Source organism: Citrus sinensis, chromosome 4 (assembly GCF_022201045.2).
Source record: "Citrus sinensis cultivar Valencia sweet orange chromosome 4, DVS_A1.0, whole genome shotgun sequence".
NCBI classification, from domain to species: Eukaryota; Viridiplantae; Streptophyta; class Magnoliopsida; order Sapindales; family Rutaceae; genus Citrus; species Citrus sinensis.
Genome location: NC_068559.1, coordinates 10,671,096 through 10,743,184, shown reverse-complemented (window position 1 = coordinate 10,743,184; position 72,089 = coordinate 10,671,096). Strand labels below are relative to the sequence as shown.

The 72,089-nt window shown below is 35.1% G+C and overlaps 3 protein-coding genes and 2 non-coding genes across 10 annotated transcripts; 1 reads left to right on the top strand and 4 right to left on the bottom strand.

Moving 5' to 3' along the window:
- Positions 1–20,200: 20,200 nt before the first annotated feature.
- LOC102623403 (uncharacterized) lies at positions 20,201–24,232 on the top strand. Of its 2 annotated transcripts, XM_052439699.1 has the most exons (6): positions 20,201–20,887; positions 21,336–21,452; positions 21,687–22,527; positions 22,631–22,804; positions 23,024–23,397; positions 23,483–24,232. In XM_052439699.1, the coding sequence occupies exons 3-6, from the start codon at positions 21,696–21,698 to the stop codon at positions 24,026–24,028; spliced, it is 1,926 nt and encodes a 641-aa protein (XP_052295659.1). In that variant the 5' UTR covers positions 20,201–20,887; positions 21,336–21,452; positions 21,687–21,695; the 3' UTR covers positions 24,029–24,232. The 2 variants fall into 2 exon arrangements, with proteins under 2 accessions (XP_052295659.1, XP_024951578.2); XM_025095810.2 differs by lacking the exons at positions 20,201–20,887; positions 21,336–21,452 and having other exon boundaries at positions 21,462–22,527.
- Positions 24,233–24,374: 142 nt separating this feature from the next.
- Positions 24,375–32,318, bottom strand: LOC127901805 (uncharacterized). The gene has a single exon (XM_052439698.1). The coding sequence runs from the start codon at positions 31,070–31,072 to the stop codon at positions 25,154–25,156; it is 5,919 nt and encodes a 1,972-aa protein (XP_052295658.1). The 5' UTR covers positions 31,073–32,318; the 3' UTR covers positions 24,375–25,153.
- Positions 32,319–32,461: 143 nt separating this feature from the next.
- Positions 32,462–35,311, bottom strand: LOC102617880 (uncharacterized). 5 transcript variants are annotated; one of them, XM_006485456.4, is made up of 3 exons: positions 35,160–35,311; positions 34,042–35,045; positions 32,462–32,976 (listed from the first exon to the last, which is right to left on the bottom strand). In XM_006485456.4, exons 2-3 carry the CDS (start codon positions 34,369–34,371, stop codon positions 32,512–32,514), a joined length of 795 nt encoding a protein of 264 aa, XP_006485519.1. In that variant the 5' UTR covers positions 34,372–35,045; positions 35,160–35,311; the 3' UTR covers positions 32,462–32,511. The 5 variants fall into 5 exon arrangements, with proteins under 5 accessions (XP_006485519.1, XP_052295660.1, XP_024957164.1 ...); XM_052439700.1 differs by having other exon boundaries at positions 34,042–34,498; positions 34,593–35,234; XM_025101396.2 differs by having other exon boundaries at positions 34,042–34,750; positions 35,160–35,223.
- A 19,459-nt stretch (positions 35,312–54,770) lies between these two features.
- Positions 54,771–54,878, bottom strand: LOC127901956 (small nucleolar RNA R71). The gene has a single exon (XR_008054360.1). It is a non-coding gene; the product is annotated as a small nucleolar RNA R71 (small nucleolar RNA).
- A 15,623-nt stretch (positions 54,879–70,501) lies between these two features.
- Positions 70,502–70,609, bottom strand: LOC112499121 (small nucleolar RNA R71). Its single transcript, XR_003066644.1, has one exon. It is a non-coding gene; the product is annotated as a small nucleolar RNA R71 (small nucleolar RNA).
- Between the last annotated feature and the right edge of the window lie 1,480 nt (positions 70,610–72,089).

Below are 72,089 nucleotides of genomic sequence, written 5' to 3'. Positions count from 1 at the left end.
CTGTAATTATGAAAAAAAAGTTAATAATATATAATAAATATAAATTTTAAATAATAATTTTATCAAAATTATTAAAGATATAATAAATTTTATATTATACAAGTGAAAAATTATATTAACATAACTTAAAAGCTACAGCAGCTAGTGTTTACCAAACACTGCCCAACCTCACTCCCAAACGCACCCTTAGTTCGTTGGTTTTGGATTTAATTGCATTTAGTAATTTATTTTCTTTCATATAATTTTTATAATTTAAATTTTAAATTGAGGAAGCTAAAATTGCATAATTTTATTTTAAATTAATAAATAAAATAAATAATCATTTTTTTTTCAAAAACACACAATTGATATCCACAAAAAAAAAATACAATCCAAAATTTTCTAAAATAATGAAAATATAAAATAAAAAATAATTTCCCTCTTTTAAGTTGTATGACATAATTATGACAGGTAAAATTTATCACAACTCGTGACGTGGTTTTATCTGTCATCTTTTCTTGATGCTGGCTACAATGACGGTAAGGATAACTGTCATCCACCCCCTATGATGACAGTTTTTCCCTGTCATGATAGGTCCTTTTTCTTGTAGTGAGAAATTCTTTAATGGAAAACAGGAACACAATCAAAATCTTCCCTTTTTCTTATTCAAAAATATGAATTCACTCTTATATGGCTGCTGTATTCTTTTCTTTATTAGTCTCTAGGGTTTTGAAAAACAAAATAACGTAGAGGATATTTTATAGGCCAAGCCTTTTTAAAACCCTTACCCATTAAGGAAATCTTTTTAAAAAGGGTATTTAATAAATAAATAATAAAGCAACGGTTATTACATAAATTAAATAAAGGAATAAATGGTGATGACTCAAATCTGAAATAAGGTTTCTTATCAATTCTGAATTTCTCGATCTATAAATAAGAGCCAAAAAGACCGAAAAATGATTCTTTTCACCATTTTTTTCATAACAAAGTCAAAAGAGATTAGATTCAAACAACTCCTAATCAACAGACACTAACTTCAGCATCGAAGTACCTTTTTCAAGTCTATGTTTGAGTTCAATTCACCCAAATCTACGAGGATCACAGATCATTTAAAAAAATTTCAAAGTAGATAGGGTAAAATTCTTTGTTCATTCTCCATTGAATTATCTAGAATGGGACTAATAAAGGTTTCAAGAACCTTGAATAGTGCCATTTATGGGGAAAATATGAGATTTAGTTGAATTATGACATAATATAAAAGCCAAAATCGAATCATGATCGAAGAAATTTCATTTGTTAATTCAATTGGATCCTGAAATCAATTGGTGAAAAACAATAATAAATCCTTCGTGAATTCATGCTATAAGGTTACCGTCAAGCATCAAAGTACTTTAACATCCAGTAACATATGAGTAACATACATGCGAGATGGGTGAGGTATATACAGAAGTTTACGTTTGTTCTAAAGCACAAGTCTAGTTAGCAAAATATGATTGTAGACACGCTTACTAGGCAAGCAACATTATTGGTGACTTTAGTCATTTAAATTATTGGTTTTGAATGCTTGAAGGAGTTGTACTGAAGATGATGAACTTTGAGCACATCTAGGATTGATGTACCAATCATCACAATGCAGAAGACTTTGTTATTCAAGATGCCTATTTCCTTAAGGGTAAACAACTATACGTACCTCATAATTTAAAAAAAAAAACAGATTCTTTGTAAATTGTATAATGGTGGTTCAGAGTGGTTATGTTGTTGAGATAAATGCAAGGCGCTTGTTGAAGAGAAATATTATTAGCCACAATTGAATAGAGATGTATGTACGTAAAATTGTATAGAGGTGCCAGATTTGCCAAGAAGGTAGGGGATAATTGTAGAACACGGATTATACACATTGTTACTTGTTTGAGACAACACTTGGTTAGATTTGTGTATAGATTTTGTGTAAGGATTGCCTCATATAAGACTGATCGAGATACTATCCTTGTGGTTGTTGATAGATTTTCTAAGATGGTATATTTTATTTTGTGTACAAAGACTGAAGATGCTTTTACTATAGCACATTTGTTCTTTTGAGAAGTGGTGCATTTGTATGGTGCTCCAAAGAGTATTACTTCTAATAGGGTTGTGAAGTTCATTAGTAAGTTCTGGCGTCATCTGTAGTATAAGTCCAATACGCAACTAAAGTTTAGTAGTATTTTCCATCCTAAAACAGATGGAAAAATAAAAGTTGTCGCTTGAATTTTAGGCAACGTGTTGTACTATATTTATAGTGACAAGCAATGGAACTGTGAAACCTCATTACCTCAAGTTGAGTTTACTTATAACGATATGGTGAATCAATTTACTAGCAAAGCTCCTTTTAAGATTGTCTATATTTGTTCCTCACACCATGTCTGTGATTTGACTTTCTTGCCAATAGTGGCTCCAGGAAGCACCAATGGATAATTTAGTAGATACGGGTCTACAGATTTATGCTGATGCACGAGCTCACTTAAAAGCTGCTAATGCTAAGTACAAAGTAGATATGGACATGCATTGATGCAGGAAAGTGTTTCAATAGAGAGATTTGGTGATTGCACATTTGCAACATAATCATTTTCCTAGGATTCATACTAAATTAGAGAAGCGGAAGTATAATCCATCTCACTTGGCAAGGAAGATTAACGATAATGCCTATATTTTCCAATTGCCAATTCCCAGACAATTAGATATCTCTCACAGTTTTAATGTTGCTAATTTTTTTGAGTATCACCAAATGATTAGAAGTTGTACCAGTCTAACTTGAGGGTGAGTTCTCTTCCAAGTGAGGGGAACTAATGTATGTTGGTTGCATAGGATGAGCAAGATGTTGTCTAGGGATCATAACTCAGCTACAGATGTTCGTTTTGAGTATATAATCTACCATTTCAAAGCTTAGACTTGCCTAAAGCCATTTTGTCCTATGATTGAGCCAAAAATTCCATTTTTTTTATTGCCATTTTACAATTTTAAGATATTTTACTATTTCTCTGATTGCTTTCAAGAATTTTATCTTTTTTTATACATCGAATTTGAGATCCATTTGTTTTTTTTTTTTTAATTTAGATTAAGATAATTTTATTAAATAATAGTTTGAGTTTATCTCTTTTAGTAAATTCACAATATTTAGGGTTACTACAAAATGGCTTAAAACCCTAATTTTGCTTATTTTTATTTCTCTAAAGTTTATCAATCTTTACATTTTTGTACTCCTCCTTTTTGCTTATGCAGAAAGCCTTCTTTGGAGGAGCGGGGTGGACTAGAAGTAACCATAGTGGCATGCACCATAGGGCTATAGAGATGAGAATTTGAAATAGAATAGGCTAATTGGGAAGCAGCAGGGGTTTCGGTTGTTGGAAACCCGAACATTGCTCTTATAGAGGCTTCGCTCATGAAGTTCTTATACTGGCACTCTCTTTATCCAGTAGATCCTGTAGGTGAACTTATTTCAAAATGAGTTCGTCATGGTACTGGTTTGTCATTTCTTCTAGCATTCAGACTTATTAATAATATTCTACTTATTCAGAAACTTTGTTTCTCTAAAGTTTATCAAGATTTGCATTTCAATCATAGCCATTGATTATATTAAATCCAACGATCCATAATGATTGTAAATTGTAGACCCTTGGATTGTACTACTAAATCTCATCTAAATAGTTGTGATTGTAACCTTACTAAAGTACTATGTAAACACCTACCCTTGATCACTCAAAATTTGCATATAAAAAGGCAAGAGCTCTCAAAATTAGGGATATGCTGGGTTTTGGGGAAAAATAAGAAAATGAGAGAATTTGTGGTGGATTTTAAGGGTGAACATTCTGGGTGTAAATCTAAAGTGAATTTTAAGAAAAAATATATTTTCTTTCCCATTATTTTCAATTTCCTTGTATTTTACTTCACAATGTTTATTAAACAAAATTGGAGTTTTTCTTTTAAACATGAGTGGCTAAATCTTCTAAGCTAAGGTGATAGGCCAGTATTCAAATTATGGAATTAATTACTTTCTCAAGTAAGTTTTAAGTTTATTTTATTTGTTATATATTTATAATTTATATTTTTTTCTTTATGGGTTACTTTATGTCATATTAATTTGTAGATCTAGATTTCCTTACATCCATATGGAATTTCGACATAATGTCAACTCTCTAATATCGAAGTGGTACATTAGTTACTTGATCTCATATCTATCCATACAAATGGTCAATTAAGAATTAACTGGCTAAAGAAATGCAAAATACAAATATGAGAGAGTATTATGACCATAATTTGAAAGCCGAGAGTGGATCCCGTAACCTTAACATTTTTCTAGTTTCTTTTTATGTAATTAATTTTTGTTTAATAATTGATACTAGATTTATATATTTCCTGTAGTTCGACCCTAGACTCACCGGGTTTTAGACACTTTTATACTTGGGAGTAATTAACACTTATGAGTCGTATCAAGTTTTTGACGTCATTACTGGTGAGTTTTCTAATTAATGTCAATTTCATTTTTATTTGGTGTTAATTTCATTTTTATTAGTTTTTATTTTCTTTTCTCATTTATTATTGTTCCCTTTATTTCTCTCTTCATTATTCCTTTGCTAAAATCTCATAATTTTATTTTTTCTAAATTTCAATTAATGCGCTTCTTTCTCCTAAAATTAGTACATTACTATAAAACTCGTAAAAATTTTCATTTTGACATGAAAATTCTTGTAAATTAGTCTCTGAACGGAATTGGAATTTGGATCCATGGATTATGACTTACTTTTCTGACTTTTGAACATTGTGGACTGAATGAACTTGGACTTTTGACTCTGAAAATTATAATTCCGGATTAAATTTAAATTAATTGCTTAGTTTGTTGGTAATTTTTAAAAGTGGGTTTCACATCTTGAGGTAAGTGTATCCTTCTATTTCCCCTTATAATTTCCTTTTCCTTAAATTTCATTGTTTTATAGCTAGTTTTATAATATTGCCTATTAATTTATTTTAATTTACATGGCTGGTTTTATAATCGCCTATTGAGCTATTTTAATTGTTGGTTTTATAATATCGCTTACATTGTTATTTTGTGGATGTGTTATTATTTTACGTTTAGTTAATTAATTTAAATAATTGGTTTTATAATACTGCCTATTGAATTATTTGAACTTCAGTAATTTTCAATCTATTTGTTTTTATTTTTGTAAATATTGTTGCTTATTTAATTTTTACTTTCTTTTATTTTATGCAATTTTTATTTAGTGTTTCATGCATTACTCATTGTATTTCATTGTCTTAACTTAATTTGACACACACTCACATATTATCAGCATTGTATAAGACATTGGTCTCATACCAATAGTGGCAGATTAATAGGAAGATTACATTCACCACCCTTAGAAATGTCAGACAACGAAGCTAATAACTTTTCATAGCAAGGAGATAACCAAGCTTTACAATATCTTCATAATCCTAAGACACTTAGAAAAGATTTCATGCATCCTACTAGAATAGAAGCAATATCCTGCATAGTTTTTTCTCTTGATGCATCAAATTTTAATTTCAAACTATCTATCATTAAGCTTCTACCTACTTTTCATGGTTTTGAGTCTGAAAATCCATATCTACATTTGAGAGAATTTGATGAAGTTTGCAGCATTTGTACTGATAAAAAATGTAGAATGAATATAATTAGACTTAATTTTTTTCATTTTTCACTAAAGGAAAATGTTAAAACATGGCTACAAAACTGTAAGTCAGGATCCATTAGAACTTAGGATGAAATACAAGCATAGTTTTTAAAAAGATTCTTTCCACCCCACAAAGCAAATTCTTTCAAAGGGTAAATCACACTTTCACTTAAAAACCAAGAGAGACCTTTTACCAATGTTGGAACAAGTACAAGGAGTTACTTAATATTTGCCCACACCATGGTTTTGAAACATGGAGGTTAGTGTCAAATTTATGTTAGGGACTAACATCCTGAAGTAGACAAGTTGTTGAAATGATGTAAATTGTGAGTTTAAAGACAAAAGTCTTGAAACTGTATTAGATTATTTTAACTATATAGTAGAAAATGCACAATACTAAGACACAATTGGTTTTATTAGTCATAATACTGGAACACTATGACTTCAAGCCAAGTTTGCATCTTTAGCTAGAAAAGTCAAACCATTGGAGTCGAAAAAGATTGATCATGTAAAACATGTTCAAGATATTTCATGTTATGTTTGTAGTTCCACTGACCATTCAACATACGACTGTTCGACTTTGCTGGCTCTAAAAGAAAGTTTGCATGAATAAGTAAATGTCAAAGACAATTTCAAAAGGCCGAATCCTAATTCATACTCACAGACCTACAACTTAGGTTGAAGAAACCAACCAAATTTTAACTGGAGAAATTACAATCATGCACATCCATGACAATCACCTCCTTTACGTCAGAACTTCCAAAACTCCCAGAGTTACCTACCTTATATCCCACCATTGGGAAAGCTCTTGAAGATACATTGTATTCATTCATAGAAAAATATGAGTCCATTAATAACCAAACCATGCAAATCTTGACCGATTTTACAGAAGGTATCTCCAAACTAAAATCAGCCCTTACTATCCAAGAAAAAGGTAAGTTTCCTTCTTAATCAGAACTAAATCCTAAGAGTGAACAACATCTTCAAATGAGTAGCATAGGAAACCAAAACATATGCCAAGTCAAATCGATTATAACCCTTCACGGTGATGAAGTTGTCAAAAAACACATTCTTGATTCTCATAAAGTTGATAAGGAATTAATTTCAAAGAGTAAGGAAGAGTTTGACGAACCCTTAAGCCATGAAAAGATAATCAATTCCCCTTCTATACCCCATTTCATCAAGCAATAATCAAGCCAAGAAAACAAACCACAGTCTAGAGATTTATGAAGTTTTCAAACAAGTGAAGGTCAACATTCCTTTGGTAGATGTCACTAAATAGGTACCCTTTTATGCTAAATTTCTAAATGATCTACGCATTGTTAAAAAGAAACATAAGGTGTAAAAGAAAGCTTTTCTAACAGATAGGTAACTATTTCTTGCATTACTGGGGACCATAAAATTGAACATTCTTTGCTTGTTCTTAGTGCTAGTATTAGTTTGCTTCCTTATTCAGTGTATCAAAAACTTAATCTTGGAGAGTTAAAACCAACCTTCACTACTCATTTGCTTGTTGATAGGCTGACTAAGGTATAAAAAAGAATAATTGAAGATATATTGGTTTGAGTTGATAAATTCCTTTATCCTATGGATTTTTTTGTTTTGGAAATTTAACTAATTACTAATGAATGAAAAAAAATTATTGTCATATTAGGTCAACCATTTCTTGCTATTGTTAATGCTTTGATTAATTACAGTAATAAAGTGATGAAATGATCTTTCAAAAACATGATATTGGACTCAATGTGTTCAATATGTGTAAACAACCTTGGGACATAGAAGATGAAGATAATATGATGAGGAAATTGAATCCATTGAACTAATCATTAAGGAACACATTTAAGATGAGATTCCTACAAACTCTATGAAAATTTATTTTGCTAGTTTGTTTGAATTGAGTAAGAAATTGGAATATAATACTGTTAATATATGCTCTATACTTGATTATACGCAGGTGCCTAAAGATGACAGTAGCCAATTAAACCATGAAAGAATGAGACAACTTGAAGAGACAAAGGAAGAGGAAGCACCGAAGCTTAAATTAATGCCCTTACTAAAAGGAATGAAGTATGTGTACTTAAGAGATCAGTAAACCTATCCAGTGGTAATTTCTTCCCAACTCACAAATGACCAAGAAGGTAAACTTCTTATTGATCTAAAAAGGCATAAAATTGTATTTGGTTGGATCTTGAAAGACATAAAACACATTAATCCTTTAATTTGCACACATAGAATGCACTTAAAGGAAAATCCGTAGCAACCCGTCAACCACAAAAAAACTTAAACCCTCATATGTAAGAAGTGGTAAAAAATGAGGTCCTTAAACTACTATATATAGGAATTATCTATCATATCTCTGATAGCAAATAGGTAAGTCCAACCAAATGGTTCCAAAAAAATTGGAATAACTTTAACACATGTCCCATCTAGTTAGTGCATGTGCATTGATTATAGAAAATTGAATGATGCCACTAGAAAAGACCATTTTTTCTCTTCCATTTTTGGACCAAATTCTTATAAGAATAGTAGGACGCCTCTATTACTACTTTCTTGATGGCTTCTCAAGCTATTCAGATTCATATAGCCTTAGAGGACCAAGAAAATAACATATTCACATGCTCATTTGGAACATTTGCATTTAAGAGAATTTTTTTTGGACTCTGTAATGCTCCTACAACACTGTAAAGATGCATGCTAAGCATTTTTAGCAACATGGTTGAAAATTATTTAGAAATTTTTATGGATGATTTACTTGTGTTTGGAAATTATTTTGATAAATTTCTTGATAATTTGAAAAGATTCATGGAAAGGTGTAAAGAAAACAGTCTTATTTAAATTGGGAAAAATATCATTTCATGTGTATATCTAGAATTGCCTTGAGTCATGCGTGTTTACAAATGGAATTGAAGTTGATAAAGGCAAAGTTAATTTTATCTCAAAATTACCTTTACCAAAGACAGTTAAGAAAACCCGTTCTTTTTTAGGACATGTGGGGTATTATAAAAGACTTAGTGCCATATATAGGCCATTTTGTAATATTTTGATGAAAGACATGCCATTCGAGTGGACCAAAGAATGTCAGAAAGCCTTTGAAAAGACAATTAGTCTTTTAACATTAGCCCCTATAATGTAAACAATCCCTTAATTGGTCTTTACCATTTGAACTAACTTGTAATGCTAGCGATTATGCTATTGGAGCTGTCTTGGAAGAAAGAAAGGAAGGTAAGCCTTTTATTATCTATTACGTAAGTAGAATTTTGAATAGTGCCCAAATGAATTACAATACCATTGAAAAAGAACTAATTGCTGTAATATTTACACTTGATGAATTTTGACCACATTTGATTGGTTCATTATCTATTGTTTATTCTGACCATGCTACTGTTAGATATTTAATGTCTAAACGTGATGTCAAGCCAAGTTAATATAATAGATTTTGCTATTCCAAGAATTTAATTTCACAATCAAGGACAAAAAGGGCATAAAAAATATTGTTGTAGATCATTGTTATTACTTACAAATGAGTCTTTAATTGATACAACACCTATCAATGATTCTTTCTCTAATGAGTTTTTATTTTCTATATACAATATACCTTGGTATGCTAACATTGTTAATTTTCTTGCAACAAATGAAATGCCATCTGATTGCAACTCATAGGATAAGAAAAAATTCTTCACAGAGGTAAAAGGTTTTTGCTAGGATGATCCATACTTGCTCAAGTATTGTTCTGATTAAATTTTCCTAAGATGCATACCAAATGATAAGGTAAGTAATATCATTCAATTTTGCCATTATAAAGTATGTGGTGGCCTCTATTCTTCAAAAAAGACAACTGTAAAAATATTGCAATGTAGATTTTATTGACCCACATTGTTTAAAGATTCACATGTATTTGGTAAAATGTGTGAGAATTGTCAAAAGTTAGGGTTCATCTCAAAGCAATATATGATGCCTTTAAACCCTATTCTTGTTATTGAAATATTTGATTGTTGGGAATAGATTTTATAGGCCTTTTCCCATCATCATTTAGATTTGTATATTTGTTGATTATGTTTTAAAATGGATTGAAGTGATTCTTTGTCAGAACAATGATCACAAAACTACGATATACTTTTTAAAAGAAATCTTTTGACTAGATTTGGAATTCCTGAAACCATTATAAGTGATGGAGGTAAGCATTTTGTAAAATGTCGTATGAATATTTACTGAAGAAATATGGATTTACATATAAAGTCGCTATTCCTTGTTGTCATCAAACAAGTGGTCAAGTTCAATTAGCAAATATGGAGATATACTGATACACTTACTGATACACTTAAGGTTTACATACTACATTTAAGACATCTTTAAGACTGTCACCCTACCGGTTGATTTATGGTAAACCTTGTCACTTACTGGTTGAACTTGTGCATAAATCAATTTGGGCTATTAAAGCTTTTTATTCAAATCTCGATGATGCTAGTACTGTACGAAAATTACAATTGAATGAACTTGAAGAATTAAGAAATGATGCATATGATAATTTCATAATTATTAAGGTAAGAACCAAAGCTTTTCAAGATAGAAGAATTAAAAAAAAAAACATTTGAGATTGGCTAAAAAATGTTGCTTTACAATTCTTTTCTTCATTTGTTACCAAGAAAGTTAACTTCAAAGTGGAGTAGTCTGTTGTTGTGAAAAATGTACATTTACATGGAGCCATAGAAATTGAGAATCCAAAGAATGGTGATGAATTCAAAGTAAATGGAAAAAAATTGAAACCATTCTTGGAAAATGCAATGCCTTGAGGAACCTTTCTTCTCTCTGATCCTAATTATTATGGAAGTTAAATTTGATCTTGTTACTTGTTTTTGTTTTTGCTTTTGTTTTTGTGTTTTGTATTTTTTTCAGGTTACTTATTTCTTCCACCTAGTTAAATGGCAGATAATGGTACTCTTTAACTCTTATAGTTGGTTCTTTCAATTCTCCCACAATAACTAAAATCCTAAAATCAAGCATGGAAGAAATACAATAAAAATTGCATAAAGATTTTCCTTCTCTTCCTCAAAATGCTCTCAAGAAAATTTGCAAAGCTCATGTTGACTAATTGCATCTGTTAATGATCCATTAGTTGATGCTAGTTAGTTAATTAAAGTAAGATTTGATTTGCTGGTTAGTTTTCTAATCCATTAGTTTGTTAAATGCCTGGTTTTGGGAAAAGCACATTTACTAAAAAAAGAAGAGTTAAACGATTTGGCTCTAAATGTCATAAATGTGCGATGCTTTCTTGCGAAGCATATTGTAAAAATTTAGGAATGGTTTCTAATAACAGTGAAAATAAAGCTAAATTCATTAAAGATGGCCTGAGTAAAGAATCATTAGATGATATCTTGCAATCTCAGCATCCAAATGGATATATGCAGCGTGAGATTCACAATTTATAAACACAATTCCTAAAAGAAAGTGCACAATTTAGTCTTAGGAATCTGACTTTAAAGGACCTCGTTTGCCAATTTATAAGAAAATTGGATGGGAATCCTGTTACTGACCTATATAGGGTGTTCAAGCTGTTACTAGACGTAAAATTAGAGAAAGATGTGAGCTATAATCACAACTACCAGTACTTATCATTTTTAATTTTTTATTATTATGTTACTCTAATTTTGTTTGACTTGTTGATCTGACATTTTCTGTAGCATGTGAGTAATTATCATTTCTACTTTGTTGACACTCTATTTGCCAATTGCTAGCCTCCACATTTATTATAATTAATGCATTGCCTTTCTTAGATTTACAAATACTTTGTTATATATATCTCTTTCTTGCATGATATAAATCCTTAAAAGAAAGAGAATCATAATGGCAGCAGTTCTAATTTGAAAGCTTGAAAATATCTGTGTATTTTATAGATCAACTTATGGACATGCTCGAAACTTCATTGAAGCTGCCAAAGACCTCGTAAGGGTATTATTTGAGTGAAAAATACATTTGATATACAAAGGTCGTGATCTTGGATTAATAGGGGTTGTCTCGCAAGCTGCAAATGAATGGAGTCATGGTTTAGCTATAATCCCAAAAGCTTTGGCTGAAGTGAACATCATTGGAAAAACAAACGACAAGAGCTCATTGTCACATGTATGCACAAGCGTCTCATTGCGATGATTGAACATGTTGATGCTTTTATTGCTCTTCAAGGTGGACTTGACACTTTAGAAGAAATCTTTACTATTGCATCTTGGGCACAATTGAACATCAACCAAAAACCTATTGGGCTGATAGATGGAAATCATTATTATGGTCTCTTTACGATGTTTCTTGATGATATTGTGAGGCATGGTTTCCTTTACAGTTTATCATGAAGAATCTTTATTCATGTCAACACTGCTTTTGAATTAATTGATCGACTACAAGAATATCAACCTAAAACCACCCTCTTCGCTTACCAACTAGATTGGTCAAATGCTAACAGTGGCAAGAAGTGCAAAATATAGACTTAAATCTTCATTTGTAACTCTTTTCTATTTTCTTATATACTAATTGTATTTGCTTGCAGGTGTTCATTTTCCTTTCATGTTTATTAAGTGCAGTCTTTCAAACTTTACCTGATTTTGATTTAGACATTGAGGACAGTGTTTTGATCTAGTTCGAGGAGGGAATAATTGACATTCAATGTTTTTGTGTTTTTTTACAAAAAAAGAAATTGCATTTGTTTCTTTGTTAAAAAAAATTTTAAAAATGTGTTGTCTTATTTCCTTTTTTTAAAAAAAAAAAAAACCAGTTTTGCTTAAAGATAGCATAGTAAAGAGTTCATTTGTTTTACTCCCGAGACACATCTTTTTTTAATAAAAGCTATTTCTCATCTTTTCTCTTCAAATTAATTTAATTTGTGGGCTCTTCTTTCTAATAACTTTTACTCATCCATTTTGTTTCATTTGATTATCTAACTGATGTTATTAAACTATTCGAACACACAAACTCACACACACCATGACACATACTTGTGGGTTGTAAGTTGAAATAGCTAGTATTTAATTCTCTTAGTTTGTTGGAGGTGACGTCAAAGACAATGGAAAATGTGTGTTTTATCCTTCAAAAAAAATTGAAAAATGTGTTCAATTTTGCTAAATCTGAAACCTGAGTGAATAAGCCGATAAGGGTGTTTCAACACTTAGTGCCCTAAGGCCAACTAATCTAGGAGTCACTAATGTAAAGCTTGCTACATGGGTTGATGATTTATTATTTGATTATTTGTAAATAATCTGATGCTTAATGATTGAACCTTAATAAAATTTTAGAACAAAAATATTATAATTTTTCGATGAAACCCCATATATTTTATGTTTATTTACAATTGAGAATAAAGGAAGGTTTATTGATATCCAGTCAATGAGTTATTTCTTTATTTCATCTTTTAAAAAAAAGTAGGGATCTCACTTATTTAATTGTTTGAAGAGTAGAATAACAATTATCAACTTACACACTAATTTTAATTATTGTAGTTAGTGTTTTAATTGCTTTGGACTAGCAATAAGCTGGTTGGGAGAAATGATTAACACTAGGAAGTGTACAATTAATAAAGATTAAAATTGTCATTTTTTGCTTACAATGCTGATAACACTAACAATTTCATTATATTAATAAACCCCTAACGTATTTTATGAAATATTAATTTTTATTTGTTTTTAGTTAAGATTTTTTGTGTTTCGTACATAATTCCTTAAAATCGTGATGCTTGGATCAGAAAAATAGATGTGAAATTTGGATTTCAGAAACTCAGAAGCCATTAGAGATTTTCTTACCCTTTGATCTGGCATTATTACTGAACGGTTGAGATAGTGCCACATGTCTGAGGTCATGTTAGCACACCAAATTGGGTAGGTAAACTACCTTGACAAATGCACTCAACCACCTTCACAAATGAGCAAAAAAAGGGGTCTTGCTTTGACTCCAATCATAGCCATTGATTATGTTAAAGTCAACGATCCATAATGATTATAAATTTTAGACCCTTGGATTGTATTATGAAATCTCATCTAAATGGTTGTGATTGTAAGGTCACCAAAATATTATGCATAACAACAACACTTGATCACTCAAAAGTTGTCTGTAAAAAGGCAAGAGCTCTCACAATTGGGGATTTGCTAGATTTTGGGGAAAAAAAAGAAAGGGAGAGAGAATTTGTGGTGGATTTTTGTTTTTTAGGGGTGAGCATTTTGGGTGTATATCTAGAGTGAATTTTAGAGAAAATATCTTTTCTTGCCCTTTATTTTCAATTTCCTTGTATTCAGCTTCACAAAGTTCATTAAATGAAATGAGTGTTTTTCTTTTAAACATGAATGGATAAATTTTCTATGCTTAGGTGAAAGGTGAATCTCAAGGATTCAAATTATGAAATTAATTACTCTTTCAAGTGAGTTTTAAGTTTATTTTATTTGTTAGATGTTTGTAATTTGTATTTTTTCTTTATTGGTTACTTTTATGTCATGTTAATTTGTGGATCTAGATCTCCTTGGATCTAAATGTAATTCTGACATAATGTCGATATCTAATATAGCTGTGGCATATTAGATACTTGATCCCATATTGATTCGTACAAATGGTCAATTAAGAACTAAATGGCATAATAATTAACTGGCTAAAGAAATGTAAAATATAAATACAATAGAGTATTATGACCATAATTTGGAAATCGAGAGGGGATCCTGTAACCTCCGTATTGTTTTAGATTGGTCTCTATTAATTTCTTTCTGTGCAATTAATTTTTATTTAATAATTGACTACTAGATTGAAAATCAAAATCCATAAATTGATCTGTACAAAAGGTCAGAGACAATCAAATCTGAAGATATTAACAATCTGAGCATGAGATTACTAATGGAAACACGTGCAAGCAATTTAGATATAAACAAAAATAATTATCAAATCTAAAGATCTAAATTAAGCAAAGTGGACGAACGATGGGGATTTAGATATGAAATAAAGTTTCTCACTAATCCTTCATTTCTCAATCCATAAATAAGAGCTAAAAATATCGAGAAACAATATTTTTTAGCCATTTTTCATAATAAAGTCAAAAGAGATCTAGATTCATACAACTCTTAATAATAATAAAAAAAACTAACTTGAGTGCCGGAGTACCTTTTGTGGGTATATGTTTGAGCTCAACTCTGTAAAGTCTATGAGAATCACATATTGTTTCTTGAATTGTTAGAGTAAAGAAGTATAATTCTTTGTTCATTCTTCACTAAATTATCTAGAATTGGACTAGTGAAGGTTTTAAGAACCTTCTGGCATCAATGCAATGATAAACATAAATTTGTAAATTATACATAAAACTAGTAAATTAAAGGTAAAATAAGTAAATTAATATAAAACTATTAATTATTAAAACATCTAATTTGGTTTCCATAGAATTTTAGTAAAAATAGTTTTTATTTTCTTTAGTTAAACAAAAAAATAATAATAAATAAACTCATCATTTGGAAACAAAAAAATTGTACTAAAAAAGTGAATTAAGTTTTATTGAATTATATTTAATCACAAATTCTATATTCATTCTAGGATATTTAATTTTTTTTTCATTTTCTATCATAATATTTGTTTATTACACTATTTAATTAAGTGAAATTATTTATTTTGATGGGGATTGAAGCAAAATAAAGTAAAAATACATTCTTATATTACTAGACATATACGTGGTATATGAATATATATATATATATATAATGTAGAGTTTTATGCATAATTTATATAGTTTCAGCCTCCTTACTTATATTTATAGACCATTTGGGGTTGCTGCTAAGGAGGTTTTGAAAGATTCAAAATCACTTCATCTTATAAAAGTTTTGAAAAATATTAGAAGAATAATGTTTCAAATTTTAGTTTTGAATATAAGTTTTATCCTTAATAAAATATCAAATGTATTACTTATATCCAAAACTATTATTGTTTGACTTAAAAATAAAATCAGTAAATATATTATGATTCTTACAATTATATTTTTTTCAATGATTCTTATATTACTTTACTTATTTTACCTTCTACTTATAAGTTTTATGTATAAGTATAAAATTTATGCTTTATTTTACCTAATGTTGATTTTATATTACATATGTAAGTTTTTATTTTGTATACTAGCAAGACACCAATTTACCACTCTTATATTAATTTAATTGTTTTACTTTCTATTTACAAGTTTTATCTTCCATTTCTAAAATTTATATTTTATTTTACACTTAATGTTCATATACTAGCTTTATGTTATATTTGTAAGTTTTTATTTTGCTCACTGGTGATACATCAGTTTACTAGTTTTATATTGACTTATTTTTATCTTTCATTTACAAATCTTATGTTCGATTTTCCAAAATTTATATTTTACTTTACAATTAATGTTGATTTACTAGTTTTATGTTATATATTTGTAAGTTTTTATTTTGTTTACTAGTAATATATCAATTTACAAGTTTTACATTAATTACTTTTTTTACCTTTTATTTACATGTCTTATATTATATTTTCAAAATTTATGTTTTATTTTGCACTTAATGTTGATTTACTAGTTTGACGTTATATCAGTAAGTTTTTCCTTTTTTTGTTTTACCATTAATATATCGATTTACAAGTTTTATATTAATTTACATATTTTGCTTCTCTTTATATGTCTTATTTTTAATTTCTAAATTTATGTTTTATTTTGCACTTAATGGTGATTTACTAGTTTTAGTTATGTTGTATTTGTAAATTTTTATCTTTTTTACTAGTACTTCAATTTACCGCTTTTATAATAATTTATTTATTTTATCTTCCATACAAAAGTCTTATTATTCATTAACATAATTTATGATTTATTATGGAACTAATGGTGATTTACAAGTTTTTGTTTTGTTTACCAATTTACCACTACTATATTTTTTGCCTTCCATTTACAATTCTTATGTTATGTTTACATAATTTATATTTTATTGTACCATTAATGTTGATTTATAAGTTTTATGTTAAATTAAAAAATATATGTTTCATTTAAATAATTTATTTAATTACAATATTGATGTTGTGATTTTAATCACAAATTGTTTTATAAATAACGTTTCCACCAAATTTTTATTACGATCTAATTCGAACCAATTGGATTGTTCTCACCAGATCTAGCTCAAATCTTATTCAAATAAATAAATTTATATTTGAGGAGATCTTGTGTTAAGTTCAGGGTTAAACGTGTTTTTCTGATGTTTGGGGTAGTGGTTTGATTGACGTACATTAAGTGGTGAGCTAAAGTAATATGCATAGTGAGTTGAGGTGGTCATAGGAGGAAAAATAGAGAGAGCTCAGTGGAGCCAATAGGATTTGATATGGGGGATAATGTGTGTTTAACAGTAGTTCAAGTGTACTCGACGGATAGCTCAGGTGGTCTCACAGAATGGTTGGTGAAATTAGGGTAGACTAGATAAGCTCATACGTGAAATACAGTCTTGATCTCAAATTGAAAATATAGCAAAATAAATATAGATACAAAGAACACACAACGTTTACGTTGTTTGGTCTTTGGCCTACGTCCACGAGAGCAAGTCATCACCAATCCACTATATAAATAAGAGATTACATAATATTTTACATTATCCAAAATGTATAACATAAGCTAAATAGCTATACAAAGATGCTTGGTGTTGATGAAGATGACGAATAAGTATATGGAAGGTGATAATATGGTGGAGAAGATGATGGAGGTAGAGAATAGAAAATAGCCTCCCAAAAATAGAAAAGTCGGCAATGATTTAAATGATGGAGAAAGAGAGAGAGAGGAGAGAAGAGAAGAGTGAGTGAGAGAGGAGAGGAAAGCCCCCTAATATGACATTTACATAATAGAGGCTAGTAGTGAAGAGAGTGCATAAAAGTTAGGGTTAGATTCATTCTTAAGTTAAAAGAAAAGAATGTTTTGTATTAGGTCTATTCTTTCGTATTAGGTCTATTCTTTCTCATAAATATCTTAATATGTCCAAACTTGACCCTTGATTTCTTTAGCCCATCTAATGTAGTAAATTCTTTCAAATAACACCTTTATATTGCTTGACGTATTGTGCCCATTTTGCCATTTAATTATGCACTGTCACTTATTTATTCGTCCAAACTATCGTTCCAAATTTAGTCTCAAACAACTGACATAAATGAACTAGTCCAAACAATAACCTTTTACTTTAATATGTCCAATACTTTTGAAAGTGATTAGATATTTAACAATTGTAATAATTAAAAGCAAACATGTTTACAATCTAATAAGCTTAGTATCAAGTTTATCATCTCTAAATTATTGATTTAGAAAAAAATATGAAACTAAAAAATTTTGGTCAAAGAAAAATGAAAAATAGGCTAATTTAGAAAAGAGCTTCTGTCAACTGGCTTCATCAACTGCCTTTCTGAAACCTAAGTATTGTATGATCAACATAAAAGCTATGGTGCTTCTATTAGGAAAAAAAATCCTTTGGTGAAAACCATCACTTATGTTTCCGGAACATTCATGTGTATCACCAATAGTCAATAATTGAATATGCACAAGCATACCTAAATCCTTAACGACCAATTACTCTTTGGAGTTGTGTGATTTGCTTTCCAAATCGACACATTTTCTTAGAAAATCCTTTAATATTCTCTATGCACTCTCTCTGATGATGGGATTTAAAAAAAGATTAGAACGTTATGGTGACTTGTGGACTATATTCACTTATATAGATAATTTTCTTGCTATCATTTTGTAATTCTATTTTTATCTATTATAAAAATAAAATTACCCTTAAGTCTCTACACATTAAAGTCCCACACCCTATTAGATTATTAATGCTCAAATTCCCCAAAATCTTAATAGATTACAGTTAATAGAGTTTAACCTTATATAACAATTCACAACACATAATTATTTACATGTTAGCCCAACATTTGATTAAGAATCCAATTGCTTCTAAGCATAAACCTCTAATCTAAGAGCTTTGACGGTACGCATATTATTACCGTTGCCAAATATTATTACTAAATAAATTTAGGGTATCGTTTGATCTCAAAAAGTTTTGGAAAAAAAGCATAAATATACAGGGAACGAGCGCGTCTCTTTCCATATTATTGTTTTTGAGATTTGCATAATTATTAGTGAATCGATACCGCCTAGTATTGCCATCACATCAATAGCACTTGTAAGACATGTTTGCTTAAATGCGCTCATTATAAATTGAAAAATTACCATTTGTCCTCCCACTATTTAACACAAGTTTGAAAATACTCAAAATCTTTTAAAAAATTATTAAGATTTACTTAATATTTAGAAAGTAAATCAATTTTTCACTTTGGTTAATTTAGAGGTGTATCCCTATTATTCAAAATCGGCAAGTTGTAAGTTTATTTTTGTGAATATATATATATATATATATATATATATATATATATATATATATATATATATATATGTTTTCGGCTGATTTTGGGTTAATGAATAAAAAACCACAAAACCAACGCAAGAGCAATAAATTTATATTTTTGTCGGGGAGCGGGGTACCTCGCTTGTTCGGCACGTGCGGGCTGTTTGGGATTTTTGTGGAGTGAAGGAGGATTGAGATGACGGTGGATATGGAGGGGGTCTGACTTCAGGTGCGGAGGGCTGGTGAAACTCGCCTTAAACCTGCGAAACAACCAAAAAGATGTCAAAGGTGGAGCCGGGGGTGGCCGGCGACCACACTCCGACGCTCAAGTCAGAGTTGGGTTATCTCAGGTTAGAGAGCTTGCAAGCTCTCGGTAATGGAGATTTTGAGGTTGAAGAAACCTTCGTTTTTTTTGGTTAGTGTGTTCCCCTCCTTGATAAAAATTAAACCTGAGTATTTATATGGTGTACCCCGGTCGCCGTGCCACCTGGCGCTATTTTAGTGGCGTTCCCTGCTGTCATGTCAGGAATATTCTTATTTTTATGCGTAAGGCGGCTTAGACGTTTCAAAAACATCAGTGGAGAGCAAGTATGTGGCATATTCACGTGTTGGGCGTAGTGGAGTGGTCCCGCGTACCTCTGCAATTCCGTTGTAATTTTGCAGGTATAGCAGGAAAAGCTGGTGGTCCCAACTGTCACAATATCACACTTTTGGCGGATTCGCTGGCGTGACAGGCGGCTGTCTCCTCTTTCGCGGCACAAGATTTCCTTATTTTTCGACACGTATCAAACCGATCTTTTTGAGATTCAGGGCCCACATATTCCTTCACATATTTACGAAGATTTTTGTATCCTCTCATGGTGTACCTGAGGTACCCCCAGAGTCCTTAGGGTAGCCGGGGTACCTAGGGTACCCGAGGTACCCAAGGTATCCGAAATAAATTAATCTCTTAAATATCGACACGTGGCGCTTCATCATTAGCCTCATATTTCCTTCCCAAACAACATCCCCCTAGTTTCTTTGTGGCGAATGTAACTGAGGCACAAGAAACTCTTGGAGGAACTGTACGTGACACGTGCCGATATTTACGCACTGAACTGATGCATGTCTTCTTGAAGGAACATCCTCCTGATTTTTTTTTTTTTTTTTTTTTTTTTTTTTTAAAAGATGGGAACGAACAGTTGTCTTCATGTCTCTCTCTCCTTTTTCTTGGGAAGTGGCAGCCGTCTGACATGCAGTTTGAATTAAAAAAATCAAACTCACGCAAACATCCCTGATCTTCTTTTCGTGCAGTGTGCTCTGTCAGGTTTAATTAACACCCCTGATGTAAATGTCAATCTCTTGTCGTTTATTTTGAAAATCCCAACATAATCTCCCATCAAATTTAATTACTTCCAGTGGCTTCTTGCTTGCTCTGGCTTTTAAAATTCAAAAACCAACCAAATCATTTCAACCTCCAGCTTCACGCATTTTTTTTTTCTTTTATATATAAATCACCTACTGCACGTTTTTATTTTCCCTTTATTCTACAATCCCCAGGCACTTTTCATCTTCTTCTCCAAACTCCAACGCCACCCCATCTCCACTTTTTCTTTTTATTCTACTTTTTTCTTCTTGTCCTTTCGTCTTCCATCTCCTTTTTTCTCTTTTTTTTTTTTTTTGCTTGCTCACTCTCAGCCCACTATTAAATTTTCTTTCTCTTTTCTTCATCTTCCTTTTTTCTTCTTTCTTTTTCCCTTTTTTTTTTTTTTTTTTTTTTTTTTTTTGTCGGCCTTGGCTCCCGTGATTTCCAGTGGTGGCGTGACAACGGTGTTCGGCTGGTGGTGCAGTAATCTCCTTGTGGTAAGCCATCTTCTCCCCCCATTTTGCTCCTTCGTTTCTTCCAGGGGCCTCTTCTTCTTCTTCTCATTTTTTTTTTTTTAATCCATGCTCCTCTCTTTTTGTTTTCTTTTAAATCATTCTGGAGGCTTTTCTCTTTCTCTTTATTTTTTTTTTTTTGACTTCCAGGCTCCTTTTTTTTTTTTTTTTTTTTTTTTCTTCCTCTTTTTTTTTTTATCTCCAGGCTTCTCCTTTTCTCTTTTTTTTTTTTTTTTGACTTCCAGGCTTTTTTTTTTTTTTTTTTTTTTTTACTTCCTCTTTTTTTTTATCTCCAGGCTTCTCCTTTTTTTTTTTTTCTGTACGTCCAAGCTTCTCTTTTTTTTTCTTTTTACTTCCTCTCTTTTTTTTTTTTATCTCCAGACTTCCCTTTTTTTTTTTTTTTCTCTAATGGGTTTCATTGTGTCTATGACAGCCTCTGGACAGCTCCATCTTTTGAGCAATTTTTGGCGATTTGCGACTTCTCTTGGCGATTTATAGTCTAAAACTTACTTATTGGCGACTGAAATTTGCTACTCTTGGTGAGATCTAGGTATAAAATTTTTCATACCTATTTTTGACTTCTTTATTTTGAAGAAGAATGTTGTGGCTTTGTTTTTGGATTTGTTTCTGGTTTTCATGCGAAGTGTTGGCATTTTTTTTTTTTTTTGTTTATGCTTTTATTGGTGGATGTTGGTGTTTGGCTTGTGATGGATGAGGTTTGAAGTTGTGGGGGTATGTTTTGATGTGGAGTTTTTCTTTTTCAACTTGTGTTTGGTGTTTTTAGGAGAGCAAGATGGGGAGAAAAACTGTTGGGAAAAAGGGTCGTAATGTGGTCGGGGAGCCGGGGGAGTCGAGTGAGGAGGCTCCCCTTTCTGATTCAGCCCCTCATATATCCCTTAGTGACGATGATGGGTCCCCTTCGGCTAGTCCCAAGTTATCTCGAACCAAAACTAATAAAAAATCAAAGATTAAAGGCAAACACCCAGCCAAGTCAGCCCATAGAAAAACTCGTGCAAAGACATCCAAACCCAAATCCCCTATTCCTGTTAGCATTCCAGAACCTCCCCTGATCTCTCCATCTGTCTCTGTAGCTCTTAAGCTCTATGCACTAGGGGGTAGGCCGGCTACTCCGAGAGATTTAGAAAGGGTTAAAGCCAAATACAACATACCTCATTCTGTCCACCTTAGGGTACCTCGCAAGGGCGAGTGCCCCGAGCACCCTCATTCTGATGGTGTTGCCCTTCATATCGACCTTTTTGACTTAGGTCTCCGTTTACCTCTTCAGCCATTTTTTAGGAAAATGTTCACTGAAATGAAAATTGCTCCCGGACAGTTATCCTTACCTGGTTGGAGATTGCTCACGGGTCTGGAGGTTTTGTGGCTAGATATTTTTGGGGAGGATATTTCTTATGGAGATTTGAGGGGGCTTTATCAGTTGAAGAAGTCCGCTGGTTTATCCGTAGCCTATTTTGCTACTTGGGGGGTTCATGGTAATTTGGTGAGACCGGATCCCTTGCTGAAAAAGGGCTACAGATATGGGTGGTTTGTGGCTGAGGGCGAGTGGGGGAAGAGCATTCCAGCGGGAAATGAAGTTGTGCAAGTTCGGAACTTCTTCAATGAAGATAGTATGTGTTTCTTTTCTCTTCTCTCCCTTTCTATGTATATATACACCTCTTCGCATGAATTTTCTTCTTATTCGTTGTTTTTTTTTTTTTGGGATTTTTACAGACATCACTTGGACCAAGGGAACGTGCCCAATTTATGAAGTGGGGAGGAAAGTGAATGGTGTCATAGAGAGGTTCCAGATTTTGCAGAGTGAGGGTGATGTTCTGTGCACTTCCCGGTTGGCGAGAGCTGGTCTGATTAAGGAGAGTTTTCAGTCTTCTTCGGGGGGCGATTCACGTATGGCTCTGTGGTGTTTCTGGGGTACCCCGCCTTCATTGGTTCTGTGGGGTGCCCCCATTATTTGAACAAACTTCTTTTCTTCTTTTTTTTTTTTTTTTTTTTGCTTTGGTGGCCATCTCTTATTTTTTCTTAATGTGCCTTTTTGCCAATGACGACTCTGTTGTTTATTTTCCTTATTTTTCTCTTTGTCTCACCCCTTTTTTTTTTGTTGGATAGGCATGGACCCTTTTGGCGAAGATTTTGACGCCTTCTTCAGTCGCATGAGCGGCAGCTCCTCCGGTACCCTGGGTACCTCCGCAAAAGGTGACCGACCTCCCGTCGTTCCAGGCGGCAAAGGCAAATTGCCCGTCTCTTCTCTTGGGGGTTCTCGGGGTACCCCGGCTACCCACAAGAGAAAGCTTGGCTCTCTTTTCTCGACTCCTGGAGACCTTATGGAGGGCGAGCTGGATCCGGTGGCTAACAAGCGGATATCGCACCTGACTGATTGCTTCCTTCATTCCTCTGAGAGTATTTCCACAGACATGGCAATGGAGGCGGATAAATTAGATTTAAATGAGCGCTATAGCCGAGCGCTCAAAGCTTGTCATGACGTAAGCGTCTCTCACTCTTTTCTTTTCCTCTTTTTTTTTATATCGTCCTGACTCCCTTTCCTTTTCTTTATTATTATTTGTGTAGGCGGCTTTCTACCTTAGCCACGGTCTCCGAGACCTTAGTGGCATCTCGGCTGTACAGACCGAGGTAGAGAGGCTGCGAGGTGAGGTTAGGCTCGGCCAGTCTCGGGAAGAGAAGCTAGGAGAGGAGGTCAGGGCTTTGCAAGGGCGCTCGGATGACCACGCCCGGGAGAATAGTCGATTGTCCAGGAAGTTGGAAGAGGCGGAGTCTAAGCACGACGAGCTACTATCTCGCCAACCGGAGATGATGGACAAGGCCTTTACTCTTATCATGACTGAGGTCTGGAGCGTCGAGCCTGAGTTGGTGGTACCCCGGGTGGAGAAATGGGTGGACAAGTCGGCCATCCTTAAAGCGATAGAGGACAAGAGGACTACCCAGGCTCCCCCATCTCATAGCCCCCCTCAATCTTCAGGGGTACCCCAAGTACCCCAGGCGGATCTCCTTTCGGTTAGCGCTGTTCATGTGGGTAGCAGCTCTTTGGCTGCGAGTGTTCCTGTTGATGCCCCCGTTGAAGGGAACGATGGAGAGGATGTCCCCCCTTCTGCTTGATCTTAATTGCCATTTAGGGTTTTATCTCGAGATATCTTAGCAGCTTTCTTTCTTTGCTTCTGTACCTTTGTAGTATGGCATCATCCTTTTGTTGTGTTGGGATACTTGTCTTTTGGAAGGTTGCCTCGGCAATCTTGCTACTTATTCGCATTAAATTTCTGCAATAGACTTTATTCGGCATACCATTGAATTCCTTGCTTATAATTGATTTGTGTAGACTCGCGGGGGTTCCTCAGGTACCCCAGGTACCCCCCTGATGTATTTTTGGCGCTTGCGTGGTGATTTCCGTAGATGTGCTCACTGATCGTCTTAATAAAGATTATGGCGCATCTCAAAATAATTTAATAATTCACACATCATCATAAGATAAAACGAAATTCATATTTGGCGCAACTAGGATAAAATAAAGATTATGGCGTATCTCAGATAGACTTGTGGAGTTTGTCGGGTACCCCAGGTACCCTCTTTTTTTCGGGGACCTTCTTGGCCCCCTTTCTTGCAGAAATGGTAAAAAACATGCTTGTTTTGCCATCCGCTTCTAGTCAATATTTAATAAAATAATGCGAATAGAGGGGCATGCTTGCCTACCTCGTTTCGTTTATCTATTCTTTACTTGGCTCAAGCAAAAGAATGGAGGTGTGGGCGTGTGCATACCTTAACGGAACCTCATGGCGTTAGGGTATGCTGGTTTACCTCGCCCTCGGGCCTTCTCTGACCCTCCCTCTTTACATTTGTTGTATTATTTCTTTTTGGCGTTGACCTCGAACAGATCTTCACGATCGAATCGAGTCAGATACCTCAGGTTCCCCTGATTATCTTGAAATGGAGCAATTATAGCTGAATAAGACATGGCGTAATAAGAGGAAGTCACATTAATGGCGAAAATTTAACCATAATCACATTCGGTAATCAAAAGGAGAACATTACATAAGACTGACTCATTGTCCCAATGAGAATAGGAAATCATATAGATATCCACTCTCTAGGACTTAGGGAATTAAAAAATTTCACTTGCACATGTGGGGTACCCTAAGTACCTTTCATGACTTTACCACATTGCACACATAGTAAAGAAAATAAGAGATAGATAAAGTGAACGATAAGGTTTAAGACACTGTCCTCATGTTAGTAGTACTTCCTCAGCATTGCGGCATTCCAGGGATGCTTGACGATTGTTCCATCCATGTGGAGTAGTCTGTATGCCCCTGAACCTACCGGCTTGTCTATGCGATATGGGCCTTCCCAATTGGCTCCGAAAGAGCCCTCCGAAGGTACCCGGGTATTCTGAGTTACCCTTCGTAGGACTAAATCCCCTTTCTTGAATGATCTGGGGCGTACCCTCTTGTCATATAAATCTGAAATGCGGTGCTGGTATATTGCAACCTTCAATTCTGCTTTGGCCCTTTTTTCTTCAACAAAATCAAGATTGAACGCAATCATAGAGGCATTCTCGGCTTCATCAAAGTATGCGGTTCTGTGAGAGGGTATCCCGATTTCAGCTGGAATGACTGCATCAGTCCCGAAAGCCAGAGAAAATGGAGTTTCCCTGGTTGAAATATTCTGAGTTGTCCGATAAGCCCAAAGAACACCGGGTAACTCGTCTACCCAAGCTCCTTTCCTTTCCTCCAGCCTCTTTTTTAGGATACCCTTGATGATTTTGTTGATGGCTTCCACTTGTCCATTAGATTGCGGGTGAGCCGGAGAAGCAAATCGGTTGGCTATCCCAAGCTCCGAACAGAAATTTCGAAATTTTTCATTATCAAATTGCTTCCCGTTGTCGCTGACAATTGCATTAGGGATTCCATATCTGCATATGAGGTTCCTCCAAACAAAATCAGTGGTTTTTCTCTCCGTAATGCTTGCCAACGGCTCCGCTTCTACCCACTTTGTGAAATAGTCAACGGCTACAATTGCATACTTAGCTTGTCCTCTACCAGTTGGTAGTGGGCCAATGAGATCTATACCCCAAACAGCAAATGGCCATGGAGAAGACATGACAGTTAACTTTTCTGGTGGAAGGTGGGGTACCTTGGCAAATCTCTGGCACTTGTCACAACTCTTGACTATGTTTTTGGCATCCTCTCGCATCGTAGGCCAATAAAATCCTTGACGAATGGCCTTCTGTGCCAATGATTGTGCTCCATAGTGGTTACCGCAAATCCCTTCGTGTATCTCTCTCATGACATATTCGGCATGTTCATTTCCCAAGCACTTTAAGTAAGGGAGGGTAAACCCTCTTCTGAATAAGGTATCCTCGATGAGACAATATCGAGCAGCTTTGTACTTTAGCTTCCTTGCTTCATTCTTATTTGAGGGCAGATCCCCACTTCTGAGGTATCCTATGATTGGTTGCATCCAGGGTACCCCAGCAGTTATCGACCCTATTTCTTCTGGCTCAAGTAGATTAACACTGGGTGTAGGTACGTACTCAGCAGTGATTGGACCAACCGACTGAGTTGCACCGAAGGAAGCCATTTTGGCAAGGTTGTCAGCTTCACAATTTTCTAATCGTGGAACTCTTTCCACCTTGACCTCAGCAAATTGAGATATTAATTCTTTTGTTCTCCCGAGGTACCCCTTCATATTTTCTTCCTTAGCCTGATATTCTGAGTTGATCTGACCGACCACCAATTGAGAGTCACTCTTAATGTGGACTCTTTTTGCACCCAAGGCCTTCGACATCCTTAGCCCCGCTATCATAGCTTCATACTCAGCTTCGTTGTTTGAGGCCTTGAACCCGAATTGCAAGGCATAGCATAGCTTCACCTTATCTGGATCGATGATTATTACCCCCGCACCGCTTCCGTGCGAGTTGGAGGAACCATCAACATAAATTTCCCAGACCTGCTCTTCTTCAATAGCTGATGTAGTTTCGCTCGGGTACCCCGGGATCTCCTCACCCCCGGAGTCATTGGCGAATTCTGCAATGAAATCGGCGATGGCTTGGGCTTTAATAGCTGAGCGTGGCTTGAAGATGATGTCGAACTCACTCAATTCAAGAGACCAGCGAAGAAGTCTTCCAGACATATCTAACTTCTGGAGGATTTGTCGAAGGGGAAGGTTTGTTACAACGACAATGGTGTGGGCCTGAAAATATGGCCGGAGTTTCCTCGCAGAGATTACCAAAGCCAAAACAAGCTTCTCTGTGGCGGGGTACCTCTTTTCCGCATCCACCATTGCCCTACTAGTGTAGTAAATAGGCCGTTGCACCCCGTCTTCATCTTCTCTAAGCAACACCGAGCTAGTGGCGTGCTCGGAAACAGCGAGGTACAACAGAAGCACTTCTCCATGCTTAGGCTTGGCGAGCAATGGTGAATTAACGAGGTACTCCTTTAGCTTCTGAAAAGCCTCTTCGCACTCGGCGGTCCATTGGAGCTTCTTTCCCGCTTTCAAAGCTTTAAAAAATGGCTTGCATCTGTCGGTGGCCTTGGAGATGAAACGACTCAAGGCGGCTATCCGGCCAGCTAAGCTCTGGACTTCCTTGATGGTACTTGGTGACTTCATCCCAAGAACCGCCTGAATTTTGTCGGGATTGGCCTCAATTCCCCGCTGTTGTACCATAAATCCAAGGAATTTACCCGAAGTCACCCCGAATGCACATTTCTCAGGATTTAGGCGCATCTGATGCTTTCTCAAAATATTGAAGGTGTCTCTGAGGTGCCCCGAGTGGTCATTGGCGTACACCGACTTTGTTATCATATCATCGATGTACACCTCCATGGTACGACCGATTTGCTGTTTGAAGACCTTGTTCACCAAACGCTGATAGGTGGCGCCCGCATTCTTCAAACCAAAAGGCATAACCTTGTAGCAGTATAGCCCACGGTTGGTGATGAAGGCCGTTTTATCTTGATCAGGCTCGTACATTGGAATTTGGTTGTACCCGGAGAAAGCATCCATGAAACTAAGCATCTCGTGCCCAGCCGTAGCATCGACCAGCTGGTCTACCCGGGGAAGCGGGAAGCTATCCTTAGGGCAAGACTTGTTTAAATCCGTGAAATCTACACACATGCGCCATTTCCCGTTAGACTTCTTAACTAATACAACATTTGAAACCCAATCGGGGTACACCGCCTCCCTAATAAACCCCGCTGCTAGCAATCGGTCCACTTCTTGTTCAATGGCGTCATAGCGTTCCTGGTTGAAAGCTCGACGTTTTTGTTTGACAGGCCTATGATGTGGATCGACATTGAGCTTGTGGCAGGCGATAGAAGGCGGGATACCCGGCATGTCCGCATGAGACCAAGCGAACACATCTAAGTTTTTCCTTAAGAACCCAATAAGCTGCTCTCGGTGCTGGTCAGGGAGGTTGGAGCCTACCTTGACCATCTTGGTTGGGTCCTTATTGCAGATCATAACAGACACAAGATCCTCAGCCGGTGTTCCTCGCTTTTCATCTTTCGGTACCCGGGGATCCAGGGGTACCTCGACTTCTCCCATTGATGCTGAATTGGGACTTTGGGGTACCAGTGGTGCCCTGGGAGCTACCACGTCCACTTCCATTGGCCCAGCTTCATACGGCGCTTGGGGTACCTGGGAGTTCGCGGACCGTTGAGCTTTCTTACGTGCAACTCTCCGGCGTCTAGCCAGTGCCCGCTTGGATAGGCTGGTAAATGGCCTTGTGCTGACGGGGTACCCTTCTAGGAACATATTGGTGGCGATTTGGTAGCTCACTTTCGATGCGACCGAGTAGCACCCTCGAGCCGATTGCTGATCCCCTTTGATCGTGATAATTTCTCCAGCGGTTGGAATCTTCATGGTGAGGTAATGCATGGAGATTGCCGCCTTAGTTGTTGCTAAGAATGGTCTTCCCAAGATGATATTATAGGCACCTGGGTGATCCACAATAAGAAAATCAATCATATGAACAACACGGTGAGGTACCTTACCAAGTGTAACGGGCAGCGTAATAATGCCCTTTGGGATAACCATATCGCCGGCGAACCCAATAAGAGGTGTAGCACATGGGGTGATCTTTGGCGATTCAATCAATAGTTGATCCAAGGCGCTTTTGAAAATGATATCAACGGAGCTGCCGGTGTCTACAAGAGTTCTTGCTACCTTACCAGTAGCAACCTTCAACGTTATTACTAAGGCGTCGTCATGGGGGTACGAGACATCTTCAGCATCTTGCTCTGTGAAAAGGATAGATGGGGGATGGTGGGGTACCCCAGGTACCCTAAGTTGATTTTGACAAGCGAAATTCACTTCTTTTCCAGGGCGATCCAAAATTGGTGGCTTGCTGTAACGTTTGATGGCCCGTCTAGATTCCCCAGCGAGGGTAGGACCCCCTGCTATCATTCGAACATACACGCCTTTCTTAGATCCCTGGGGTATCTCGGCTTCGGGATGAGGGTTAGCAACGTGTTTACCCTTATCTTGTTCCGAGAACTTCCTTGCCTCACGCATATCAGCCACAAATTCCTTGAGATACCCACTCAGAATCAATGACTCAATTTCTTCCCTCAAGTGAAAGCATTCAGCGGTGCTATGGCCGAAATCTTCATGAAACTCACAATACTTCAAGCTACGCTTCATATTGGGGTATTTCCGAATTGGCTTAGGTGGGCGAAGCATCCCTGTATCCCTAATATGGTAAAAAATTTGTTCTGGAGATTGATTCAAATGGTGGAAAGAGTCATATCTGGATTTTTGTGGTGCTTCCCGTTGTTCTGGCGGCAGCGGTGGGCTATGTACTCGGGGTGCTCGGAAGGGTACTTGAGGTACCCGGGGTACCCGGGGTACACTAGGGATATTCAGTCCTCTCCCACGTGGGGTTGGACGAGGTGGGCTGTGTACCCGGGGTGCTCGAGAGGGTACCTGAGGTACATCGGCTCTCTTGGGTTTCTCCTTGTTCCTCACAACTTCGACTCTATCTTCCTCCCGCTTTAGGTTACACTTCTCATCCATTTCTATTTGTTGCAGGGCTCGAGAACGAGCTTCCCCATATGAAAGAGGGCGGTGTTTTTGAAATGACCGCCATAACTTCCCCAAACGCAAATTCTTTTCAAAATGAGTGAGAGTATGTTGGTGACCAAATGTACCGGTACGCAACACCTCTTGGTGGAAGCGGGTTACGTACTCGGCTAAAGACTCTGAATCCCCTTGCTTGACGAAAGCAAGCTTGGAGGATGTTATATCTTGGGCGGATGCATAACCAAACTCATGAACAAAATCTTTTAGGAGCTGGTCTAGGGAGGATACACTACCTGCCTTCAACGATCGGAACCATGACTTGGCTGGTCCGGTGAGGGTATGCGGGAAAATTCGGCACATAGCATTGTCGCCCACTCCTTTAATCATCATCTGGTCACGATATAACTCAGCATGTTCCACGGGATCCGAGGTACCCGAGTATTGTTGTATTTGAGGCATGGTGAACGCTTCCGGGAGAACCGCTGTCCGAATCTCCATGGTGAACGGCGAGTTATGCACTGCTGGTGCTAGAGCATTGGTGGGGTTTTGTTTTTCAGAAAGGAGCTTCACTTGAGCTTCGAGGTGCTCCATTTTTTCCAGGAACTCGCGGGGTACCCCAGGTGCACCTGAGGAGGCCGCTGTTGTCTGGGAAGCTCTTTTGGCGTTTAACTTGTACCGGAGATCTTCATGGACTTTTTGTTTGCGTTTGGTACCCTGGCTACTACGGGAATAACAAGAGGCAGTGGAGCGTTCTTCCCGGGAGCCGACGGCTTGAAACTTTGAACGGGTGCCCGATGGCCCATGCTTTGGTCTACTTCCCTCCGGTATTTCAGACCTTGGTATGATCTGTTTCTCACCGCGTGGAGGCGGGACATCTTGAGTTACCGGAGAAGTGGCTGCTTCGGGTACCCGAGATCCTACTGCTCTGAGAATCGCATGAGCTAAATCCTCAAAGTGTTTATGAGTAACGGGCTCCTCGTCGGGTTGAATACCAGCTGATTGCTTAACTGATTTGCCTTTCTCTAGGCGGGATGCCCTCCTTGCCGAGTCACCCCTCTCATCACCGCCGTGGTCCTCTGCTCCATCATGACCTAACATTTGGTTATCAGCGGGTACGTCGGGTGCCATGGTTGTGCAAGCACACGTACCGACAAGCTTAGCACTGTGTGGAAGCTTTTTGCTCGTATCCCCACAGACGGCGCCAATTGTTTTCGGCTGATTTTGGGTTAATGAATAAAAAACCACAAAACCAACGCAAGAGCAATAAATTTATATTTTTGTCGGGGAGCGGGGTACCTCGCTTGTTCGGCACGTGCGGGCTGTTTGGGATTTTTGTGGAGTGAAGGAGGATTGAGATGACGGTGGATATGGAGGGGGTCTGACTTCAGGTGCGGAGGGCTGGTGAAACTCGCCTTAAACCTGCGAAACAACCAAAAAGATGTCAAAGGTGGAGCCGGGGGTGGCCGGCGACCACACTCCGACGCTCAAGTCAGAGTTGGGTTATCTCAGGTTAGAGAGCTTGCAAGCTCTCGGTAATGGAGATTTTGAGGTTGAAGAAACCTTCGTTTTTTTTGGTGAGTGTGTTCCCCTCCTTGATAAAAATTAAACCTGAGTATTTATATGGTGTACCCCGGTCGCCGTGCCACCTGGCGCTATTTTAGTGGCGTTCCCTGCTGTCATGTCAGGAATATTCTTATTTTTATGCGTAAGGCGGCTTAGACGTTTCAAAAACATCAGTGGAGAGCAAGTATGTGGCATATTCACGTGTTGGGCGTAGTGGAGTGGTCCCGCGTACCTCTGCAATTCCGTTGTAATTTTGCAGGTATAGCAGGAAAAGCTGGTGGTCCCAACTGTCACAATATCACACTTTTGGCGGATTCGCTGGCGTGACAGGCGGCTGTCTCCTCTTTCGCGGCACAAGATTTCCTTATTTTTCGACACGTATCAAACCGATCTTTTTGAGATTCAGGGCCCACATATTCCTTCACATATTTACGAAGATTTTTGTATCCTCTCATGGTGTACCTGAGGTACCCCCAGAGTCCTTAGGGTAGCCGGGGTACCTAGGGTACCCGAGGTACCTAAGGTATCCGAAATAAATTAATCTCTTAAATATCGACACGTGGCGCTTCATCATTAGCCTCATATTTCCTTCCCAAACAATATATATATATAGATATAAAACTTTATTGTTTTCTTTAAAATTAGAAGTAAAATATTTAAGCATGTGAAGAAGACCTACCTTTAATTATTTCATAAACTTTAATACCCTAAGCAAGTGCGATAGAATTATTTTAAGGCACATCGCTACAACAATCAAGTCAAGGACAATAAATCCGAGTGCCAAGCTTTTGCAAAAACCACCTAATCACAGAAATGATGGCAAAAATCTGAGCATCATTAAAACAGTTTGGTTGCCAAATTAAGTGAATAATTAAGCAAAGCAGCCCAACAAGTTTTCTATATAGAACCTTTGGCTTTGGCAGGAAAAGAAGAAAATAAGTTGATAACATCGTCTTTGCAACTCAGAAAAATTCAATTTTTATTGGAATTAATTTCTTTCCTTTCTAAAAAATATATGGAAAAATGGAGTTGACATGTTTGGGGAAGTCTTCAAATTTGGAAAGATACCATGCCCTAGTTGCATAGCTTCTTCCCATTAAGTAAAAAGTTACACCTATAGCATAGCAAAATGCATACAGAGTTTGAGCAATGAAAAAGATGCCCCAAAACCCTAATATCTCAAACAAGTAATGGGGGCATACAACTTTATCAAATAAACCACTCGTGGGAATCTTGTATTCTTTTTCACCGTTTCTTCTCATTTTTGAAAGCAGATTGTGGTGGTAGAAATTGCCGCTTATTCCCAACAAAAATAGAATCATCCCCAAAAACTTCAAATCAATAGTTGGCTCTCCTAATCCTTCACTTTGAACATATATCATTGCTGCGGTGCTTATCAAATAACTTAGACTGATAACGATTGCAGAATCAAGAACCATCCCGCTACTATATTTATGAATGAACAACACCTGTAAAATACAGTAAAAAAAAATTATTTTTATTTTTTAGAATATATATATATATATAGCTTTATTTTTTATTTGTTTAGATTTTATATATCTATCCTTTTATATGGGCATCTTTCCTTTAGTCACTGGTATTTAGGTCAGCTACACTATTGTTTCTTCAAAAGGTAAAAGGATGGATAAAACCTAAATTCATTTTGGGAAGACTATCAATTCCCCTTACTAAAATCAATATATATCACTTATCCCTTTACTGTTTTCATAATAGTCAATAACCCTGCCAGTATAATTTTACAGTATCACCATTATTTTCAAATATGCTTTTATTTGTATTTATTATAAATTAAATAAATCATGTAAATGAAAATTAAAATAAAAAACTAAGTATTAAAAATAATAAATATGTTTTGAGATGAAAAGAATTAATAAGATATTTTTCTTGTATTTATAAAATAATAAAAATACAAGAAAAATATCTTATTACTAAGTTTTTATTCACATCAAAACATATATTTCTTGTTTTTAGTACTTAACTTGTTTGTTCTAATTTTTATTCATATGATTTATTTAATTTACAGTAAATAAGAATAAAAATATATAGAAAATAAGGGTAATGCTATAAAATTATGTTTTTAGCTATTATGAAAACAATAAAGGATAAGTATTATATATTGATTTCAATAATAAGAAAATTAGCAGTCTCCCTTAATTTTATAGCTCCCTACCTCTTTTAGTATTTAAATTTGAGGCCAACAGAAAAAAACTTGGTCCAATTACCAATCTAGTTAGCCTTATATTTTAAAAAATTACTCAATATGTCTCCTTCATTATTTTTATTGTTGTTAGTTCTAACTCTTTAAAGTTAATTAAACAATTTTGTTTTGTTAAAATCACTTAACAATTCAAAAAATCTAAAATGCAGCATATGAAAAAGTAGAGAATAATCAAGCGATATAGATCTTTTAAAATAAAAGATCTAATTAGGTAATTGATTCAAACCTTAACAATTAAAGGAGCATGCTTATGAATTCAAGAAGAAATTTGATTAACAGCATGCGGATGCATTACCTCAACGATTCTTTTGAAGAAATGAACAGTTAGAGCAGAAGTGAGCAACATAAATCGGAAGCCCTCATGAGGGAAAAGCCAAAATGAAGCAAGACCCGCAAGAAACGATGGCGTATAAAGAAAAAGCATGCCGGTTTTGGCTGAAAGTTTAATCTCCTTGTTGTTTGAAGATTTGTCAGAGTTGAAGTTCCAAAACTTTGAATATTTCAAGTGCTTTCCCTTGATTTCTGAGTAGCCTAGATTTGCCATTGTTACAACATTCACCACACACATTGTTTTGATAAACAATGAAGGAGGTAATGGGGAAAATATGCTAGTGATTAGAAACATGGCTCCTTTCTCTTTTTCCTCGCTTTCTAATCTTAAATCTTAATTTTGAGTGATATTGTTAAAAATAGACACAAGCACTCCGGGTGGATGAGACTGGAAAGAAACATTATTTAATTCCCATCGCTGTCTGTGTGAAATAATGATAACAAAAGTGGAAATATGAAACAATGCTGTGGAAGAAATGAATGGAAAGCACTTGGTGATAAGTAGTGCCACGTTACCGTTTATTTGCCTATCTTTATTGCTTAGAATCAGTCACTTCAACAATCCAGTTAACCCATCAGAATTTTATGTGGTGCTCTAATTTCATCCTTGAATTCAAATTAATTTCGACGTCAAGTACCCAAACCTTAGAAAACCTTGCATCCTACATATTATTCTTTAAGAACGAATATATTAAAAAATACTTTTTAAAATCTAGAAAGAACACATACTGCCAGCTTAAAGATAACATTATTCAAATGTTCTGAGAATTAATTGATTACTAAGAAAAACGATATAAGTATTAATCATTTAACTATTGAAAATGTTCATGAAAATAGGAAATCATTTTAGTTCAAACTCTCCGATTAAAGTTTAATGCCCAAAATAGTGTTGTATGAAAAAAGTTATTTAAGTGTCCATGTCTAACAGGATTAGAATTTTGGCAGTAAAACCATGAGGCACTTAGACAACTGCACCAAAAATCGTTAGGTAAATTTATCAAACTCCTCAAATTAGATAACAAAAACGCTTACAAAAAGATAGAAATAAGAGAGAGCAATATAATGAAAGCAAAAATTTATTACCTGAAAGAGCTTATAAAAGAAAGCTTGAGAGCTTCACAAGTATGCTCGAGTTGCTTGTTGAGTTATGCGTCTAAAATGACAAGTGCCATGCCCTACTTATAAGGGAGACTTGCCAATTCTAGAGAATTCTATACAACTTGCGTAACTTGCTACAAAAATCTAGATATTTCTAAGCATGCACATGTGTGGAAGGTTCTAGATATATACAAGAGAGACGTGCTAAAGTTTTATTGGAGAATTCTAGAATTGGGCACACATTGACTTGGATTTAGGCTCTTGTGCCTAGAATCTTGAGTGTTTGGGTTGGAATTTGGGGTGGCCTATTGCAACTTTCTCCACCTATGCTCACGGCATCCTTGTTGCAATTTCGTGCTTGAACCTTTGAATGTGCTCCGCGAATTGCCATAGATTCTCTTCGCATTCCAACTGACTTCACTATTGGGGATTTTCACTTCACCAAGTACTTATTGTAAGCTGGTATGCCTTTTCTTCAAATGACTCGATCGGCATGAATGTACTCCACATCTTTGTTAAACATTGCGACAACGGCTGCTGGGGGCACGTCTTGATTCACTATGACGTAGGTTAGCTACATCTCCATGGTATGGCTTAAGAAGGCTTACATGGAAGACCAGATGAATCTTGAGTTTTGGCATAAGTTGGAGCTGGTACAAAATGTTGCCCACACGTCAAACAATTGAGAAACTTTGCGCAAAGTCTTAAACTTTTGGCCTAGAAGCTTGATCATGACTTGATCTCTTTTTTTATACCTGATGTGGTGTCTCGTTGTGTTTGCATATTTTTTCATATCTTGCAGCTTTATCGAGATAAGCTCGCGTAAAATCCACTTCTTTATGTTATCTTAAGTGAGCTTTTAAGCCGTAGGGCGTTTTCCTTAATATGTCGAGGCTATGGCGTTAGGGATCATGGCTGAAATCCCATGATGATTTCGAATGGACTTTTATTGGTTGCTTTGCTCCATTGAAGGTTGTACAAGAATTAGACCAAGTCTAGTAGCTTCACCCAATCTTGATTATTAGTGCACATGTAATACCTAAATACATCTTGTGAAGGCCATTGATGCACTCGTTCTACTCATCAGTTTGCGGGTGGAAACTCATTGAGAACTTGAGTTCGTTTTCCAATAATTTGAAGTGCCTTGTCTAAAAGCAATTAGTGGATTAAAGGTCTTGATCATTCACTATGTTCTTCAAAACTCCCCATAGCTTCACGATGTGCTCAATGAAAAAAGAGCGACTTCATAAGTTTTACAATTAGCAGGTATAGTGATGAAGGTCGCATACTTGTTGTAGTTATTGACTACTACCATGATGTTTCCGTACCTATTAGACTTGGGCAAGGCTATAATGAAGTATATGGATACACTTTCCCATGGCCTTGGCATGAGTGGCAAAAGCTCTAATAATTCTGATAAAGGGTAGTGATCCACTTTATCTTATTGGCAAATAAGACAAATCCGCAAGTATGCATCGATGACGTCACATGTATGGCTAAAAATATGAAGCTTGGACTAGTGTAGTCAACTTTAGGGGGGCCAGCATATTTTAAGTCATGGCACTCCTTGATAACTTCTCTTCACAAGTTTTCCTACTGAAACACTAATGGCCAGTCTCTTTCAGTAAGGAGGTTGCCTTCTTTTCATCAAAACTACCATATTTTACCCTCAAGAACTTTTTGTAAGAGGTATTTAGCTAAAAATATTGTTGAAGGTATTCTTTGATGCATTAGAGAAGGTCGGAGTTTGACTAGCTCATGCTTAGTAATTCCAATTGTGCCTTGCGACTTAGAGCATATATGATGACATTGGCTTTTTCTAGTTTGTATTTGAGCCGATAATCAAAATCCACAAGAAAATCTTGCTACCTTGCTTGCTTGGGTTCAACTTCTTTTGCATTTAAAAATAGTTCGTTGATACATTCTTCGTCGATCGTGAAGTATCCATTAAGCAAGTAGTGTTGTTACACTCACAAACAATGGATGATGACCATCATTTCCTTTTTTTGTATAGTATAAGGACTCCACCAATAGCGAAGTTGAAAACATTCGTTTAAACTTCGAAGGGTTTCGTGTGGTTCAGAAGAACAAGGACAAGTTCCTTAGATATTGCCTTTTTCATATCTTCGAGTGCATACTTGCATTCTTTGGATCAATAACACGTTAGATTCTTCATTTGTAGATCTATCAAAGGTGTCGCCTTAGTTGAATAGGTGGTTCCCACTAGAGAATGACCTTCATCTTAAAGTTCTCCATCAATAGCTTATCGTTTATTATTTTGTACACTAGGAACTATATTTCTCGTTAAGTAAAAGAGCACTCTTTCATTTTGAGGTAGAGTTTATTCTTTCATAATACTTGGAAAACTTATCATAAATGTTGGCCATCTTCCTTGGCTGTAGTGCCGCATACCACAATATTGTCCAAGTATACCATAACGAAGTTGTAGAGGAACGGTTGGAGGACTTTATTTTACAAGAGTGCAAAACGTGGCTGGTACATTGGTGAGGACGAACAATATAACAAAGAATTTGAAAGATATGTTCCTAGTGACACATTTCGTATTTAGTTCATCTCCCTTGGTGACGCAAACCTAATAGTACTTGAAGCGCAAGTCAAGCTTGGTGAAATATTGCACTTCGCCAAGTTGGTCAAAAAAATCCGCTATCAAGGGAATCAGCTACATGTTCTTGACAATGATCTTATTAGCACTCTATAGTCGATGCATATTCGTAAAGCAATCCTTACTTTTTTTTAATAAGATAGGTGCATCGAATGAAGATTTAGACGGGCAAATGTAGGCAGCATCCAACAAATCACTAAGCGTTTTTTGGGGCTCTTCGAGTTCTAGTGATGCCATACAATTAGGAGCTAGTGCTAGAGTTTTGGCACCTTGTTCCAACTTGATCTCGTGATCTATCTCTTGTTTAAGTGGGAGCTTCTTCAAAAGCTTGGAAGGCATAACATCCTTAAACAAATCGAGGATAACTTGTACTTATTGAAGGACTTAGTTTGGAGCATTTCCAAAATCTTCCACTTCATTAAGCTCCTGGATAGAGCCTAAGAAACATGGTTCTTTCTTGAAAGGATTCTTAAATTGCATTGCCGAGAGCATCTTCTTTTTGGACTTGACGCACTCCACAGGAATAGTGCATGCCTTCCTTTTGTTGAAAATTCTTAGATAGTTTATGGCTAGCAATGGAAAGGCATGGATTTGATTGAAGAATTCCATGCCAAGGACTATCTTGAAGTCATCCATGGGCGCGATGGAGAAATTGAGCGTTCCACTCCACGTTCGAAGCATTACATATATAACTTTGTACGGTGCCCATAATGGGCTTGGCAAGTGAGATTACCACTTTCATGGTGCCTTTTTCCTTAGTTACCTTGAGGCCTTAACAATTGGCCTCATCTTTCGATACAAAGTTGTGTGTTGTTCTTGTGTCTAGCAGCGCACGAACAATTTGGCTATTAATGGATGCACTTACGTATATGAGCCATTCCTTTGCTGGAACAGCTGTTAGCGGTTGGCTCTTCAGAGCGCCAAAATGTTAAAGGGAACCCATAATAGATCAGGGTTCCTTTGCTGGCAATGTAGAGTTGCCCTTGAGCTGAGCAGCAAGGGTATTGAGTTTTAAACGATTTCTTTTTCAACGGCTGCGTACTTTACGTGGGCTGTTGTATATAAATTATGGGCTTCGAGGTCGGGGTGCTTTTTTCTTTCTATCTGATTTGTTTTGCCTGCTCTTACCGCTAGGAGGCTAATCTCAAGCATAAGGTTAACGAACTCGTTAATGTAATCTTAGATGCCACTCGTTTGCTCGAGGCAACATAAACACACTCTTGCCCTTTTTCGGCATTGCTTACGGAAAATTATTTTTGGGGTTTTCACTTGAAATTTGCCCATGTCTATAGTGTAGATGCCTTTGCCTATTTCTCTATGCTTCCATCGCCACTATAGTTAAGTAACCTTAAAGATATGTAGGTGTCATGCTTACTTTCAATGCCTCATCTTACAAACCAACGGCAACAAAGTACTATTCTAGCCTGAAGAAAAAGTTGTCCTCGATAATGTTATTCTGAGTTCCATCGTAGGTATCAGGCTTTGGCACATTGATTTAGTGTGCATCACTCGAGCTTGCGAAAGCAATACTATATGTGAGTGTACCCGTATAACCGGCCCAATCAGAGTAGACTTCCTCCACCTTTTAATGAATCGCATGTGCCTCGATTTTACACAAAGCTATGACTTTAAGCAACTCATCATAGAATGCTCGAAACTCCCCTCGAACGGTGTTGGCTTAGTCTTGGATGAGGCCTTGGTGGCTACTGTAAAGTTGATAGACTCACCCTTTAGACTATCAACCCTTTCTTTCAAAATTTCGAGGGTTTCCTGTGCGTCAAATAATGAAGTTTCGAACATTGCAACACGAGGTTCCAAGGCATCAATAAAAATGGCCTAGAACTTTGATACGACTAAAAAATGTTTAATTTACTCTCAAGTATAAAAGTGGCTAGTTATACTATAGATCGGTGAGTCCAAAGTCGGTCCACAGAGAAAATATTTAATTTGTTTATTTAAGTTTATCGAAAACAATGAAAATAAAATTTAATATATGCAATTTAATTTGAGCAAAATTATAAAATTAAATTAGTTAGGGTTATGATCCACTCTTAGTAACAAATACAATTTAATAAATTCTTTTTATTTTTAGTTTATTGCCCAAATGATTAATTGTATAAATTATAATTATTTTCACAATAATTTTATTATGGATTAAGTACTTAGTGTGCCAAAATTTAATTTATCTACAATAAGTCAAAATACCATTTTACCATACTTTATACTAAGATATTAAGAATTCATTGTGCGAAACCCCATGTTTGTCTACAATAAATCAAAATTTCAAAATATAAAATATGGATAAAATTATATGGAAAATAATTTAATTTATATAATTAAAAATAAAATTTGTTTAAATCATATTTTTTCACTAAGAGTTTCACCTTCCCCTAACTATTAATATTTAGCTATTTGAAATAAAAGGAATTATTAAAATTGAAAAATACATAATTAAAAAAAAGGTATTTGAAAATTGGAAATAAAACTAGTTTTATTTATTGAAAATATATTACAAAGAGAGATGAGAAGAAGAATTTGAAGGGAAAGAAGAGAAGAAAAAGTGTAGAGAGGTGTGTTCTCCCCCTCTCTATTTATATTAATACATGATTAATTCACACCACACAAATAAATAAAGTTAATTACATCTTAACCATATATTTGTCCTATTAACAAAACATAAACCTAACTTAATTCACTCAAGTACATCCAACACATTTCACTAACAATTCCACACCTAATATAGTAAAAACTTATAATTTCACAATTACTACATTTACCGTGGTAAAAACTAATAAATTTACAACAAAAGTCACGAATCCTCCTCGACAATGATCTAATTTCTCGAACTTCTAGAATCTAAATTTGACATCCATACATTTGTTTGTAGCCTCAAATTGTATGAAATTATTATTTTTACCTAATAAATACACAAAATACATAAAATCAAATATTTCGAAAAATAATTAGAAATTCATAATATGTTACATAATTAAAAATGTAAATTATATTTTAAGCACAAAATAACATTTTTACCCCTTAATAAACATACAATTTTTAACAATAATCACACCCCTCAACTAGCTTATTGCTAGCCCCTAGCAATTAAAGGGTAATATTAAATTATGATTTACAAAATTCACATGCAACTTAATAGTTGTGCATCTATCCTCTAAACTACCAAATAAATAAACTCTCTCAAATTTTTCCAACTCTTTGTCATTCACTCATTATTCAGAATATTATAAATCTTCTTTTGTGCTTATGTGATTAACACAATACTTATGGGGCTTCATTAAAAGAAAACAACATTTTCGTTCTAAAACTCATTAGAAATTCTATCTTTAAGTAATAGATTATTTAAATATTTTTAACCCATGTACCCAGCTTTAGGCCAGTTACTCCCAGACCAGTTGGGCTTAGAGCACTAGGTGTTGAGACACCTCTAACTTAATTACTCGGGTTCTACATATAACAAAATTAAATGCTGCAAAATACACTTTCTACTACCTTAGATATTATCCATAATAAATCAAAAGAACTAAATGCTGCAAAATTTTTAACTTAAAACCCACTAGTATGGGTCATAGTGTGTGTGTGTGTAAAGAATGATTTAATAATACCTGTTAAATGAGTAAACAACAAAATGACTTAATAACCAAATGGAGAGTTCACAAATTTGAGTAATTCAAAGAAAATGGAACAAAAACAACTTATTATGAATTTTAAAATGCAAATATAATACAACGAAACTATTAGGATGCATCTCAAAAGTCGTAACACTTTACACATCCATCCTAGAAAAAAAATCTTGTTTTTGGCTTTTCTGGGTTTTTTTTTAAATAATAAATAAACACACCTATTTATAATTTATGCCAACTATCTCCTCCCCCAACCTAATCAAAACATTATTCATGATTTAAAGATATGCATGCAAAAAGGCAAAAAAGATAAAGAAAACATAAATAATAAAATAAGAAATAAGAAAAATCACACCTGAACAAGTAATAGAAGATACATTTCTAGAGTCACTACACCCATACTCAGCCATCTTCGACATAAAACATTACTAGGATTTGAGATATTCCACAACTGTCAACTATTCCCCACCTCCCAACTAGAACAAGACATTCTCCTCAATAGCTTAAAGGAAAGAAGTAGAGTTTAGAAGACATTACCTAATCGCTCCAAGAAGATAATTACAACTAAAGAGTTAAGTCCAACTTGTACTTCTTACTAAGGCTAGGGTTACCATCATTAGTCAACATTCCAATGCTAAGGTCGTAGGATATGGCTATGGTTTGTAAGCTTGTAAAAGATCAAGTAACTCATTAGCAGTAGAAGCACAAACAAAGAGTTTTTTTCACGGAGACTGGAATAAAATTATTCTTAATTGCATGATTAATGAATGTGAGCAAGCCATCATAAAAATTATTAACATTTAGCAAACCGATGGGTTTTTTTTATGGATGTTCAAATAGGCCCAAGATGCAAATGTAATCAGTGCCTCTAAAGTTGCAAGATCTCCTGGCAAGAAAATGAAAGCGTCAGCATGATTTAACATCTCCGATATTCGCTATTGCATATTTGAGACAACTAACTTTTCTCCAATTGGTAGGTCGGACATGCATCTCAAAGGTTTTAGGGCTTGTAGAATGATACCTAGCACCTAGTTTCCTTTAATAAAAATAGCTTCTGAGACAAATTTTGATAACCCGCGATCACCTCCTCTATATACAAGGTGTAGTTTCCTCTTACCTATGACACGACCAAGATCTACAACTGCTTGAACGAATTCCTTGTATTTTCCATAATGAAATCCGAAAAGCAAACAAATATTTTTGAATTGTCTACTCGAATATGTTGCCATTGGAATAATCTTCAAAAACAAGTTATGAGTGTTTGGAAAAAGAGCTCATATTTAAAGATCTTAGTGACAAACAAAATGAGAAACAACTATAAATGGGTTGCCGTATTTTTCAAATGACGCGTAAAGCTCAAGTCTCAATAATTCAAAAGCAAACAATAAAAGAAAAGCAAATAGTGAAAAAATTGATTAAATACAAAATCACACTACTAAACGCAATAATACAAATGATAAAAGAACAACAAAATAAAAAGGATATTTACTGGTAGTTGTGATTGTAGCTCACATCTTCCTCTGGTTTTACGTCCGATAACGGCTTGAACGTCCTCTGTGAGTCAAGGATCGAATTCCCATCCAATTTTCTTATAAACTGGCAAATATGGTCTTTCTGAGTTAGATTCCTAAGACTAAACTGTGCGCTTTCTTTTTGTAATAGTCATCATAACCTATGAATCTCATATTGCACATGTCCGCTTCGATGCGTCTCAAGAGATCGTAAGATATTATCCAATGATTCTTTACTCAGGTCATCTTTAACGAACTTAATTCTATCTTCTCGATTATTAGAGATCATTCCTAAAGATTTACAAATTTCTCATTTGCAACTACGTCTTACACAGTTATGACATTCTAAGCCAAGCTTTTAGCTCTCCTTTTTTTAGCAAATGTGCTTTTACCAAAACCAGGCATGTAAGAAATAAATGGATCAAGAAACTCACTAGCTAATCAGACCTTTGCTTCAATTAACCAACAAATATTAACCGAAATTCCATTGACCATTAATAAACACAATCGTTCACAACGAGCTTTGTAAATTTTCTTGAGGGCATTTTGAAGGAGAGAAGGAAAACGCTTATGCAATTTATGTTGTATTTCTTCCACAACTAATTTTGGGGTCTCAGTTATTGTGGGAAGCTGAGGATACCGACTTAAGAAGTCATGGACTACCGTTATCCGCCATTTATACGAGAAAATAAATCAAAACATGCCAAAATGAAAAGAATCAAATCAAATGTGAAAGTGAACAACAAAAAGAAAGCACACAATGTAAAAAGGAAAATGGACTCAATTCGTCCTCTTATTGAGTGAACTTCAAGCTCTAATAGGAAGTCATATATACCACCCTCTATTTCTCTGAGTTGTATTTCTAAATCCTAAACGTAGGACACTAATGTTGATGGTTGCAGATTCCAAATTGGATGTGATTTACAACTTTGTATCAAGCCTCTCAGGTGAAATTTCACTTGCAATAAGTTTTTAAGATGTGTGAATATAATCTTCTTTATTGAGGTGCTCATGATGTACTATGATGAAAAAAACACAATTATCAAACACACTTAAGCAAGAAACATGATAACACGTATCATTCAAGATAGTCAAACCATTCAAACGGTAAAGTAACAATGAAAAGTTAAATCACTAATTAAAAACTTAATCAAGATTTGGTGGGTCACTCAAATTGTTTTCGGTGTTTTCTTCACGTGGTTGGTATTCCTGATATGGTTTTAATCTTTATCCATTAACTTTAAATGTGACATTGTTCTTTGGATTCTTAGTTTCTACAGTCCTATATGGATATACATTTTTCTACAACAAATGGGCCACTCCATTTTGACTTTAACTTTACTAGAAACAAATGAAGACGAGAATTATAAAGCTACACTTTTTGACCAATCTCAAATGTTTTCCAAAAAATTCTTTTATCATGAAAAAATTTTGGTCTTCTCTTAATAATTCTTGAATTTTCATATGCATCATTCCTTAATTTCTCAAGTTCATTCAATTGCAATTTTCTGACATCACCAACATCATCGAAATTTGAATTAAAAGATTTAATAGCCCAAAATAATTTATGCTCAAGTTCAACAGGTAAGTCACAAGGTTTACCATAAACTAGCCGATAGGGTGACATTCCTAAAGACGTCTTAAATGCAGTACGGTAGGCTCATAGTGCATTAGTCAGTCAAAGAGACAAATCTTTGTGGTTTGGGTTAACTGTCTTTTCTAAAATTTGTTTTATCTCCTTATATGCTAATTCAACTTGACCATTTGTTTGAGGATGATAAAAGATAGCAACTTCATGTGTAATTTCATATTTTTTTCATTAGAGATTCATATTTTTTTCATTAAAGACTCAAATGACTTATTACAAAAATGCTTACCTCTATCATTGATAATAGCTCAAAGGATTCCAAATCGACTTAAAATGTTTTCTCTTAAAAATTTAACCACAATTTTGCTATCATTATTTCGACAAGAAATTGCTTCAATCCATTTTGAGACATAATCAACTGCAACTAATATGTACACAAATCCAAAATATGGTGGAAACGGACCCATGAAATCAATTCCCCAACAGTCGATATCTCAATCTCAAGTTTGGGATTTAAGGGCATCATGTGTTCTTTTAGTAATTGATCCCAATTTTTGACAATTTTTTAAAGTTTTGCAAAATTGATATGTGTCTTTGAATATGGTAGGCCAATAAAATCTACACTGCAAAATTTTAGCTATAGTTTTTCTTAAAGAAAAGTGTCACACCATATGTTTCAGAATGACAAAAATTAATGACACTACTTACCTCATTATCAGGAATACAATGTCGGAAGATTTGATCAAGGTAATATTTGAACAAGTAAGGATCATCCCAGTAAAATTTCTTTACTTCAACAAAGAATTTCTTTTTCTCTTGAGTATTCCATTGCAAAAGCATTTTACCTGTAACAAGGAAATTAACAATGTTAACATACTATGGCATTGGGGTAACAGAAAATAAAAATTCATCCGGGAAGGAGTCATTGATGGGTGTTATGTCAGTGCAGAATTTAGATATTAGTCTTGATAAATGATCAGCAACAACATTTTCGGCATCCTTTTTATCTTTGATGGTGAGGTCAAATTCTTGAAATAACAAAATCCAACGAATTAGTCTTGGTTTGACATCCTGTTTAGTCATCAAATATCTCACAGCAATGTGGTCAGTAAAAACAACAGTTTTAAAACCAAGCAAAAATGAACGAAATTTGTTCAATGCAAACACCAAATTAAGTAATTCTTTTTCAGTTGTCGAATAATTCATTTGAGTACTATCCAAAGTCTTACTCGTATAATAAATCATAAACGGCTTACCATCCATTCTTTGTCTTAAAACAACACCAACAACAAAATCACTTGCATCGCAAATTAATTCAAAAGGCAAAGACCAATTAGGAGATTGCATAATGGGTGCAGATGTTAAAAGACAAATTATTTTCTCAAAAGATTTTTGACAATCATCAATCCATTCAAATAGTGCATCTTTTAATAAGAGGTTACAAAGTGGTTTAGATATGGCACTAAAGTTTTTTGTAAACCTCCTATAAAATCTTGCATGTCTTAAAAAGGATTGCACATCTTTAACTATTTTTTATAATGGCAATTTAGATATGACTTCAATTTTTACTTTGTCGACTTAAATTCATTTAACAGATACAACATGACCCAAAACAATTCCAGAAGTAATCACGTAATGGCATTTTTCCCAATTCAACATGAGTTCTTTTTCAACACATCTTTTTAAATTTTTTTCCAAATTATTAAGGCAAACATCAAAAGAATTCACAAACACAGTCAAATTATCCATAAAGACATCTAAACAATGTTCAACCATATCATTGAAAATACTTAGCATACATCTTTGAAATTTTGCAAGAGCATTATAAAGTCCAAATGACATTCTTTTTAAATGCAATTGTTCCAAAGGGATATGTAAATGTGGTTCTTTCTTGGTCTTCAAGTGCTATAAGAATTTGATAATAACTTGAACATCCATCTAAAAAGCAATAGTAGGGATGTCCAGCTACTCTTTATGAGATTTGGTCAAGAAATAGTAATGGAAAATGATATTTTATAGTGGCTTCATTTAACTTTCTATAATCAATGCACATGCGCCAACTAGATGTAATTCGTGTTGGAATTAATTAACCATTTTCATTTTTAACAATAGTGATTCCAAATTTTTTAGACACTACTTGTGTATGACTTACCCATTTACTATTAGAGATAGGGTAGATAATTCTCGTATTAAGCAAATTAAGGATTTTATGTCTTTACTACTTCTTTCATGTGTGGGTTTAATCTTCTTTGAGGTTATTGACATGTTTTAGCATTTTCTTTCAAATTGATTCTATGTGTACAAATTAAAGGATTAATATCTTTAATATCATTTAAAGTCCATCCAATTGCGTTTTTATGCTTTTTAAGAACAGATAGTAACTTACCTTCTTGGTCACTTGTTAGAATGGAAGAAATCACAATAAGATAAGTTTGTTCTTCTCTAAGATAAGCATACTTCAATCCCTCCAGCAAAGGTTTCAATTCCAATTTAGGGGCTTCTTGTTGTTCAATCTTTTCAATGATTCTAAGCTCCTCAAATTTTGGTTTCTCATAATCATTTTGTAAAGTCTGATAAGAATCAAACAACAAATTTATATTAGAAGTATCATGTTCAAGTTACTTATTTGATTCAATTGAATTTACCAAACAAATATCGCTAAGTTTAGAAAAATTCCCTTTTTGAATATTCTCTTCTATACAAGATTCAAGCAATTCCTTTTATTCATCAATCTCATCTTTATTCTCATTTTCTTCATTAGGTTGCCTGCACATGTTAAAAACATTCAATTCCAGAGTCATATTTCCAAACAACAAATATATTAAACCATTCCTATAATTAATCAAAGCATTAACAGTTGCTAAAAATAGTCGACCCAAAATTAAAGGAATTGGTTTATAATTATTCAAAACAGGTTCAATTTCTAAGACAATAAAATCTACAAGGTATATGAATTTATCAACTTGTACAAAAATATCTTCCAATATTCCTTTTAGTACTTTAATTGATCTGTTGGCAAGCAAAAGTGTAGTTGAAGTTGATTTTAACTCACTTAGATTAAGTTGAAGATAGACTAAATATGGAAGCAAATTAACACTAACACCAAGATCCAACAATAAATGCTCAATTTTGTGATCTCCAATAATACAAGAAATAGTAGGACAACCAGAATCTTTGTATTTCAACTTATTAGTAGTAGACAAAATGGTACTTACCTGTTCAGCCATGAAAGCACTTTTTTTTACCGTTAATTTCCTCTTGACTGTGCATAAGTCCTTTAAAAATTTAGAATATGAAGGTACCTGCTTGATTGCATCTAATAGAGGAATGTTAACTTTCAATTGCTTAAAGATTTCATAAATTTCAGAAGAGTTGTTTGATTTCCTTAGTTTATTCAATGCATACAGAAATGGTGGTTCAAATGGAACAATAATTATTTCTTCACTAGTTGTAAGTTTATTAAGCCCTTCCTTACCCTTTGAATTTTCATTGTCTTTATCTTCACATGGTTTAGAAACAGGTTTATCAATAACCTTACCACCACAAAGAGTTATAACTGACTTGACTTGATCTATGGGTAAATTTTGTTGAATCTTAGGATTTGGTTGTGGTTGAGCTGGAAGTTTTGCTTTTCCTTCAATTGTGAGTGCATAAGTGATTTTAGCAAGAGTATCTTTCAAATAATAAAAGGTTTGTGCAATTTGATTGTTCATAGCATCTTGCTTCCTAATGAATGAATGCATTATATCTTCCAAATTTTTTCATGGTGGTGGAACATAAGGTGCATAAGGCTAAGCATTTTGGAAATTTTGTGGAGGTGGTATTATCCTCAAACTAAAATTTGGATGATTTCTCTAACCAGAATTATAAGTTTGAGAATAAATATTTGACTTATTAAAAGTGTTAATGGCATTAGCTTGATCATGCAAACATTCTTTAAGTGCAGGCAGAGTGGGACAATCTTGAGTGAAATGATCATTAGAACTATAAACATCACATGCAATTTTTTGAACAGATTTTACGTGATCCCTCTTTTTACTCTCCAAAGCTTCAACCTTTCTAACTAGGGATGCAAATTTTACTTGTAAATCATGATCTTCCCTTAGGTTATGGATTCCTCCACTTGATAGAGATGGTTGTGATTTATTTGTCAATTCAAAAGCTCCAACAGTATCCCAATGTTGTGCATTTTCAATTAATTGGTCAAGTTAAGCTAGTGCATCTTCAGGATTTTTATCTCTAAATTCACCATTACACCATTTCTACAACTTGTCTACTTTGTGGTGTTAAGCCCTCGTAGAAATAAGTGACCAATCGCCAAGTTTCAAAACCATGGTGTGGACATATGTTAAGCAATTCTTTAAATCTATCCCAACATTGGTATAATGTTTCTCTATTTTTTTTTAGTGAAAGAAGTGATTTTCCTTTTAAAAGAATTGGTTTTATAAGGTGGAAATAATTTTAAAAAAAATTGTTCTTGAATGTTATTCCAAGATTTTATTGATCCATATCTAAGGTTTTGTACCTAAGTTTTAGCTTTATCTTTTAATGAAAAAGGAAATATTTTAATCTAATTACATTCATGCTACAATTTTGGTTTGTGTATGTGTGTAACACTTCTTCAAAATCTCTTAGATGCAAGCATGAATTCTCATATTTTAAACCATGAAATGTTGGTAAAAGTTGGATAATACCGAGTTTTAAGTTGAATCAATATGCTTTTGGAGGAAATACTATACACGACGGTGCTTCGATTCTCGTTGGATTCATGTAGTCTCTTAAAGTTCTTGGTTGATTTTGATCATGTTGAGATTGATTGTCTCCCTGATCAATTGGAGGATTAAGTTGGCCCAAAATGTTTTCGTGTTGGATCTCGTCTATGATTGGTGACGGTGATTGAGATATACGAATTAACCTGCCACTTGAAGTTCGAGACCAACGTCTCATGCAAGGATGATGATGACGTGTGTGTGTGAAATTATGTTGTAAAGGTGATACACAAACAAATGAATAACGTAAAAAAATGAAAATTACACAAATTAAAAACAAAATGAAAATTAAATAAACAAGATAAATGTACAAAAAAATGTAAAATAAAAATAAATAAACTGAAAATTAATTAACTGAAATTAAAATAACTAAATAGGCGATAAACCAAACATATAAACAAAGTAAATGCCAAATAGAAAAATAAAATAAATGCGTAAATTAAATTACAGAAATAAAAAAAGAAAGAAAGAAAAGAAATAATTATCTCAAAGTGTAGACTCATTTTCGTTTTTTCAAATTTTAAAAATTACCAACCAATTAAGTGATTAATTCAAATTAATGGGCCTTCGTAGTAATTTTTAAAGTCAATGTCCTTTTTATTGAGTCCAAATAAGGTCCAAAAAAGTCTAAATATGGTCAAAAGAAGTTCAAGTTGTAGGTCCAAGTTTGAGTATTATGGGAAATTTTGGCAAGAGACCTATTAAAAATTTTTCTATAATTTGTGGTCAAACTGCAATTATGAGAAGAATGGGCCTGAAGCAAAGATCTTTGGGGCAAAACTGAAATTCTGAAAGATTTTGTAGATAGAATAGAATTTAAAAAAAGGAAGGTACATGAAAATTTACAAAAAAAGTAAAAAAATAAAATAAACACCTTTCCCCGGCAACAGTGCCAAAACTTGATACGGCTAAAAAATGTTAATTTACTCCCAAGTATAAGAGTCCGAGGTCGATCTACAGAGAAAATATTTAATTTTATCTAAAACAATGAAAATAAATTTTAAATATATGCAATTTAATTTGAGCAAAACTATAAAATTAAATTAGTTAGGGTTATGGATCCACTCTTAGTAACAAATACAATTTAATAAATTTTTTTATTTTTAGTTTATTGCCCAAATGATTAATTGTATAAAATAAAATGGCTCAATCAAATTCAAATTAGAAGTGATCCATGAGTTATCATTGAGCTTAATACTGAGTATACAACCATTATTGAGCTTTAAAGTTGTTTTTGTTTCATTGATTCATACTTTGAGCTTTCATTTATATCCATATACATTGTGTGAGAACTATCTTAACGTAACCATATCATTGAGCTTTCATTTTCTCATATGACTCTTCTTTCTCATGGTATACTAGTGGTAGAATCCTTTACCACACCCTCCTGATTATTGAGGTTAAGACACCGAAAGAGCCCTGTTGTAGTGTGCCTCGAGTTTTTTTAAGTGAACCTTACTTTTCATTGCGTCAAGCTTATCTTCTTATAGCATAACTTAACACTTGTCTTTATGCTCAATCAGCTGCAGAGACCTTGTCTTAACCTCCCCATATGTCAGTTGTTTAGCTTTTTGAAAGGATCTTTATAGTATCTCTCTTCAAAGTTTGTTTGTAAAATAAGCCAATGTCTTCTCATGACCAAAGGCTCAAGTGTAGAGAACCTTCTAGTGAAATCAGTTGACAAAAAAAAAATAGTGACTGCATCTCTTCCTACTTGGTGAAGGCCAACTTGAAGGAGAACTTTTGCTAGTGAGAGACGTAGCTAAAATCCTAAATGAATTCTGAGAGTAACTAGTCGATGCTAAGCTCTACTCCCTGTTTTTAGAGACTAAAACCAAGACTTGGCTGGGCCCGTGATAGTATGTGCAAATATACGACACATGGCCTTTTCCCCAACTTAATTTATGAACATTTGATCCTAGTATAACTCAACATGCTTAATAGGGTCAAATGTACCTCCATATCGTGAAATCTAAGGCACATTGAAGTTGGTTGGGAGTGTTGCTTGGCAAATATTCGTGGAGAATGACGATTAATAAATGATTGACACTTGATCCCTGGTGATGAAACTATCTTTCTTAATGAGTTTTCGCACTTGTTCCTCTAGAAAAGACATCTTATGAAGGATTTTTCAAGGTATCATTTGACTTCTGAAGGAACCTTCCCCATTCTGAGGAGATCTTTTGGCGTTAAACTTATCTTGCAAATCTTCGATTGGCTGTTTGCCATGCTTTCAACCTTACTACCATTACATCAACTATTAGCAATAAATCTTTCATCTCTAGAGCAAGCAGTTTGTGCTTTTATTCCAGTTATAATGGGGTTGAGCTGCTTACTTCAGGGGCCTCTTATTGTTCGATAGAAAGATTTTTACCCAAGGCTTGTATGGTGGCTTGCAAGCCAATGGCACAACAAATCTTATTAGCTAACTCATCAAAATGTCTCTTAGTAATGAGCTCATCACTATGGAGGACACTAGTCGAGGATTTTATAGACTTTGTCTGTTTTTGTCATCTTCTTCACAGGTTCAGTGATAGGTTCCTTATCATAGTCATCATCTTCTTCGATGATAGCAAGGTTGTCATCAGAGAAATGGTTGTCTTTCATCTTATTCCAAACACAAACAAAATAACTTGGTAACCATTGTGGAGCTTTTTGTTGCAACCTCCACTAAGGCGGTGCCAATTATTTTAACTAGATTTTGGTGGATCTAATTAAAACAAATAGATTTGTTTAAGGTTGGTTAAGGTCTCCTTGCTAAGCTTATGGTGTGCTCTCACAAGCTGGAGGAGGATAGCCGGGTGAGTTAGTTATTTGGCAAAGGGACTAAAAATAAATGAAAATAGAGAAAATAAATAAAGAAAAAATCACCAAGCTTAGAACTATAATAACCTACGAAATAGAGCAAATTGAGGTTAAAAGTGGAGTCAGCGGTAGTCGACAATTATATGTCAATGCTCAAATGAGATTTTGGACAATAAAAGGGCGAAATTTCAGCTAAGCAACCTAAGAGGGGGGTTAATTGGGTTTTTAAAAACTTAAGAAAATAAAATCACAAAACAATTCAAGATATTGTCTTCGAAGATTCAATAACAATAAATTAAAAAATAAACAATATAAAGAGATGAGGGAGAAAAAACTAACACAATATTTTTACATGGTACAAACTCTGCCTACATCTATACCTCCAAGCCAACCGAGCTTGAAGATTCCATTATCCAAGCCTTTACCACAAAAAGCTTTAAGATCTTTACAATTGACTTCCAAGGCGTTAATAAACCTTCACAAATAAAGATGATCCCTGATAACTTTATGAAATGAGAGTTATTACATCAATTCTAGACTTAAATCGAGATCACTTAGAGAGCAAATAAGGTATTTTTATTACATTTTGGTTAGTTTTTGCATAAACATTCATTTTAGTTGAGTCTTAATACGTTTTGCTTGAATCAAAGTAATTTGTGCTCAAAACAAGTGCATAATTGTAGGTTTTCAGAAATTCTTAATTCATTAAGGGATACTGAGACATTAGACCAGTAAGAGGAGGAAAGAAGATAGCCGCAAAAGAAGTAAAGCACAATCGGGAACAGTGCAGTGTTGTAACTATTGTTAGAGCAACCAGTGCTGTAGCAATCTGGGAGCACGGAGGGAGAAAACTTAAGCGCGGGTCAGCTGCAAATTTGCGATCTGCATGTTTCTTAATTTAACTCATGCACGTCCAGACTTTTATTTACCCTAGTTTGCAGTATAAAAGGATGGTGCGCACCACATAAAACGGCGGCAAGGAATTAACATTGGAGAAATCGAGAGGAAAAGAAGAAAACAATCAGAATTCAAAAGAACCAAGTCTGCATCAATGAAGAATCCAGCAGCGTTATTTGGATTCAATCTTCATCATTCTTTACTTGTTCTTTTCTTTACTCTTTGATTGAACCGATGTATTTCGTGAACAATATATTGTTGTTTGTTTTTCTTATTCAGAATATGAACTAGATTTGCTTGTAATTGAGTGACAAACAATCTAATGGGTTCTTGACTATTCTTATGTGTTGTTATTATTAATATAACTGTTATTTCGGTTGACCACCCATTTAATAGTTCAAGTTAAGATAGAGCAGTAAAATGTCATGTCTTAGCGAATATTATTAGAGTATTACTTGATCTTAATTTAAGTTTCCTGAATTAAGTTATCTTGAATCCCATAAGGGCTATACTTGAAGTTAAGATTTGTAACACACTAAACATAGGTGCTCACCTTGTAGGGTGGAGAGACTAAAGGGTCATAAGGTCATATCATAAGTAGATTGACAACTGGTCATTACTAATATATTTAAGGGTATGAGAGTTCCAATACGCGACAGCTGAGGATACAGATTAATTCTGCCCAGTGCTGCAGCACTTGCCGTAACAACTGGTGTTAATTTGATGAAAAACAGTCAGCCCATAAGGAGAGTTTGATCATTCAACTACCATAATCTCAATTGAATCTTAGACACATTTAATTTAGTTTATTTCATTACGGTATTATTTTACTTTATTCTCTCACAATCATCAATTACAATAGAACCCACTTTACGTTTGTTAACTTCGGACTCAAGTTAGTTTGCACTATTGTGATTGCTATAGCATTTCAAGTAACATCAATCCATGTGGAGACGATCTTGAATACTCATCACTTTATTACTTATTGTGTATACTTGCACATTGGCATTAGTAGCATTTGATTACAAATTTACCAACAAGTTTTTGGCGCCGTTGCCGGGGATTAATTGTTTATTTTTAAAGTGTGAAGTAAATCTTGATAGTGCCAATTTGATTTGATTTGATTCAGTCTATTTATTGCCAGATCAGTACTTGCATGAGTAAAGATGGATCTGTGGTATTCCAATTCAATCTTAAGATTGAAAGGACTGTTAGGAGACTGCGAAGAGAACAAAGGAATTCAAAAAAACTATTTCAGGTATGAATAATTTGCAGGATGCGGGAAATTTGGACCCTCACAGGCCCTTACAACTAGTCAACGTTCAGGAAGAGTAGAATGGACATGCTAATCAGAGACAACCAGGCGATAACAACATTATTTATAAGGCTGATGACAGAGACAAAGCGATTAGAGATTATGTTGTGTTAACTCCTCAAGTTGTACACCCTGGGATAATCAGACCTGAAGTAGAAGATGCAAACTTTGAATTGAAGCCAGTGATGTTTCAAATATTGCAAACAGTTGGTCAATTCAATGGATTGCCAAATGAAGATTCTCATCTCTATCTTAAGTTGTTCTTGGAAGTGAGTGATGCTTTCAAGATTACTAGGCAACATAAGATGCCTTAAGACTGAGGCTCTTTCCTTATTCCTTACGAGATCGAGCAAGAGCATGGTTAAATTCGTTACCATCTGATTCCATCACTACATGGAATGAGTTGGCTGATAAATTTCTAATGAAATATTTCCCACCGACAAAAAATACAAAATTACGGAATGAGATTACTTCTTTCCATCAACTTAAAGATGAGAGTTTGTATGAGGCTTGGGAAATATTCAAAGAACTGCTCAGAAGTTGTCTTCATCATGGTATTCCTTGTTGCATTCAATTGGAAACTTTCTACAATGGGTTGAATCCGAGTACAAGATTAATGGTGGATGCTTCAGCAAATGGAGCTCTGTTATCCAAATCTTACACTGAAGCTTATGAAATTCTGGAGAGAATTGCTAATAATAACTATCAGTGGTCATCAACCAGGCAACCAGTAACAAAAAGAACAACAGGGGCACATAACATAGATACAATTACAGCCTTATCAGCGCAAGTAACCTCATTGACTAACATGGTAAAGGCCATGACATCTGCTCCAGCAGTAGTGAAGCAAGTTGCTGAACTTTCTTGTGTATACTGTGGTGAAGAACATGACTTTGATAATTGTCCTGGAAATCCAGCTTCAGTAAACTATGTGGGTAATTTCAATCGACAGATTCAGAATAACCCATATTCAAATACTCACAATCCTGACTGGAAACAACACCCAAATTTTTCATGGAGCAGTCAGAATCGAAATGCTCCAGCATTAAATGGACAAAATAGGAACACTCACCCACCTGGTTTTTATCAGCAGAGTCAAGGGCAAAAACATATCAGTCATGATCCAATCACTTCACTGGAAGCATTGATTAAGGAATACATTGCAAAGAATAAAGCAATTGTGCAGAGTCAAGTTGTATCCTTAAGGAACTTGGAAAACCAAATGGGACAACTTGCCACAGCAATGAGTAGCAGGACTCAAGGAAGCTTACCTAATAACACATAAGATCCTAGAAGAGAAGGCAAAGAACACTGCAAAGTAATTAATTTGAGATCTGGAAAGAATGTTGATATTCTAATTGATGTGACTAAAAAGGGGATGGAAAGTAATTCCTCACAAAAACCACCTCAAGAGGAAAGCATGTTACAACAAACCAACCATCAAGACACTGGTTACAGGAGCCAAGCTACAGCAACTTCAGAAGGAACTCAACTAGTACATGCTGAAAAAGAAGCTGCAACACCAATAGCCACGACCTACAACAAACTAAACAAGCAGAGTTTGGTACCTCCTGAAGCTACCCAGCAGTTTAGACATCCACCACCTTTCCCACAGAGATTCCAGAAGAAAAAATAAGACAAGCAATTCAGCAAATTCCTGGAAGTGCTGAAGCAATTACAAATCAACATACCTTTTGTGGAATCTTTGAAGCAAATGCCTAATTATGTGAAATTTCTAAAAGACATCTTGGCACGAAAAAGAAGGCTGGGAGAATTTGAAACTGTTGCTTTAACACAGGAAAGCAGTCATATGCTCCAAAATAAGATTCCTACAAAAGTGAAGGATCTAGGAAGTTTTACAATACCCTGCTCTATAGGAACTAGGTACACTGGCAGAGCACTTTGTGACTTGGGAGCCAGTATTAATCTAATGCCATTATCTGTATTTAAATAGCTAGGAGTAGGGGAATGCAGACCAACAACAGTCACTTTACAATTAGCTGATAGATCTCATACATATCTTGAAGAAAAAATTGAGGATGTACTGGTGCAGGTTGACAAATTCATCTTCCCAGTAGACTTCATTGTACTAGACTTTGAAGCTGATTAAGAGTATCCATTATACTTAGAAGACATTTCCTAGCAACTGGGAAGACTCTAATAGATGTGCAAAAATGAGAGCTCATCATGCGAGTGAATGATCAGCAAGTCACATTTAATGTACTAGAGGCTATGAAGAACCTTAATGAAGTAGAAGATTTCAATTTCCTAAGTGTTGTGGATTTTGTTGTAGCAGACAGAATAGGCAGATGCTGCAGTAATGAGATCAACAAAGTCACCACCTTTGAAGATTTAGAAGAGGAAGATATTGCAACAAACCAGATAGATTGGAAGGAAGAAAAGCAATCTGATAGGGATAATAGGTTTATTGAGCATCTGAATCTTTCAGACATGGAAGTAAAAACAACTTTACCATATATTGAATCACCTCCTAGTCTTGAATTAAAATTGTTACCTTCACATTTGAAATATGTTTATCTTGGTCAAAACAACATATTCCCTGTAATCATTTCCTCTACTTTGAATGCAGGTCAAGAACTGAGTCTAGTAGATTTGCTTGGAAGATACAGAAGAGCAATTGGATAGACCATGGCAGACATCAAGGGGATAAGCCCATCAATATGCATGCATAAAATCCTGTTAGAAGATTGTCATAGCAATTCGGTGGAGCATCAGAGAAGGTTAAACTCTATTATGAAAGAAGTGGTGAAAAAGGAAATCATCAAATGATTGGATGCTGGAATCATATATTCAATATCAAACAGTTTGTGGGTGAGCCCAGTTCTATGTGTTTCAAAGAAAGGAATGATAACATTGATAGCTAATGAGAGGGATGAACTTATTCCTACAATAACAGTGACTGGATGGAGAGTATGTATGGATTACAGGAAGCTCAACAAAGCCACAAGGAAAGATCACTTCTCACTCCTATTCATAGATCAGATGTTGGACAGACTTGCCGAAAAACAGTACTATTATTTCCTAGATGGGTATTCAGGCTACAACCAAATTACTATACCTCCAGAGGATCAGGAGAGGACTACATTTACTTATCCTTATGGAACATTCGCCTTCAGAAAAATGCCCTTTGGTTTGTGCAATGCTCCAGCAACTTTTCAGAGATGCATAATGTCTATTTTTTATGATATGGTAAAGCAGACTTTAGAAGTTTTCATGGATGACTTCTCAGTTTTTGGGGAGACATACAAAGATTGTTTACACAACTTGGAAAAAGTTCTTAAAAGATGTGAGATGACTAACTTAGTACTCAATTGGGAAAAGTGCCATTTCATGGTGCAAGAAAGAATAGTGTTGGGTCATAAGGTGTCTAAGAAAGGCATTAAGGCAGACAAAGTCAAGATAGAGGTAATAGATAAATTGCCACCTCCCACTTCAATAAAGGGTATTAGAAGTTTTTTGGGTCATGCTGGATTTTACAGAAGATTCATACAGGATTTTTCCAAGGTAGCTAAACCATTATGCTCATTGCTGGAACATGACAAGCTTTTTCACTTTGCCAAAGATTATCTCCAAGCATTTGGAGAATTAAAGAAAGCTCTGACCACTGCACCAGTGGTTATATCTCCAAACTGGACTCTACCATTTGAACTGATGTGTGATGCTAGTGATCATTCTGTGGGAGCAGTATTAGGACAAAGAAAGGATAAGATTTTTCACTCCATCTACTATGCAAGCAAAACTCTTACTCAAACTCAAATCAATTACACCACTACAGAGAAAGTTGCTAGTAGTAGTATTTACTTTTGATAAATTCAGAGCTTACTTGGTGGGTACTAAAGTGACTGTATACACATACCATGCAGGCATCAAATACTTAATTTCAAAGAATGATGCCAAACTAAGATTAATCAGATGGGTCTTATTGCTTCAGGAATTTGATCTGGAAATTAAAGATAGAAAGGAGACTGAGAATCAAGTAGTAGACCACCTGTCACGGCTGGAAGCAGACACAAGGACATTGACAAGGAGGGACATCACTGAAACTTTTCTTGATGAACAGCTATTGGTAGTACAACAAGCACAGATGCTGCAGCAGTCAGGATCTCCATGGTATGCAGATTTTGCTAACTACTTAGTAAGTGGGTTGCTACCACCTGAGCTGAAGTTTCAGGAGAAAAAGAAATTTCTTCATGATGTTAGAAGTTATCAGTGTGATGACCCACATTTATATAAGTTATGCTCAGATAAAGTAATACGAATATGTGCTTCAGAAAGAGAAATTCCCCACATACTGGAGTCATGCCATGCTGCAACATATAGAGGACATTTTGGTGGTCACAGAACAGCTGCTAAAGTTCTGCAATCAGATTATTACTGGCCTACTATTTTTAAAGATGCTTATGAATTTGTTAAATATTGCGACAGGTGTCAAAGTACAGGGAACATAACTAAAAGACATGAAATGCCATTGACCAACATTCTGGAAGTGGAAGTCTTTGATGTCTGGGGAATAGATTTCATGGGACTTTTTCCACTATCCTTTGAGAATTTATATATCCTTATTGTTGTGGATTATGTCTCCAAGTGGGTAGAAACTGCAGCATTACCTACCAATGATGCTAAAACAGTGGTGGTTTTTCTGCATAAAAATATTTTTTCCAGGTTTGGCACTCCTAGAACAATTATTAGTGATGAGGGTACTCATTTTTGCAACAAAGTCTTTGTTGCAGCTATGGTAAAAAATAAAGTCAGACACAAGGTAGCAACAACATATCACCCACAATCCAATGGTCAGGCTGAAGTGTCCAACAGAGAAATTAAAAAGATCTTAGAAAAAGTGGTGAACCCAACAAGGAATGATTGGTCTTTGCAGTTACATGACTCCCTATGAGCCTACAGAACAGTATACAAAATTCCATTTGGCATGTCTCCTTACCGAATTGTTTATGGGAAGGCTTGTCACTTCCCACTAGAGCTAGAGCATAAAGCACACTGGGCACTGAAGCAATTAAATTGGGACATCCATGCTGCAGTAGAGCAAAGGAAACTTCAACTTTGTGAGCTTGATAAATTACGACTATTTTCATATGAAAATGCAAGAATCTATAAAGAGAGGACAAAACACTGGCACGACAAGCATATTCAAAACATGCAATTCAGCCCTGGTCAATTAGTGCTGCTCCACAATATCAGACTAAGATTATTTTCGGGAAAGCTAAATCACGATGGTCTGGACCTTTTAAGCTGTTAAAATTTTATCCTCATGGGGCTGTTGATCTTCTAGATGAACAAACAGGTCAAGAATTTAAAGTTAATGGACACAGGGTTAAGTATTATATACACCCAGCGGTAGATTGTTCCAAGGAGGTCTTACTCCTTAATGAACCTAGCTACTGAGCAGTGAAAGAAGGTCAGGCTGAAGGACCTTAAATCAAGGGCTCAATGGGAGGCAACCCATTGTGGAAACAGCCACCTTAAACCAAGCTTGATCTTCTTTGGTTTTGTTGACGGCTCTTCCTCTCTTCCATTCTATTTAATTTGGTTCTTCAATTCTAGCTATTTAATTTTATCCTTTCATATTATTGACCTCGTTATTTTTGCTATCATTTGATCTCTTTGTTTTTAATTATTTTTAGAATTGGTTTTAGTTTTTGTGGGAAGTATGTGTGGCAATTGAATTCCATTTTGACAAGTGAGGTTGTATGGTGACAGAGTGCAGAGGCAAGCCACGTGTCAGAGGGTATTGGAGTGGAGTATGTAACCGTTGCTAGAGCAAGCAAATGGGTGCTGCAGCAACCAAAATTACCGTTACAGTAAATTAAAAATTGGAGCATCTCACTTACCGTTGGAGATAAATCATGACAGATGGATGCATGGATTTGGATAGAAATTGAAAAAAAAAATCTCTGAGATTAATGCATTAATTTCGCTGGCCTATGTTTGTGGGATATACTCATTATATTCATAATATTTTCTTCCTTAATTTATCTTTATATTCAACTATAAAAGGGAATCACTGTGCGTAGTGACATACGACATTATTCCCCCTCTCCTTCGCAAGCACAACTCTAACAATTCTTACCCTCATCTCTCATTTTACTCTCAGGGACATCATCTTCAATTTGTTACTATTATAGCAATGCCAAGATATAAGAAAATAGCCAACCGCCTCAAAGATCCTTCACGCTTCCAGAGTTACCACGCCGAAGAAAAATATGAAGAATTCATTAAGTCGCATAAGATTTTGGAAGAAAAAGGGTTTCAATTTCCAGAACAACTCACCGGAATTGTGCAAACAATACATAATGCTGCAGCAAAGCGTGGATGGTTAGAGTTTTGCAACCACTCTCGAGACCTTGTGCTACCAGTAGTCAATGCATTTTACGCCAATTTGGTAAGCCCTGATCAGCACAACATTTGGGTAAGAAACACACTTGTTCCATTAGACTCCCGAGTTATAAATGCTTTTTTATAATTTACCTGCTGAAATTAATTGTGAGTATGCCAAGTTGCTTGATAAATTGACCTCAAAAAAATAGAACACCATCTTCATAACTCTTACAACAGAAGGGGCATCATGGGCTAATGAGGAAGGGTGTGTAGTTAATAGGATAGATTTGAAACCTATTGCTAAAGTGTGGGTGAAATTTCTGAAATCGAGGCTTATGCCAACCACTCACACTACTATGGTTTCACAAGAAAGGTTCGTGTTGTTATATGTCATTGTTCGAGGGCTTCCCATAGATGTGGGCAGTATCATCGAAAAAGAAATCAGAGATTGTGCCGTAAAGAATCACAAAACTGCTGCCTTGCTATTCCCTTCACTCATCACTAGCATATGTGTAGTATCTGGTGTTCGTCTTAACGCAAAAGATGATCATGTCAAGAATGATGGTGCCCTTACTGTGTTGTGCAAATTTTAATGTACTCGCAAGTGCACGAATCTATTGTAGAATAGACTAATGGTGACGAGTGTCGATCCCACGAGGAGGTAGATTTTAATTATATGTAGAATTAATTTTGTAAATGGGTGGTTGGAATTGTGGTGGAAGTGATTTAAATTATCTTAAAATTGGAATTGAAATGACGATAATAAATTCTAAAATTGGAATTGCAATGGCGAGAATAAATTGAAGAGAAATCTATTGAAGTGACGTACTTGGGTATCTGGATCCGTATCAACATGCATCATGGGCTAAATAATCCTTATTAATGCCAATTAAATCTTGAGGGGGGAATCCACACCTCATGAACCACACTCTAATCAATATGGTGCTAAGGGCTTATCGTGCCAAATAATAATAACCTTGTACTAGAGAGCCGGTGTAACCAAGGCGGTATCTAGACAAGATTATTATTATTTGTCAATGAAAAGTCAAATCATCCACAAAAATTAGAGGGAAAAGAAAATAAATTCACCAAATAAAGCCCATGACACATGTTGAGACTTCACCTTCAACCCGAGCTTGAAAGAAAATTAGCTACTCAGATTTGAACTAGGGGTAAAATAGGAATTTATTAAAATATGTAGAAAATATAAGATAGAGAAGGAATTACAGAAAACGGAGTCCAAAAATGGATTCAGAGATATCAAATTAGGGGGGAGGCCATTTTTTTATAGATACATGGAGTAAATCATGGCCATCGGATTAAAAACAGTTTGGACGCTCAGGATTGCGCCACGTCATCAGTCAACAGTACGCGGTTTGACCATGCGGATGAACAGTAATACGGTTTGACCTGGGTTGAACAGTGACGCGGTTTGGTTGAAAATAATCTTGTGTGATGCATGTACCGTACGCGAGATTTTTAGTCCACTGATATGCTGTCACGTCACCATCAACAGTACATAAGAATTTTAGTCCAACAGGATCGTGACACCTCATCAGTCAATGCTACATCATCGGTCAATGCCACGTCATCGATCTGTCTATGTAAACAATAACGTAAACAGTACCGTACACGTGAATAATACCGTACATGTGAACAGTGCCATTTTTCCTTTTATGCTCCTCTTAAGGTTTTCGACCGTCCTGAGTTCAAAAGTGATGTTCGTTTTACCGTCTAATCTCTCGTTTATTGTGAAATGACTATAATGCCCCTAAAATACATAAAATACTTAATTAAAATAAAACACACGTAATTAAATCACAAGAAGGTTAAATACATAAAAGTAAGGGTTGTTAGTAAGACTTGAAATGTAAAATGACAGTTTTCTCCTTTATAAATATGCATTTTCTAACACTCAACATACTGCACATACCATTAAGAGAATTGCTGGTGAGAGAGCTGGAACGACAACTAAACCAACTGTTGTAATAGGAGCAAGACGAGCTATTGGTTTAGAACAGACAATCCATGCGCCAAGCACCAGTATAAATCAATGTGCTGAGGCTCAACAGAGGGAAAACGATCAGTTTTGGAGCTATCTACAACACCTGGACAACCAACTACACCAATTTGCTCTTTACATGAAAAGCACTCACCGGAACTTCTTTGATTCGTTGCTCTAGCAGTATAATTTTGACACCAACACGACAGGTGCTCCAGCAGAAGCCAGTAAAGAAGCCACTGCCACAGATGAACCAAAAGAAGAAACTGCAACCGAACCACAAGTAGAGGTAGAATCAGAAGATGTTGAACCATCTGATCAACCTGAGGAAGAAGGTGACGAGTCTGCGACTAACAGCTCACCCACAGAGGCAAAGGACGAGTCTGAGAAAGAACTTGAGGAACCCTCCATCAAGACCCCTTCCAAGACTAGGAAAAGGCACAATATCCAAGAAGAGGAAGATGATGAGCCCCTCATTCCAGTCCTTTCGGGCAAGGGCAAGGGTAAGAAAAAAATAGCAACCTCTCCAGTCTCTAAAAATGACATTGAACAAGTCGATGCAGATCTGGCTGCTTCAGCAGCCAGAGTTACGAATACACCCGCAGAAGCCAAGCAACTACTTGATATCATTACCGCCATCACAGTTGAGGGAAAGATAGCCGATGCATCAACTCCAACTCCTCCACAGCAAACTCCTAGCCAACCTGTTTGTACCAATCCGCGACAATCCAGTAAAAGAAATGGCAGTACATCTAGAGGCATTGCTATAGCAGCCTCGCCACAACCAAAACAGACCAGATAAGTGTCAACCACGCCAGCTGCCCCAGCTGCAACTCCTCTCACCAGCCCAGTGAAGAAAAAGACAGAGACGTTGTCAGCTACTTCCCCACAAGCTTCACCAAAGGGTAAGCTGCGCAGTGCATCTAAGAAGCGCTGAGGTCCTCCTGTCATATTGCAGTAGTACCAACCACAAGGGAAGTATTCCCTTCTTGTTAGTCAATTTATTTCAATTAAAAAAAATTTCTTTCATTATGTTTTTCAATTTGTGTGGTATTTTCTAATGTCTTCCATGTCCTTGTCAAATTGTGTGACTTCGTTGTGTATGCTTGTGAGAACACAACACTTTTCCAGTTTTGGGGGGTTGTGTTTCTGAGTGCAGGTGTTTATGCTTGTGTTGTGTGTTGTGTGAAGCTCTATTATCTAATATTTGTCTATGGATTGAAAACCTAATGAAGATAAATTGAGTGTTATTCAGTATTTGTGACAATGCCAAGTAGAGATAGTTATAGATGGAGGTTAAAATTCTGTCCCGATACTTAGACTTTAGTTGAGTTGTATGAGACTGCTAGAGCAGAGCCAAAAGAGTAGAAAAGATCTTAAGTTTGGGGGGAAAAGCAAGTTTGATTGACTGCGATATCTATGAAATAAACTTTGTTCCAATGGCTCAAGTTGCTGAGTAACCAGATCTGAGTATGTACCCCATATACAGAGTTGTGTTCAAAGGTAACAAGAGTTATGAGCAATGTTGTAGCATTTTTATGTGCTTGTTAAAAAAAAAAAGAGAAAAGTAAGACAATAATACAAGAAAGTCCTCTGTCTAAGGCATTGAGTAGCCAGGTCTGTTCATGAACCCCATGTTCAGCCTTGAGTAAAAGATATCTCTAGATAAGATTATATTACAGATATTGCTACAGCAACTCTGATCTGTGCATGGTTTGAGTAATTGGGTGTCATCATTACAATTTATTGACATTCACATGAAAAATAAATGTTGCAGTGAGGAGGTTGAATACTCTCAAGTTTTCAATCTTAAAATCAGCACAGTTTGATCATGGGAATTTTATGCTACCCCATATATAAATGCAATTTTGTTACTGCTGAATTACATGCAATCTCTTGGTGATGTTATAGCATCTCTGGAATTCAATCAAAGTAGCACACACACACTATGGACAAAAGAAAGCTTAAGTCTAGAATTGATTTACTATGGTCACTTTGCATGATTGGGATTGTGATCTGAAGGTGGAAGAATCCTTGTAAATTTGATAAAAGAGCTAAAGTTGTGTTGCATGATTGTTTGCGTGAAGTGTTAGTATGTTGTCATTACTTGAGGACAAGTAAAAGTTTAAGTTTGGGGGTATGATAACTCTATGAAATGAGAGTCATTATATCAATTCTAGACTTAAATCGAGATCACTTAAAGAGCAAATTAGGTGTTTTTATTACATTTTGGTTAGTTTTTGCATAAACATTCAATTTAGTTGAGTCTTAATAAGTTTTGCTTGATTCAAAGTAATTTGTGCTCAAAACAGGTGCATAATTGTAGGTTTTCATAAATTCTTAATTCATAAAGGGATGCTGAGGCATTAGACCAGCAAGAGGAGGAAATAAGATGGCCGCAAAAGAAGTAAAGCACAATCGGGAACAGTGCAGTGTTGTACCTGTTGTTAGAGCAACCAGTGTTCTAGCAATCTGGGAGCACGGAGGGAGAAAACTTAAGCGCGGGTCAGCTGCAGATTTGCGATCTGCATGTTTCCTAATTTAACTCATGCACATCCACAGACTTTTATTTACCCTAGTTTGCAGTATAAAAGGATGGTGCGCACCACATAAAACGGCGGCAAGGAATTAACATTAGAGAAATCGAGAGGAAAAGAAGAAAACAATCAGAATTCAAGAGAACCAAGTCTACATCAGTGAAGAATCCAGCAGCGTTATTTGGATTCAATCTTCATCATTCTTTACTTGTTCTTTTCTTTACTCTTTGATTGAACCGATGTATTTCATGAACAATATATTGCTGTTTGCTTTTCTCATTCAGAATATGAACTAGATTTGCTTGTAATTGAGTGATAAACAATCTAATGGGTTCTTGACTATTCTTATGTGTTGTTATTATTAATATAACTATTATTTCGGTTGACTACCCATTTAATAGTTCAAGTTAAGATAAAGCAGCAAAAGGGCATATCTTAGCGGATATTATTAGAGTATTACTTTATCTTAATTTAAGTTTCCTGGATTAAGTAATCTTGAATCACATAAGGGCTATACTTTAAGATTTGTGACACACTAGACATAGGTGCTCACCTTGTAGGGTGGAGAGACTAAAGGGTCATATGGCCATATCATAAGTAGATTAGCAACTGGTCATTGCAAATATATTTAAGGGTATGAGAGTTTCAATACGCGACAGCTGAGGATACAGATTAATTATGCCCAGTGCTGCAGCACTTGCCGTAACAACTGGTGTTAACTTGATGAAAAACATTCAGCCTATAAGGAGAGTTTGATCATTCAACTACCATAGTTTCAATTGAATCTTAGACACATTTAATTTAGTTTATTTCATTACGGTATTATTTTACTTTATTCTCTCACAATCATCAATTATGATAGAACCCACTTTACGTTTGTTAACTTTGGACTCAAGTTAGTTTTCAATATTGTGATTGCTATAGCATTTCAAGCAACATCAATCCTTGTGGAGACGATCTTGAATACTCATCACTTTATTACTTGTTGTGTATACTTGCACATTGGCATTAGTAGCATTTGATTACAAAATTTACCAACAATCCCACACCTCTCTCCCAAAGTGTTGCCCACACATACAATCACTCAATTTTGGTATTAAAATAAAATATTACACAAATTTTCCCTCACATAATGTATGTGTTTAAAATAGAACCCCAAAATGCAATTTAATTAAAGAATAACAAGTTATAAGCACAAGAGGGGTTGAATACTCAATAACAAGCTCAATGATAATTATATAATCTATTCTAATTTAAATTTGATTGAGCTTTTTTATAGAGAAGAAAACTAGTCGTTGTTAACTTTCTGAACAATATCATATCTCCGTTAACCTCAATCAATTTGTTGTTCTGACTTGTGCTAAGTAACCGTTATAATGAAATTTGAATTGTCGAATCACTATTTGAAATTGTTGGTTTACTGTTTAATAATGGTTTTCTGTTTAATCCTAGAAGCTCAAATGTTCAAAGTCAACTTGCCGTTTATGAATAATGGTTTGCCGTTTTTGATAAATTTGTTTTTGAAATTTATCGGTTAACCATCTTCTCATTAACGATTAACTGTTAATTTTCAGAAGCTGTTAAAACTCGAACATATGTTATCGGTTTGCCATTTTAAAATTAACGGTTATCCGTTTGTTTTCAAAAACTTGAATTTGTCCAAAACATCGTACAACCTAAGAAATTATCCAAAATTAAAGATTCTAACATTCTTAATCTTGTTTGTTATCATCAAAATCAATGTTATAGATACATTTATGTCAACAATCTTCCCTTTTTTTATGATGACACACCTTGTATTCATATATGTGAATGATTCAAAAATATTAGCTCCCCTTAAGTTTGTTACAAATTTTAAGGGTTGCCAATATAAAAAGTTATACCAATTTTAACCAAATCAAAGACATCCCCTTTTATGTGTGCGTGTATATATACCAATTTTAATAACGCAACTCTTCTTAAATAAAAAGGCAATTTTAACAAGTGCAAAGTTCAAATACATGTATCTTTTTCCCCTTTATTATCAAAATGATAATTTAGTGATCGAGGAAAAGAAATGTAGTGAAAAAAATAAAAAAATAAAAAAATTTTACCCATGTTGTTTATTAAAATGATAATTTAGTGATCGAGGAAAAGAAATGTAGTGAAAAAAAATAAAAAAATAAAAAATTTTTACCCATGTTGTTTATCAAAATGATAATTTAGTGATTGAGGAAAAGAAATGTAGTGAAAAAAAAATAAAAAATAAAATTTTACCCATGTTGTCTCAGTTGAAATTTCAGCAGAATCTCCCCCTAAAAATAAGTATTACCTCAGGAAACATGTTACACCCAAATCATCAAATCAAAATCATTACCAAACCAACACACATATCAACCATATAATCAAATGTCAACCATCAAAGTATGAGTCATTAAAAAAAATAGCCAAGAACACATATATATCTCAAAATATATGAAAAAATCAAGGTGTCATAACAAAATACATATATTGATAAATAAAATATCTAAAAATAAAAACTAATAATGGACTATTGTAGAGGATGTGATGAAGAAGATGGAGGAAGAATGCCAAGAGCAGTGAAGATGCATTACTGGCCATCTAAGAGCTGCTGCTACTGATCAAGAATGCATTGTCGTTAAAGCTAGAAAGCAACAAACTAAGACTGAAGCTATTGCTGCTGCTTAGAAAATGATCAAACCTCGCCTATTAGTTGTTGCAGAAACAAGAGGTGCCTCAGAAACTAGATTGTAATCGGTGTCCATGTCATGTCTCTTATATTCCTCTGGCTCCTTAGCCTGTGCTACTGCAGTTCGTCATGGCTCTTAAGGTCTAGCTCCTAATATAAAATCAAGCAGCTAATCAACAAGATAGATGTCGTTAAGCACTCGCTCATCCTTTAGGACTACAAAGGTGTCATGGTTCTTAAACGAAGTCATCTAAACCCACTCCTCATTTTTTTCTATAAAAGTCTCTCCCCTTTATGACCTTCCCTTCTAACTTCTTGGTTTCTACATAGACTGAATCACTTAAAGGCACTCTAAAATGTCTCAAAATCTTAGTAGGGACACTGCCAAATGGGAGTAACTTAGTAGTGACACTGCCATATAGGAGTAACCTGTTGGCTACTGCCGAAGTAGTTAGCATGTGGCAAAGAATAATATAACTGATAACTCTATGAAATGAGAGTTATCATGAGACTTTTAGTCTTAAATCAAGACTACTTATAAGGTAATTGATGTGTTTTATTACACTTTAATGATAGTTTGTATTACATTCATTTTAGTTTGAGTTTGATAAAGTTTATGTGATTCTTGAATAATTGTATGCCTAAAACATATGCTTAATTGTAGGTAATTGGAAACTTGAATTTTATGGAAAGCATGTTGTTGCAATGGACTTATAAAGGAAAAACCGAGAATGGCAATAGAAGAATTGGAGCAAGTCTGGAACAATGAAGATTTTGTAGCCATTGTTGTAGATACTATTGTCGTAGCAACTCTCGAGCATTGACAAAAAAATCCAAGCAAGATATTCAGAATATTGCGATCTGCAATTTCCTAATTTGAAGATGCGCGCCCTAAAAGTTTTCAGTTACCCTAGTTTACGAATATAAAAAGAGAGATATATGAAAAGAAAAATGGGAGATCGTCAAGTAAGATCAAAACAGAATAGAGACAACAAAGATATATAATTCCCGATCAGAATTCAAGGCTGCACTAGTAGAAGATTTTGCAGAATCGATTGAAATATATTCTTTCTTTTTCTTTTCTTGTTTATTTGTTATTCATTGATCATTGAAGATGTATTCGACGGCTAGAACTTGGTTTTTTATTTACCTTTCACAAATTATGAACTAAATTTATTTGTGGTTGAGTGTTAACCTAGCTTGATGGTTAATTGACTGAATATAGATGCTGCAGCATGTTTGCTATAGCATTTTGCTTTGATAGTATTCATTTAAAGTCATTATTTCAGCTAACCACCCATTTAATAGTACAAGCTATGAAAGAGTCACAAAAGGGTCTATCCTAGTGGAACATATAAGAGCAATACTTGGTCTTGGATTGAGTTTAACTTGAGTCCTAAAAGGGTCATGCTTAATCTAAGATTAGTGATGAACTAGATATAGAGTTCACCTTGTAGGGTAAAGAGAACCTAAACGTGTAATGTTATATCTTATGTTGACATAGCAGTTGGTCACTGTTAGGGTGCATTAAGATATAAGACATTCAACATGCTACCCCTGAGGATAAAATTGGTTTCTACCCAGTGCTGTAGTAGATGCTGCAGCAACTGAACTTGACATGAATAAAACAGTCAAAACCATCAAGAGAGTTTAATCACTCAACTACTCCATTCATATTGATTTAACCTTTGTGTTTAACGTGCAAACTCTATTCATTGCATTTTTTTAATTATTGAGAATTTATTTTACTAAGCTATGTGGTAGTCTTGGTTGTATTGATTTAATTTAGAACATAGATTGCACTGTTGAAATTGTTGTAGTAAGTCTAATAACATTAATCCTTGTGGAGACTATCTTGAATACTCATCATTTTATTACTTGTTGTACACTTGCACATTGACACCATAGCAATTGAAGTAAAAGTAATAACAAATTTTTGGCGCCATTACTGGGGATTGATTGTTTATTTTTTAGTTGTGAAATCCATTTTGACGGTGCTAATCTTTGATTTTATTACTTTGTTAACAAATCACTCTTGCACGCGCAAATATAAACTTGTTAAATTTCAATTTGATCCAGAGATTAAAAGAACTATAAGGAGATTGAGAAGAGAGCAAAGAAATTCAAAAGTTGTTACAGTAATGGATGACTTGTATAACTTAGGAAACTTAGACCCTCACGGACCAATAAAACCTGTCAATGTTCAAAAAGATCAGAACGGGCAAATTAATTAGAGACTACCAGGGAATAATAATATCATCTGCATGGCAGATGATAAAGACAGAGCCATTAGAGATTATACAGTGTTGGAGGTAAGTAATGCTTTTAAACCAGTGATGTTTCAGATGTTGCAAACAATGGGGCAAATTAATGGATTACCATCAGAAGATCCTCATCACCACCTTAAGTTGTTCTTGGAGGTAAGTGATGCTTTTAAAATTGCTAGAGTATCACAAGATGCATTGAGACTAAGACTTTTTCTTTACTCCTTAAGAGATCGAGTAAGAACATGGTTGAACTCTCTACCACCAGACTTCATCACAACATGGAATGACTTAGCTGATAAGTTTTTGATGAAGTACTTCCCACCAACCAAAAATTCAAAATTACAGAATGAGATCACTTTTTTTCATCAGCTGGAAGATGAAAGCTTGTATGAGGCTTGGGAAAGATTTAAGGAGTTGCTCAAGAGATGTTCTCTTCATGGCATTCCTTGCTTTATACAGTTAGAAACCTTCTATAATGGGTTAAACCCAATAAATAGGGCCTTATTATCTGAATCTTACAATTAAGCCTATGAAATTTTGGAGAGAATTGCTAATAACAATTATTAGTGGCCATCAACTAGACAAACTACAGCAAGAGGAGCAGCAGGGATACACAATATGGATGCATTTACAGCATTATCAACCCAAGTAACACCATTGACCAATATGGTGAAAGTTATGACCACTGCTCCAGTAACTGTCAAGCAAGTTGTTGAGATTTCCTGTTTGTACTATTGAGAGGGGCATTTATTTAATGACTGCCCATGGAATCCATCTTCAGTTAATTATGTGGGCAAATTCAATAGACAAAACTAGAACAATCCATATTCTAATACCTACAACCCTGGATGAAGGCAGTATCCAAATTTTTCATAGAACAACCAGAACCAGCATGTTCCAGCACCCAGTGGACAGAACAAACCTACTCAGCCACCTGCTTTTCATCAGCAAAATTAAGGGCAAAGAAACACAAGTAATGATCAATTTAGTTCCTTGGAAATACTAATTAAAGAGCACATTGTGAAGAATGAAGCAGTTGTCCAAAGTCAAACTATGTTCTTGAGAAATTTAGAAAATCAAATTGGACAGCTTGCTACAACATTAAGTAACAGACCTCAGGGAAGTTTACCTAACAACACAAAAGATCCAAAGAGAAATGGTAAGGAACATTGTAAGGTGATCAACTTAAGGTCTGGGAAGGGTGTTGATAATCTTGTTGGTATGCCAAGAAAAATGATGGAACATATTTCACCTCCCGAGGAACTTTAAGTTGAAAAAGAGTTGCAACAACCCAGTTATCAAAACACTAGTGAAAGTAGCCAGGCTATAGCAACCACAGGAAAAAATCCCTCAATACCTATTGAAGCAGAAGTTGTAATACCAGCAGTAACAACCTAGAGTCAATCAAAAGAATAGCAACTTGCATCTCCTGTTACAATGCAACAGTGTAGGCATCCACCATCTTTCCCACAAAGATTCCATAAACAAAGACAAGATAAGTAGTTTAGCAAATTCTTGGAAGTGTTAAAACAATTGCATATCAACATTCCCTTTGTGGAAGCTTTAGAACAAATGTCCAATTATGTAAAATTCTTGAAGGGTATTTTGGCAAGAAAGAGAAGGCTTAGAGAATTTGAAAGTGTTTCTCTAACACAAGAATGCAGCCATATGCTTCAGAATAAGATTCCTCAAAAATCCAGGAAGCTTCACAATACCATGTTCTATTGGAATTAGGTACAATGGTATAGCACTTTGTGACTTAGGAGCAAGCATCAATCTCATGCTCTTATCTATATTTAAGCAATTAGGAGTTGGTGAATGCAGACCAACAACAGTCACTTTACAACTTACTGACAGATCTCATGCATACCCTGAGGGTAAGATTGAAGATGTCTTAGTAAATGTAGACAAATTCATTTTTCC

Excerpts from the sequence above, each read along its gene's own strand:
- LOC102623403 (XM_052439699.1), top strand. The coding sequence starts at position 21,696 with ATGGGGAGAAAAACTGTTGGGAAAAAGGGTCGTAATGTGGTCGGGGAG. Across the intron at positions 22,528-22,630 it reads GAACTTCTTCAATGAAGATA|ACATCACTTGGACCAAGGGA; the intron begins GTATGTGTTTCT and ends GGATTTTTACAG. Across the intron at positions 22,805-23,023 it reads TTCTTCGGGGGGCGATTCAC|GCATGGACCCTTTTGGCGAA; the intron begins GTATGGCTCTGT and ends TTTGTTGGATAG.
- LOC127901805 (XM_052439698.1), bottom strand. The coding sequence starts at position 31,072 with ATGGCACCCGACGTACCCGCTGATAACCAAATGTTAGGTCATGATGGA.
- LOC102617880 (XM_006485456.4), bottom strand. The coding sequence starts at position 34,371 with ATGTTTCTAATCACTAGCATATTTTCCCCATTACCTCCTTCATTGTTT. Across the intron at positions 32,977-34,041 it reads TCTTCAAAAGAATCGTTGAG|GTGTTGTTCATTCATAAATA; the intron begins GTAATGCATCCG and ends TGTATTTTACAG.